Here is a 69742-nt window from a genome sequence, read left to right as displayed (position 1 = left end):
GATTTTGGATCGTGACATAGTGCTCCCCCTTCCAGTGCTCCTTAATAGCCATCCTGTTCCCAACTCCTAGTGTTCGTCCTATGTAGGGGCGTTCAAAACCGAACCGAAACCGAAAACCGAACCGAAGCTTAATGGCTTATTGGTATCGGTTTAACGGTTTAACGGACGGGGAACAAATTAAATTTTTTTTTATTAACGGCTTATCGGTTTGGGGCGGATTATTAAATTTTTTTAACGGATAATCCGTTAATTCGTTAAGAATATATATATATGTATGTATGTATGTATGTATGTATGTATGTATATAAAATTTAATTTTATCCATATATATATTAAATAATCAAAAACCCTTCTTCCACTTCGAGTACTCTATCTATTACTAATTTACTATTAGACATTTAGTTATAATTTACTATTCCAGTTAGTTACTATTAGATAATTTTGATGTCATGTGTTATACTCAGTATTCTCTTCTATTTCTTCTGATAGTTATAAGTTGTTAATAGGCTCATCCCCAGAGATGATTTTACTGGAAAATATGCTGGAATGTAGCTCTATATTTCTTCTATTTAGCTCTCTTCTTAGGTGCCATATTCTATAGACTGGAATGTAGTCTGCTGAGCATAGAAATTTTATTTTGAGTCACAGCAGTCAGCAAACAATCCGACAAACCGCCCGATAAGAGCTAAACCGATACCAATCCACCCAATATCTTATCGGGTGGCTAGCGGATTATACATTTAAAAGCCGATAACCGATAAGCCAAACCGTTAAGAGTAAATAACCGCTCAATCCGCCCGATAAGCAGTCCTAGTCCTCTGTTTTTAGTCTTAATGATGTTTATAACTGGTACCTTTTGTTGTTTTTATTTTGTGGATATTTTGGTAACAATGGAACTGCTCCCTGCTTAATTTCCAAAAATTAATGTAAGTTTTATCCTTTTGTTGTGTATGTCTTGCTCTTTTGCTCTGTTTTTAGTCATGATTGTGTGCACACATGTGGCATGAGTTAACCAAGCTAGACTACTTTTTACTTCTTGCTTGCTACTGATCTTTTTATAATGCCAAAATGAGGGAAAATATTTGAGGGGGAACAAGTTGGGGAACAAATTCATGGAGAATACAGGAAATTGATCTACCATTTTGGCTTTCAGGGGAAACTTCAATTATAAGTTTGTCATCATCAAAAGGGGGGAAATTGATAGGTTATATGTATCCCTGTTATGTTTTGATGATCTAACAAACTTAATGATAAGAACCAGATAAGGAACCTATTACACATCCTCAAGCACTTAAAGAATAACAAGTCTCAGCTCGGGGACGTGGTTCAACTCTTCAGAGTCAAAGGAACAACATAGAGAACAGATGTCCACCATTTCCAGTTGTGACTGTGCAAGTCAACTCCCCACAGTTGTAAAGTTGTTGCCTGCACACGCAACAGTGCAAAAATAATGCAACAGTCAACTTTATGGAGAATGCTCTTTACCTAACTTGCTTACATCATTCAAGTGATGTCACAAATAAGTTATTTACATCAAGCAAAGGTAAAACAAAACACTTGCACATTCAATAATCGATCAAGCATTTTCTCTCAAGTCTGTGCCAATCTTGCAAGTGATTCTCAAGGGCATCAAGAACAAGGAACAACATAACGAAGGACCAGTTTCATGTATTGAGTCATTACATGTCCCTAGTTGTGTTGCACCTTTGTTAAAGCGCTTTACTTGTAATTCCTACTTAGCTTAGTTAGAAGCATTGTGTAGGAAATCTTTGTAAAATCATAAGCCTTGTGTCTTGGCTAGAGTTAGTTGAGTTGTAAGTCTTTGTAATAGCGTTATTACAAAGTAGCTTGTAATAGAGTTGTTACAAGTTAGTGAGGGATTAAGAGATTAATTCCTAGGTTACAATAGGTTGTAGTCTAAAGTTTGCTCATTAGTGAAGTTGAAATCCTACAAGGGTAGGTCGTGGTTTTTAATCCCGCGAGCTGGGAGTTTTTCACGTAAAACTTCTTTGTGTCATTTACCTACTGCAGTGTGCGTGTGTTTTGTGGGAACTAATAGAGAACCTGGTTCTCTATATAATTTGGTGGACCCTTAAATTCTAACAATAAATGAATGTGTAGAGATTAGATTATTAGAGTGAATTTCTCTATATCCATAAGGTAGAGATAAGGTCCGCGCAAGAGCGACATAAGAATATGAGGGGCCTAAACCCAAAGTTTAATATGAGGCCTAAATTTTTAAAAGACAATTATAAGATATTTTTTTATTTGAAGTCTATTCTTCTAACTTTTGAGATACAAAATTGTTAATAATCTTTTTTTATAATTGATTTTTTCTAATAATTCTTCTCAATTAATAATATAGTCAATTCATCATTTAATCTTTTTTGAGAAATTGTTGATCTTAGATAAAATTTTATAGAGCAATAGAAGTATAGAACTATTAGAAGCTTAAAAGTATTGTTGAACACTTGGAACTAAGAAATCGTGGAGAAAGAAGGTAAATAAGAATATCAAAAAGAAAGGCAAAAAATATGTAGGGGTTTCTCAAATATGAAGATATTGGAAATAAGAAAGATTGACTTGGACAAATTAAGGAAGAGAGTAATTTTTTTACTCGGTATCTAGCCAAGGAGTAAAAAGTGAAAATATTGAAACGTTTGAAAAACTATTCATCTACTCATTTTTAAGTAAGTCAAATTATTACTTTATTTATATATCTAAAGAGTTTTCTTTCTTTTTATATTAAAAGCTTTACTTTTATATTAAAAGTACTAAATATTTTCTTTAAATATCTATAAACCTATTATTTTAAAAAATGGGGCTCCCAAATTTGAGGCCTAAAACACAAGCCTTACCTTCCATAATGTTGGAGCCGACCTGGATCTTCGTACACTTTATACTCCCGCCGTTATTAGAGTGAATTTTTGTACATTTGCAATGTACCTAACACGATATAATATAATATAACAATTATACTCTGCTGTTTCTTCACAGAGCAGTTGAGCTTTATTTTTCCTAAAGAAATTTCATCTATAGAGTATAGACCTTACGGTACGAACTTTATGTCTTCCACTAGTTAAAGCGAGCGCTATTATTATTTTAGTTAAAATAAGCTAGTTAGTTTTCGGATCGGTAATTGAAAAATAGGTAGCGTTTGTAAAGTCATTGAAAATAGTTACTATTTTGCTGCAACACAGAAAGTTGCAGCATAATATACTGGAGATTGAAGCATTCGCGTAAGAACTTCCAACATATTATATTGGAACTCCACAACATTATGAAATTTCAGCATGTTATGTTAGAAGTTCACATATAAAAAATTCGAGCTCCAGCATATTATACTGGAATATTTTTCGGATTTTGAACAATGTTTTAGTTCAAATTTATCTTTACATGAAAAATGACTAAATTTCGATTATTTTTGAAACTGTAGCTATTTTTCAATTACCACTCGTAAATTTGGCTATTTTTGAATTTCACCAATTATTTTCGAGTTAATAATTTTAGAATATTATAATTTCATTACTACGTGATAATAGATTCGAACTTTAACATAAGTAATTTCAACATGTATGTATAAATTGAACTGAAACTGACGAGCATGTTGTTATCTATCATTAGTATGGTAGATCTGTCACTATTTCGGAGCAGGTAGAATAAAAATGGTCGACATTATGAACTACTGCACATATAGTTTTGGCTTCTTTTTGCTTGTAAATTTTACATTCCATTTTCACACTTACCAGTCAGTGATTTGGAGTCGGAATAAACAACAATAATAGTAATAATAATAATAATAATAAATTCAGTATAATTTCACATATAGATTTGGAGTCAGTAGAATATTAAAAAAGATGCACGAAATTATCAAATTTTGCAGAGGCAACTACCATAAATCAATAAACGAAAGCCAAGTTGGCATTCTTATAAGATAATTGGAATAAATGCGCTTTTTAATTTGATTATTATTGGAGTAACGCGGCAGTAGGTGGCCCACAAAGGTGGGTCATCTCAATTTCTGCTGTCCCTTCTTCCATTTCTCTCTCTATTCCAAATTTCCATATTCAACGCCCATTACACTAGTACATACATATAGTAAGCTGTTCCTAGTAAGCTAGCAGCTGAAGTTTCCGCGCGCGAGTACACTCGCAGTAGATATTTGGATTTGTTTCTCTTGAAATTGTAGCTGCCATGGGAAATTGCTGTTCCGACGAGAGCGGTGGACATTCGGCAGCTGGCGGTACCGGTGCTTACGTGGCTAATCCAAACAACGGTCATAATGAAGCCGTTGATGCTCTCCTCAAGTCTCGCGGTTACGACGGCCTCTACTCGCATGTTGAGGTTCTTCACTCTCTCTGTTTTTCACATTTTCCTATACTATGCATTATCAGATGACAAGTTTCTACTTTTTTTTCCCCCACTAATGGTGCGGATTTATATATCGTTGACTTGGCTTTGACTGTGAGAAGAATTCGAAACTACCTTATTATTCCCTTTCTGAACTGGCAGCCTGATTAGATCTGTCCTCAACATTTTACTGTGATATTTTTAGAGTTTAGTTGGATGATTGTGGTTGATTAAGATCCTTGATGGGGAGTTCGTGTTTGGTGAGGATATAGTACTGTTTCTTGACATTTATCAGATTGGACTTGCAAGTTGAATTGGAATTGACTTCGGGCAGAAGATTTTAGAAAGTGCCTTATTGTGTGATTGCTGAACCGCCAGCTGGATTAGCGTTTCCCTCAACATTTTGACTTTTCTAGTTGAGTTTGTTCTATATCTATGTTAAGGGATTGTATGCTTGTCCACAACAGAACAAACTGTATTATGTCACTAAACTGAAGTATATTGGTTAGAGAGGATACAAATCACAGCAAAGATTGGAAAGTAATTTGTTCATTTCCAAGTAGATGGTAATTGAGTGCGGGGGTGGGTTGTGGGGTGTGTGTGAACAGAATAGAGAGCATAAGAGTACTTGATTAAAAATCTGCTCATGTAGTTTGCCTTAGTTTTGAATTAGGCAGTATCCTATAGAGGATTTGTATAGCCGGTTCCAACTAGTTTCTGGTTGAGGTGTAGTTGATTGATATTGATCGATCAATGTATATTACCATAGTTTGCCTACCTACTGATGCATGTGATCTTTGATATGGCTACACCTCGTCTTGCCCATTTTCATGTTTTGGTCATCCACTGGTCTTACAAGGTTTCGGAGAATGTAATGCAAATAACGTAAGTGTACATTATCCATGTTTCAATATCTCAGTCAGTGAAGAAAGAGAAAATTGTATGAGGGAGAAGTCAGAAGAGGAAATGTTAGTTGACTTTAGGATGCGTGATAGTATGCTGCAGCTAAATAAGGGTATTCCGTCTATTTATGTGATTAAAGTACAGTATGAACGCCACATATGCTTTAATTAACAGGACTTAAATCAATTAAGTTTGACTGCAGGTAAAGTTGACCTATTTAGTTTTGGTTCTTAAGCTAGGATGTAGATATTACCTTAAAAGTGCTATGAACTACAAATGGAGTCATCTCAAAACATTTAACTTATGCTTCTATAAACTAAAAAGGTCACCTATTTCGAGTATGGATATAGCTATTCATTTAAATCCAAAAGATTAGACTTCTTGCTAGAGGTGTTTTTTAAGGATTCGAGCTGTTGCTAAATCAATTTTGGTAGTTTGATATCTTTTGCATCCTCACAATTCTCTAAAGATGGTCCAGCGGACGATAGGCCAAATACAAATTTGAAGGCTGCTACAACAACAACAACCAGTGGAATCCCACAAGTGGGGTTTAGGGAGGGTAATGTGTACACAGACCTTACCCCTACCCTGGGAGGTAGAGATGCCGTTTCCGAAAGACCCTCGGCTCGAGAGGAAGAATGGAAACAAGTAAATATCAACAAGGCCAGGAAAATGATACCGCCAATGTATGAACCAGGGAAAAAAAATGGAAGAAAGCAATAGCAATAGCAATAGTAAAATCAATAGCAACAAGTAGTAACATGACATGGTACTAGAAAACCGAAGCAGAAGATAGTACTAAAAATAACCCTAGTACTAACACTCTAAGAATCGAAGACAATGTACTAGTCAGATAGCCCTAATAAACTTGGAACAGATCGGGAAAACACACTACGACCTATTACCCTTCTACCTTAATCTTGGACCTCCATATCTTCCTGTCAAAGGCCATGTCCCCGGTAAGCTGAAGTAGCACCATGTCCTGCCTGATCACCTCTCCCCAATACTTCTTAGGTCGCCCTCTACCTCTTCTCCTACCTGCCAACGCCAACCGTTCACACCTCCTCACTGGGGCATCTAGGCTTCTCCTTCTCACATGCCGAACCATCTATGTCTTGCTTCACTCATCTTATCCTCCAAAAGGGCCACACCTACTTTCTCCCGAATATCCTCATTCCTAATCTTATCCAACCTAGTGTGCCCGCACATCCATCGCAACACAAATTTAAAGGCTGCTAAGTTGCATAAAATTATTACTGCCCTACCGTTGGCTTAATAATATTTTACAGTGCTCTGAGATCCCAACATTTTCTCAAGTTGGATTTCATGCAAATGGTTAAATCATCTATGAGCAGAAAACTCGCAAGAAATGGTGGCCTAATTTATCCGGTCATTGGTTTAGCATTATTTGTCACTTTTCTTTATTTGTCATTTGGAGACTTATTGTGGTTCAGTTACAACAAAGAAATAGAGTTAAGTTTTGTGGAGAGAAATGGGACTCAGTTCTTTGTTGATGGTAAAGTTTTTTATATAAATGGTTGGAATTCTTATTGGTTAATGGATCATGCTGTGGATTATATTAAAGATCAAGAATTAGAGGAATTTTACAAGCTGGTGCTAAGATGGGACTCACTGTATGTAGAACTTGGGCTTTTAATGATGGTGGATATAATGCTCTGCAGATTTCCCCTGGTAGATTTGATGAAAGAGTTTTTAGAGTAAGCAAAACTTGTTTTTAGTATTATTTCTAGAATTATAATATGTTTTTTACTTTGGTTGTTTTCCCTTTTTGAGCAATTTTTCTACAATTATTGGTTGAATTGTACCCTATTTGTAAAAGGATTTAAATTATATGTATTGACTGCGTACATCATTTTTGCACCATTAGTTTAATATAATCGGCTATAGCATTAGTTTAGCCTTGGAGCAACGGTCATGTTGTCTCCGTATGACCTGTAGGTCACTGATTCGAGCTGTGGAATCAACCACTGATGCTTGCATTAGGGTAGGCTGCCCGCATCGGCCCTTCGCCGAACCCTGCGTGAACGCGGGATGCTTTGTGCACCGAGATGTCCTGTTTTTTTATAGCAGGTTGTTGTTCTATGTTTCTTCCTTAACACCTTATCTTGAGCCGAGGGTCTATCGGAAACAGTCTCTCTACCTCTCCAGGTAGGGGTAAGGTTTGCGTACACATTACCCTCCCCAGACCCCACTTGTGGGATTATACTGGGTATGTTGTTGTTGTTGAAGAAGGAAGATAAAGTATGTGCTGTGTTTCAGATTGATGACAAAATCTCCAACTTTTGGTTTCTTATGACATACATACACTGATGCTGTTACTTTGAAGTAATCTATATCATTTGAATTTTTCCAAATTGTATGAGCTTCTTATTGATCTTTTTGCAACTCCATCACTGTTGGCAAACTACTTAACCATTCTAGTTCTTGCTATTAGCCCATGAAAAAACTTAAGCATTGATGATTAACCTGTGCTATGAATATTGAAATTTTCCTTTCTCAGTACTTTTTGGTTTAAACTATTCTATTGACGTGCAGTTGTCTCTATCTGCTACCAGTTTGCATGATCGCGATGTGCTTTCCAAGGTTTGTTCCTTATTCGTTAGAGTTCAGTAATGTGAATGACAAACACTGACTTTCATGTGATGTGATTCATGGTAACACTGCTTCACGATATTTACTGTTTTCAATTTTTCTGCAATTTATGTTACTTCATTTCCATTATTGGAGTAATACACTGAATATTTGCACTCAGAATGTTTTTCATTTCATTAGAGAAGTCATTATCAGGATCAGTGTTTGTAATACACTGAATAATTGGAGTAATACACTGAATATTTAGACAAGAGTGGGTTGCTCTAGTGGTGAGCACCCTCCACTTCCAACCAAGAGGTTGTGAGTTCGAGTCATCACAAGAGCAAGGTGGGGAGTTCTTGGAGGGAGGGAGCCGAGGTCTATTGGAAACAACCTCTCTATCCCAGGGTAGGGGTAAGGTCTGCGTACACACTGCCCTCCCCAGACCCCACTAGTGGGATTATACTGGGTTGTTGTTGTTGTTATTATCAGGATCAGTGTTAATACTTAGATGTACACCTAGAAGATCATTCACTTATTTTACATATAGCACTAGCTTCTAGAGACAAACTAGTGTGGTGAAAGGTTGATGGAACTACACTTCAGAACTGTGGTATCAATCATACATATTGATGAATGTATAGTATATGCTGCTCCTTGCTATTATCTGATATCTTCCATCTATTTCTATGGCTAGCTTTTGAAATATGGTTTAGTGGAAAATCCCTCATTATCAGACTCACTACAGACTTTATGATGGAAAGTTATTGTCTTTCGTAATACCACAGATATCACAAGTTTTCTTTTAATGGACTTCCCTTTCTAAACTGGCATTTTAGAAACTTACTGACTTTGGGGTTTATGATTTGCATATTTCTACGAACTAGTGTCCACCTAACTAAGAAGTATATTATTTCATTACACTATACAATTAAGGGACACATTTTGTGTATTTTTCTTCTAAAACTTTTAGGATTCTATTCTTTTGTATGTTGGTTGTTGTCTCCCCTCCCTCTCTCTCTCCCTTTTTTTCCTAATATATGGTCATTGTCTTAGTTCTATGGATGGTCCCCTTGTTAATTTACAATCCGTTCTGTTTGCTAGCATCATTGTCCATTTCTTGACGCAAAGATGTTTTTGACTTTACCAAGTCATCATGCTCTCCTCTGAATCTTGTATTGTTTACAGAGTGATCCTATGGTTGTCATTTATTCAAAAGGAAGAGATGGTTCGTTGCAAGAGCTTGCCCGTACTGAAGTAATTCTGAACTCATTGAATCCCAAGTGGATTACGAAGTATACTATTGCCTATCATTTTGAGACAGTGCAGAATTTGGTGTGAGTCTTTGATACCTTAGATCCTGGTTTTTATCAATTAGATACCGCTTTTCTGTCTTACAAGATTCCCTTTATCTCAGGTTTCGTGTCTATGATGTTGACACTCATTTTCACAATCAAGATGTCAAGGTATATATGTGTTATTTTTTAGGATTTCTGAGTATGATACTTAGAGTTTCCGATTGCTCCCATGGCAATTAATCAAATAGTCTTATGCCCGTCATATAGAATTCAACTTTAGTTCTGAAGCATTTATAACTATTTGATTATCACCTAACTGTGGGGCAGATTATGAGAAGATTTGAGAATGATGAAATTGATGATTAGAGGGACTGCTGGTTTACTAATTTTGATTTTGACTATGTAATGTGATACCTGCTCTATCACGTCGTATCTATACTATTTCGTTTTTTTTTCTTTCTCATGGATTCCCTAGGGTGATTCATCTAATATCTATCACCAATGCGCTAGATTTTGATATCAACATATCAACTATGTGGCCTGCATGTATGTCGCAAAAGTGCTCCTTCAAGAACTTTTATTCTTGAAGTGTTGCCGCAGTTTGTAGTTAGATCATTTAACTGAAAGCATCAGGTGTAATTGGTCGTGATCATTGTAGCATGGGTATGTTACCAAACTTTCAAGAAACTCTAGTGAAGATATGCTGCTGTTGTGGATGGAACTGAACTTTTGGTCTGTTCCTCCAAGCTTCTAGGAGTCTTACGCTTAAATATTTTAAATTTAAAAAGTTCTTATTAGGAGAATTAAGGTGTTAGGCCAAACTCTTGGAAAGAATCAGTGCTTTTGAGAAGTAATAAAAGTTGTTCTGCAGTACCATCCTGGTGCTGTTTGCTTAATAAAATTTACCTTATCAAAAAAGAAAGAAGAAGTAATAGAAGCTGTATTTCTACCATGGGAAAGAAGCTGTCTTTCTGCCGCTCAAAAGCGCCTTTGAAAAGATTAGCCTAACACAAAATGCTTCCATAATACTAACAAAAGCACTTCTCGGATGATTTGGCCAAACGCAAACTGGTACGATATGAAAGTACGTTTTTCCGGAACTCCGCTTGACAAAAAATGCTTTTGAAAATGATGGATTTTGGAAGTTTGGCCAAACGGGCACTTCTCTAGATTTTTAAGGACTTCTAGATAAGATTTGTCAGACAATTTCAAGTTCATACAGTCACTCTGTTAGGTATATCTTTCAACTTATAGACTGCTACTTTTTTAGCATCCCAGGTACTATGGTTTGGAATATTCGTTAATTTTCTTGTACATCTAAATGTGCTCTTCTTTTCTAGGATTCCCATTAGTATTTGGTTTCAAAGTCCTGCATATGGTATTTTATGTTATTCCTTGTATCTGCTGAACCTAAAATTAGCTATGAACTTGTCCTGATTCACTTGGACTTGCAGTAGATCCGGTAGTATTAGTACGTACACTTGCATTTGGTTGGTATTAGGTTTCTTTGACTACCTGTCTTTTTTTTGTATTTCGATCATCTTACTATTTTGTTATTTATGTTGCTTTTACATGGCTTCTCGGTGTTGTCCCGTCTTGTTTTTCTTTCTATTATTGTGGTGCTTATGCTTTCCTGAGCCGAGGGTCTATTGGAAACAGCCTCTCTACCTCCACAAGGTAGGGGTAAGGTCTGCGTACACACTACCCTCCCCAGACCCCACTATGTGGGATTATACTGGGTATGTTGTTGTTGTACTTGGACTTGCAGTAGATCAGTCGTAAGATAAACATTCAAAGTTGACCATTTCCGGTTCTGCTTCCATTTTCTTCATTCTGCTACATTGGAATCTATGCAGGCTGTTGGATAATAACTTTCATATCTTACCTGATGAGTACACGTCATGTGCCTTGCGATTCACTTATTTGGTCCATCATTTTCTGACTATGCTAAAAGATTAAAACATTTTAATTTTTCATAAAATATTAAAGGATACAAACATATATAATCATGGCTCAAGGTTAATACGTCGAAATCTGCATAACTTTTACAGATGATTAAACTGGAGGAGCAGCACTTTCTTGGTGAGGCTAGTTGCACATTATCTGAGGTGCGAACACTTCCCAATGCAATATTTTGCTTTTGAAATTATAATGTGAGCATAGTTTTCTTACTTATGGTGTAAGAGACAAGGGCATGGATCAATATTGGGGTATAATTTGGATGTGAACTGAAGTGCAAAGAGAAGATGTATTTCACATTTAAGGCTCTATACTTTGTGTAACTCAGTTATGCATAATCCAGCACTGGATGCTTGAGAATATATTGTTCAGAGTTCATTTTTATCATATCTGTTACTCAGGGTTAGAATAATGTTGCTACTCTGGTCCTATTTTTATCGGCTTGTGTGTTGGTTGGCAGTTAAAAACATTGTGGATTTGCGTGACGGTCAACGTATTCTGCTTGATTTTTTTCCAAGTTTATAAATGTTATCAGCAAGATAATAACCACATTTGATGCCTGCTTAAACCTGTTTGATCTGTTTCTCCTGTTTATGTTCTTGCACACAGCTATTCTTTTTTCCAATTAATGATTTCAGGATCAGTATAGTGGTATTTATGAAGGTAGTTTTTTTATATTAATCCAATGATGTTGGATTTCCTTGTAGATTGTTACAAAGTCGAACAAGTCCCTCACCTTAGACCTGATACGAGAAGAACAATCTTCTGGTCCAGCGCAGACCCAAACTTCTGGGAAGCTTACTGTTTGTGCTGAAGAAAGTGTTGCCTCAAAGACTACTGTAGAGTTGAAACTGAGATGTTCAGAATTAGTGTCCAAGGATTTGTTTTCAAAAAGTGTAAGAACTCATTAGAGTACTTTTATCTTTTGTCGTTTTGAAATGTGTAATGGATATAAATACAAAATCTTACTGCTTGTGGCAGGATCCGTTTTTGGTGATATCCAAATTTACTGAGAGTGGAATGGTGGTTCCAATTTGCAAAACAGAAGTTATAAAAGATGATCACAATCCAAATTGGAAACCAGTTTCAGTGAATATTCAACAAGTTGGAAGTAAGGTAAAAGAAATGTTCTTCCATGTGCTTCCTTGGCAAATCTCTGAGACCATCCCCTAAAATGTAGAACCTTGGAAGGGAGGAACAGGAAAACCTATGAATCAGATTTTTCTCTGAGCTAGTGTGCCTCTTTTTGGGACCATGTGCTATTCCATGTGAATCAGATGTCAGTATGAGCAAGTGTGAAATTGCTAGAATTTTCTGTATGAATTTTGAAATTTGTGAAAAAGAAATACTTTTGATGTAGTCTTTAGCCATATTTTCTTTGGATTGCTAACTCATGGTAGATAACTCGGCTTTTAAGTGTAGCTAGTTATCATTTACACACCGATGAGTTGAGGGATGCCCATGCAATTTGTAGTACTAAATTTAGGCAGATCATGTGCTTTCACTAAGAATAATTTCCATGTATTTGCTCTTTAATTTAACATGGGATTTCTGATTCTATTTGCTACTGCTTCCCTTTTCTTCTTTTCTTGAGCCAGGGGTCTATTGAATACAGCCTCTCTACCTTTCCGAAGGTAGGGGTAAGGTCTGTGTACACACTACCCTCCCCAGACTCCACTTGTGGATAATACTGGTTTTTTTTATGTTGTTGTATTTTCTGATTCTATTAGCATATTTATGGTGATGGGATTATGTGGAGTACAACCAACCTTTTCTTGTCTAATAGTAATCCTGTCTAGCTTTAAAATTGAGGGCCTGTACAATTGTCATTCTTCCAAGTATGCTTGAAAACTGGATTATGATATCCATAACATTTGAACAAATGCAGGACAGTCCACTGACTATTGAGTGTTATGATTTCAATACAAACGGAAAGCACGATTTAATTGGGTAAATGATCTTTCGTTCATCTTTCCATCATTTCTGACCTTTACAGACTGGAAGCTGACAGTCTTTCTCCTATGCCAATTGTCAGAAAGGTTCAGAAATCACTAGCAGATTTAGAAATGTTGCACTCGACTGGTTCGTCCGCAAATCTTTTCATACCAGCTACTGTGGGACCAAATTCGCAAAACAAGGTAAAAATATCTATTGTCAGGAAAATATACTTTTTTATTATCTGAAAGGCCACCCGAGTGGTGGTGTGTTAGGCCTTGATCCCTATGTCATACATTTGCATCCAAAACGTAAATACATTACGGAAGGGCATACATAACCATATCTCCTCAAATGAACCATGAAGATTGGACATACCGAATCTTGTTCAACAAAATATTCTACTAAAAAACATCTTAGTCAAAAGTAAAATGTCCAAGTAGTGCAGGAAATGATACTTCTGCTTTAAACTTTTTGCATTTGGTCATCGAGATCACTGATTTTGCCAGGTCCTAAAGAGTCAGCTTTTTGTGGATATCTTCTTCGAGAAAACCCAGCATACATTCCTCGATTACTTGGCATGCGGCTATGAACTTAACTTCATGGTGGCCATCGACTTTACTGGTATGTGTTGGTGTACCTATGCATATGATTTTAACTCTTTCTCCTTCACGGTATCAGGTTTGAGCAAGAGTTATGTTTCTGTAGCTATGCATGGCGATATTGTTTTGCCTTCACCAATGTGATGATTATCATGAAGGATCTCTGACCCCGTCTTTATTTTTGGTATCAGAGGGGGGGGGGGTGTCTAGATTGAGCCACCCTATGGGTTTGAAGTTCCTATTCTTTTTTCTTAATGACAGTGGTGTCCTAGCCAGCTTGCACGCACCTCAACTCTTCTCCCGGGTCCTGCTACCTTATACCAGATTTGAAATTTCTACCCTTGGAATGCTCACAATTCTGTAGACTGTGATTGTATGTATGACTGTACAATATCTCCTTGAGTTTAGCTAATTTGTTACATTTTAACTCCGCCTTCATAAGCAAGCTTTAGTGTCATTACAGTTAGAACTGCTTCGATTAGATATAATAGTATGACAAAGTTTGATTGCCACCTACAAATGATATGCATCTATTATGTCAATTCCGTTAATCGGCTTATATTTATTTGTTTCTCTCGGCTATTTTTGTTTGGCATCTCAGCATGCATTTGTTTCTCACATGAGTTGTGTTTGTCAGCTTCTAATGGGAATCCACGCTTACCTGATTCATTGCATTATATCGATCCTTCAGGACGGCCAAATGCTTATCAGAAAGTGAGAAAATGGTCATGTGCATAATGATCTTATATTTATCCTTCATATGATTGGCTTCATTGAATCAGAACTCAAATTTCAGGCAATCTTGGAAGTTGGAGAGGTCTTGCATTTTTACGATAAAGACCAACATTATCCTGCCTGGGGGTTCGGAGCACGGCCAATTGATGGCCCTGTGTCTCATTGCTTCAATCTAAATGGCAGCAGTGACTACTGTGAGGTACGCAGAAGATCATTACATGTGCCAAATTTGTTATATCTTAATGTTGTGAATTCCCTTATTTCTGTTTATTTCATCACATTTTATTAATCAGTATTTTTTTATTCTAGGTGCAAGGAATCCAGGGTATCATGACGGCATACATGAGTGCCCTTTTTAATGTTTCGCTTGCAGGACCAACTATATTCGGACCAGTGATTACGTCAGCTGCAGATATAGCAAATAAGTCTTTGATGAAGGGCGAGCGGAAGTATTTCATTTTGTTAATAATCACGGTACATCTCAGTTTGCAAGCGTAAACTCTCTCTTTTTCAATTCGGATGACCACTGTATTCTCATCTTATTTCCTGATGATCGTGGTTTTTAGATAAAGTTAAATGTTAACCATTATGTGCTATCTTGTTGGCTTTCACTGATTAGAGTTCTAGCCAACTGATCTCTTCTCAAACATCTGAAGTATGAACTTTGCTTGGTAGCAATTAACCTGATTTACCATCAAGCCTTGCTAAGTTAAGCTAGGCAAATGGTACTGGTATCTAGACATATATATGTATTTACACGGAAAAATTTCACTGAAATGCATTACAATGGTGTGGAAAACCTTAAACTTGAATTTCACTTAAGAGTGAAGCTCTTCAATCTGATTTTTGTCGAGGCTGAATTTTATCATGGACATTTGTGACAGAATTTCATATGTTTATTTCGATGCTGAATTATATTATTACAAAAATTCCAGGATGGAGTGATAACAGATCTGCAAGAAACAATGGATGCCCTTGTTCATGCTGCGGATTTGCCATTGTCAATTCTTATTGTTGGGGTTGGAGGAGCTGATTACAAGGAAATGGAGGTGTGTATTTACTCTTTCTCCACCTGTAGCATATCATGGTATTAAATCGACTAATGGTCCCATATTGTATGTTCACAGATTTTAGATGCTGATAAAGAGAGGCTTGAATCAACACGTGGACATGTTGCAGTGCGTGACATAGTCCAATTTGTTCCATTCCGGGATGTACAAAGTAGGTCATTGTCGCTTAACAACGAGCTCTTTCTTATTGAAGAGGATAAATCAAACGTCCTCTTCCAAAAATGATACTCGTGTGAGTAGGCTTTCGCTGTATGTGACCTGATTCCTTTGCATTCATTTGCAGGTGGAGATGCCTCGGTCCTTCAATCACTTTTAGCTGAATTACCTTCCCAGTTTTTGGAATACATGCGGCTCAAAAGGATCCAGCCAACTTTATGATCATACAAGAATTGTACATACAAATATTGATTCGTGCATTGCTCCGTTATAATTGCCATTTTCGAGCTTTTTTCCCACGTTGCCAATAGTTTTACTTTAGGGTGTCTGATTACGTCTTTTTTTTTTCATATTGCCCAGAAGCTTGTATAATTTATTACGTTTCTTTATAATCATGTTTTTGTTGATTTTGTCGGTAAAATTTTCATATGGAAGTTCACTATTGTACTGATCGAGTAAATTCAATCTCGTTAGGATGAGAGGACTCTGCAATTACTTCATTTTGTGAGTATCCACACATTATTTTGCTATTTAATCCCAAATATTTAAGGAGCTAGGGCATTTAAGGAGTTAGCCCTTAAGGTGCAGTCTTTCCTCCGGACCCTGTATGAACGCGGGTTGTTTGGTATACCAGCTGCTCTTTTGTTTAAGGAGCTAGCCACTGGAAAATGCTGGGGTTAGATCGTAAAAGTGCTTGCTTGAATAGAGTGCTTCTATATTTGTGTCATTTTCAACCATTTGGATTATTGAGACGACAAAAATTGTCATTGAAAAATGATAGAATCAGAGCGTTTTGCATCATATATAAGGGATTCCTTGATCGGACCGAAGAAGCAACGTCAGTTTGATATATATGAGTAAAATTATTTCTTCCGTTTGACTATATGTTATTCCAAGCTATACTAGTCTTTTCTTTGACACAATCTACGTTCTATTTTAGCTTGTCTTATTCTCAAATTCAAAGTAAAATTGTTGAACCATGTAATCATGTCACTTCAACCTTCAACTTTTTATTTCTTTTTATTCCCTTTTAAATGTTATCCATGAACTTGTTAATAAGGTTCTCATGTTAAAACTTTAACCACCAAATGTGGTTTTATTTGAACAAGAGATACTAGATAGCAACTTGTTTTTCTATACGGCAATTTCAGGTTCTCCTCCTTCACCTGCCTTAACACACATAAGCATAGGCGCGTGCGTACACACACCAAAATATTCCCAGTGGGGTTAAGTATATCCGGGTATATATAAAAGCTCGGAAAATTTGAAGAAAAAAATGGGAAGTTATATTGTCTTATCATGCTTATCTCAATGTTAAATTTTTCCATAAAGAAAAAATTATTGGGCAACAGATTTACAAAATTTAATAAGATAAGCGACCATACATGCATGGACGTATGTTTAAGTAAGATTTTTTTTTTTGGGTGGTAAATATTTGAGTAAGAGTTTCGTTTTCAAATTTATTTCAAATAAAAGAAGAGAATAAAAAAAAAGGAGTGGATATGAAGTTCAGTTCCTCCAGGGTTGATGGTGACAATAACAAAAAAATCTATAAGATGAGGTATTTATGTCTACTGACCAAGTCCTCCACCTTTTATTATTTCTTTCACTATCTTATTTTCCCGTATGATTTGTTAGAACAAGTATTGACTTGACCTGCTGCTGCAGCATCAATAATAGAGCTATCACTGCTTCACTATTGTAGTCAATTTTTCATTGTTTACCCTCAACTTTCTTTTTGAAATCATTCAGCGGAAACCCCCACCCCCACCCACCACTCCACCCACCCAAAACTCAAGGAGAAAATGTGTTTTTCTGGTAGGCATATTTGAAGTATCATGAGGATGAACATCTAACGAATGAATTTCTAAACAATCATAAAAAATTTATAGGTTATTATATTACTTTGACAATCTAGGAGTCTTTAGATCCTATATAATTTTTTATGTCAATAGAAAATGTAAAAAATTTCTAATACTTTCTATTTTTAGTTTTATTTTTATATATATAATGTTTGCCTGAGATATAAATTCAAATGAAATATATGATCAACAATGATTCATACTACCTCAACTTGTGTGTAATTGAGGCATTGTTATTATTTGGAGAATGAGATATATGTTCTGTTTTAAAAAAGCGTTTTTGGGGCGAGCCCCGGGGCGAGGCGTACCAAAAATGCCCCGGGGCGATGGTGTGGGGCGAAAGTCTCAAGAGGCATACGCCCTGCAATTTGGGGCGTACGCCCGGGCGTTCGGGACGTGTTTTTTAGTAAGGAGTAAGCCCCAGAGATTTTTTCAAATTAAAACAAAATTTGTTGAATTAGTCTTTCATATAATACCCAAATTCTCAAAAGTCAGTTTGGTAATTACTCAAAAGGTTTAAAAAAAAATTCAAAAGTATTAAATTTAAAAGTAAAGACCTTTTTTATTGATTTAAGCCCTAATTCATGGTTTTTTTAATTTTTTATCTTGTCCGCTAGTTCGCTAATATCTCCCAAAAGCAACGAATAATTAATTTTTTTTACAAATACAAAGAAAACTACATTTTTCTTTATAGCAGCAAATTCAAAGTTCAAATTGCAGGTTAATCATCCTTTTTGTTCCTCCATATAGAAAATTTTATTCTTTTAGACTCATATTACTTGTGCTTGTAAGTAACGTATAATAGATTGTTTTGATTAGTTTTTTGTGGGGATGGAACACACATATATATAGTTTTCTTCAATTTTTATTCAATTTTACCTGTTTATAAATATTAACTGTCATTATATTATTTTATAAAATATTAAAAATTAAATACCTATGGGGCTTACACCTGAGCCATATGTAAAACGCCCCGCCTTACGCCCACGCCTTTTAAAACACGGGATATATGTACCAACTACATAACGAGTGAATTAAGAATTTACATTGTGATTTCAACAATAAGTGAACAATATTATTTGTCATGTCATTTAGGAATTTCTCTTTTACTTATTCTTCTCCTTTGCACAATAGTTAAGGAGAAAGGAAGACACTTGTGGCATGAAATATGCAAGCAACTCTTTAAAGAAATTATTTCTTTATCTCTCTTTCCTTTTCTTTTGTTTTTTCCGGGAAAAAGGATGCAATTTTATCTTCTTGTATAAAGAGGAGGATGATAGATGAAGCATATTCAATATAGAATTAGTAGGAAAATGAAGCAAAAGAAAGAAAGATAATAACTAAAGAACAAAGCGGCAAGTTTTTCGACCCGAAAGATTTCACGATTTTGTTCACTAAAAGGCGTCTTACAAGTTAATTTGTTTTCTTCTTAATTCTTATTTTCTTTATTAACTCCTTGTTTTTATCGATGAGAAACATTTATTGCCATTGTTTGTACGTAGTTCGCGAATTTTTTCATTTCTTCCATGAAAAGTTATACAAAAGACCGCAGTCCGGTGTACAAGGTATGATGCGTTCATGCAGGGTCTGCGAAAGGACCGCATCACAATGGATATAAGGTAGACAACTTACCCTAATGCAAATATTAATGGTTGCTTTCACGGCTCGAACCTATGACTTATACGTCATACGAAGACAATTTTACCGTTACCTCAAATTATAATATATAAAATTATATATAGTAAAATAAGCAGTAACGACAAATTAGTATGACCAATACATATTCTAAAATCTACACTCATTCTAGATACGTAGTTCACATAGTCTATAAAGCTACAATTGTAAACCCTAGCATTTCCTCCTCTTTATTCTCTTATTCTTATTCCTATATATCCGCATTCTTTTATCTTCACTTTTCTTTGTTTTCAACTTCTTCATGTGTTTTCCTTTCAGTAGTAATTACTACAAAGTTAGAGCTCCTAATTAGCTACTGTGTGTGAATATAATCATAGCTTTTCTTGAAGAAATTCATAAAAAAAGAAAATTAAGGTAGCAAAAGTGGATCCAATAAATGGAAAGAGGCCCTTTTCATCCATTGAATCGAAGGAGCAAAAAGATGAGATATTTCCTAATATGTACTCAGCAGCTCGATCTCAGCAAGACATGTCTACTATGGTTGCTGTCCTCTCTCAAGTTATTGGCAACACTTCTACTCCTCCATTAACTACCCTAAGTCATCGCTCTCTGCAAAACCAACCTCAGCCCAATCCACAACAAGGTATATATACGGTCAGAATTCTTTATAACAATCATCATTTGTAACGGCACTTCACTATAACAAATGGCCAAGCTTTCCTTGAAACTATTTTTCATGTTATGTTATAATATATATGCTCTCTATAACATCACTTCACTATAGCAGCCAAAAATATTAGAACAGACGATCGAGGTTGTTATAAAGAGATTTGATGGTATATCATATATTAACAAGTTCTTAATGAATATCAGATTATTATGTCATGCAAAACTATGAAACAAACTTCTCTTTTAGCCCCTTTTTGTTAAAGACAGAAAAATAAAGTATATTAATTTGCAACTTGTTGTTGATGATCTTCATTATCAACCAAATTTTATTAGGGTTTTTTTTCCTGAAGATGACTAATTAATTTATAAGATGATAGGTATATACGCTAACACGGTAAAGAGTTTTTACACCATCATTAATTTAATTTGTTGTAACTTGTAACGTAGCTGCAGGTTCTCACTCTATTTTGTAGATTACTATATCAGGCTTGATATACAAATGTCGAGTTAATTACTTATTGTAGAAAGTTTTTATATGATGGAGTAAGATATCACAACTAGAAAAACTAGAATTTGCTACGAACTTTATCGCTAATCTGTCGCTCGTAGCTAATAGAATTTTTTGATAATCTATCGCTAATACATCGCTAAATAGGATTAGCAACATATTTCTCTGTTTAGCTACTGAATTTATTTGTCGCTAAGACTTTTTAGCTTTTTCAAGCGGAAGCTTGTCACTTATGGGTTTTCAAATGTGAAATAACCTAAGCATCTCTTTCAAATTTTTATCTTTTTTGTTATACGTGTTTTATTATATATGTGAAGGGAATATTGAAAGAAGAAGACTCTACAGAGGAGTGAGGCAAAGACCATGGGGAAAATACGCAGCCGAAATCCGTGACCCAAAAAAAGCTGCTCGAGTTTGGCTTGGCACTTTTGAAACTGCTGAGGCTGCTGCTATTGCTTATGATGAAGCTGCTCTTAGATTTAAAGGAAACAAAGCTAAGCTCAATTTTCCCGAAAGGGTTTTAGCTAAAACTGAATTTGGTTACCTTACTACTACTCCTCAAGAGCAATTAATTCCAGCTGCTAATTTTCTCCCAACTTGTAATTTCAAGCCTTTCTCTCAATTACAACATTACCCTATAAATGTTGATCACTACGCCCAGCTGCTTCGCAGTGGCAATAATAATGCTGACTCATCAAGATTTTATCACACATCAGGTATATATTAGTGGCGGGTCCAAAATTTAAAATTCGTGAATTCTGAACTATATATTTGATTTTATGTATTTTTTTCACACCTATGCAGGGTTCGACGGTGAAGCACTGAATACGGCTGAAACAGCAAACTCATGGTTAGATCCGCCATTGTCAAGTACTTTCATTTCGGAATCTTTGTCGATGACATCTTTGGTACAACAAGCATCTCATGTACAACAAGAACCAAGTAATTATCAGCAAGTCGACGAAAATATTCTCAGATTTTCATCTCATTTTGGGAATTCTTCAAGCTCAGGACCTATTGAAAGTTGTAATAATTTGGAGGACGATCCAAAGTAATTCTTTCGACAACATGAAGGTTTTTTGAAGATGTTGTTACAATCGGCGTAAGTTTTTTCTTAGTTCCAAGATTTTGGTTTTGAAAGTGGCTTTTAAAAGTAAAAAATAATCAAGTGGCTGTTCTTTTTCGTTTGTCTTGCAATCACTGCATTGTTCTATTAATAAATTCAGTTGCCAGTTGAAGAGGAACTATAGTTATGTACGTATTAGTAAATAAATTTCACGTGGTTTAATGCGCTTAACTCTTCTTTCCCCCTTCTCACCCCTAAATAAAAAACTATAGATAACATAACAACAAGGAAAACAATAATATGATATATTATCATACTTTAAACGTGACTAGTGTGTACGCACCCCAAATGGGCTTGACCGAGGAGGTTAAAAAGCGCTTCTGGGAGGGCATGGATGAGGTTGTGCGTGGCATACCGCATACCGAGAAGCTGTTCATAGGAGGGATTTCAATGGTCACATTGGGGCGGCATCTGGGGGTTATTATGACATGCATGGAGGCTTTGGTTTTGGAGTTAGGAAGGGAGGAGGGATTTCGCTGCTGGATTTCGCAAAGGTATTTGATTTGGTGATAGCTAACTCTAGTCTCCCGAAGAAGAAGGAGCACTTGGTTACTTTCCAGAGTTCGGTAGCTAAGATTCAGATTGACTTTCTACTCTTCAGAAGATCCGATCGAGATTTGTGCGCGGACTGCAAGGTCATTCCGAGTGAGAGCATCATGATCCAGCATAAGCTCCTGGTTATGGATTTGAATATTATGAGGAAGCACAGAAAGAGGGTTGTGCAGGGTCTACCTAGGATCAAATGGGGAGCTTTGACTAAAGACAGAGCTCTGGAGTTGGGAGATAAGTTGCTGGCTATGGGGCCATGGAGGAGTTGTGGAGACGCGAGTGGTATGTGGACCGTGACGGAGAATTACATTAGGAAGGCTGCTAGGTAGGTATTGGGGGTCTCAAAGGGCCCCCTGGTGGCCGCAAAGGGGTTTGGTGGTGAACCACTGAGGTCCAATGTAAAGTGAAAGCCAAGAAAGTGGTATATTTGAAGCTTTTGGAGAGCAGGGATGAGGAGGAGAAGAGGACGAACAGGGAGAGGTATAAGGTGGCTAAGAAGGAAGCGAAGCTAGCAGTAACTGCAGCTAAGACTACCGCGTTTGAACTCATGTATGAAGAACTTGGAGGCAGGGAAGGGGATAAGAAGCTGTACAGGCTAGCCAAGGTGCGTGAGAGGAAATTCGGTGATCTGGACTAAGTGAAGCGCATCAAGGATGAGGACGACATAGTATTGTTGGACGAGGCACTTATTCGTCAGAGATGGAAAACTTACTTCCATAAACTCTTGAATAAAGAGGGGGATAAGAATATTGTGTTGGGTGACTTAGAAAAATCCGAGAGTCATCAGGACTTTGGGTATTGTAGGCATATAAAAGTTGAGGAGGTAGAGGTGGTTATGCGTAAGATGAGCAGGGGAAGAGCGACCGTGCCAGAAGAAATTCCGATGGAATTTTAGAAGAGCATGGGTAGGGCGGGCTTGGAATGGCTAACTGGGTTATTTAATGTCATTTTTAGGACGAAGAATATCCATGAGAAGTGGAGATAGAGTACGGTGATCCCATTATATAAGAACAAAGGGTGATATCCAAAATTGCAACAACTATTTGGGTATCAAGCTACTGAGTCATACTATGAAAGTATGGGAGAGGGTGGTGGAGCGAAGGGTGAGGAAGAGCGAGTCTATCTCAGAGAGCCAATTCGGATTTATGCTGGGGTATTCAACTACAGAAGTCATTCACCTTGTTACGATATTGATGGAGCAATATAGGGAGAGAAAAAAAGATTTACATATGGTGGTCATCGACTTACATAAGGCTTACGATAAATTGCCGAGGGAGGTGTTCTGGAGATGTTTGGAGGTTAGCGGCGTCCCTATTGCATACATTAGGGCTATTCAAGATATGTATGATGGAGCTAAGACTCGGGTGAGGATACTGAGAGGGGACTCCGAACACTTTCCGGTTGTGATGGGGTTGCATCAAGGGTCATCAGCCCTTAGCCCATTTCTGTTTGCCCTGGAAATCGACGCGCTGACGTGTCACATTCAAGGGGAGGTACGTGGTGCATTTTATTTGCAGATGAAATTGCACTGATTGACGAGACGCGAGGTGGTGTTAACGAGGGGTTAGAGATTTGGAGGAAGACCCTAGAGTCTAAAAGTTTTAAGTTGAGCAGGACGAAAATAGAATACTTGGAGTGCAAGTTCAGTAGCGCGGCTCAGGTTGTGGACGAAGACGTACAACTTGATTCACAAATAATTCCTTGGAGAAAAAGTTTCAAGTACCTTGGGTTTGTTATATAAGAAAATTGGGATATCAACGAGGATGTCACACATCGTATTAGGGCGGGATGGATGAAATTGAGGCTTGCTTCTGGTGTTCTGTGTGATAAGAATGTGCCTCCAAAACTTAAGGTAAGTTCTATAGAACGGTGGTCAGACCGACTATGCTATATGGGGCAGAGTGTTGACCAATAAAGAACTTTCATGTACAGAATATGAATGTGACTGATATGAGGATATTGAGATGGATATGCGGGCATACCAGTTTGGATATAATTAGAAATAAAGTTATACGAGACAAGGTTGGCGTAGCCCCTGTGGAGGATAAGATGTGGGAGGCGAGACTTAGATGGTTCGGGTATGTTAAGAGGAGAGGCACTGATGCTCTGGTGAGGAAGTGTGAGAGGCTGGCGTTGGAGGGCCAACAGAGAGGTAGAGGCAGGCCGAAAAAGTATAAGGGTGGGGTGATTAGGTGAGATATGGCGTTGCTCCAACTGACTGAGGACATGACCATAGATAGAAAGGTGTGGAGGTTGAGAATAAAGGTAGAGGGTTAGGTAGCCGAGTGTTGTCCTTGTTTGTCACAGTAACTTTGATACATCTCTTAGCGTCCTTCGGGTTCTTCTTTTTATCCCTAGATTGTTGTTATTGCTTATTGCTGCCTTGTTTCGGTTTTCTATTTGCATTACTTAGTGTTACTTTTGTATTTTCGCTTTGGTCGTCAGATTGGTTTGCTTGTTGTTATCCCTTCCCTTATTTTTCCCTGAGCCGAGGGTATACTAGAAACAACCTTTCTGCCTTTTAAAGGCAGATGTAAGGTCTGCATATATTCTACCCTCCCCAAACCCCACTTGTGAAACTGCACTAGGTTTGTTGTTGTTGTTGTTGAAGTAGTATTTAATATGCATCAACATTTAACGGGTAAGTTATTTATTTTTACTGTCAGTGTAAGACAGTTCAAAGGTCACAATTTGATTAAAGTGTGTTTAAGTTCAAGTACCGGTGCTATGACCAACAAGGTGGAAGATCCTCCCCTACTTCGAATCACCCTGAATGAAGAGTGGGTGAACAAGATGCAAAACATATCATAAATGTTGAATTCTAAGAAAGAGGACGAGGGGGAAAGTTAAAAACTTTTGTGCAAGTGTGAAACACTTAAAGTTAATACTTTGCTTAATAGTGCAATTGGATGGTACATTTGAACTTCATTATTGCCTAAACCAGATGCATTAAAGCTTGTGATAGCGTATTATTTTTTATTTGTACGAAGTTACAAGCTAATACTTATCATAGAGATATATTGTTAATTATATTATGGAATTTGATTGTGTAAATATTTTGTACCTTTTTTTAATTAGTGCATAAAATTTAATATTTATATATTCTTAAAATATCAGGTCTTCTGTTTTTGTATTAGAGAAGAAGAGAAGATATAGTTCGAACTCACCTTTTGACACTTCCAACGTTTGATGCTGGTAATCTGATGAGCTTCTCCATTTTAGCAATGTAAACGTGCATGATCAGAAGCTAGCTTTACTAGAAAACGCAGTGAATATATGGCGTGTGCTTTTGCTTGCTTATATTTATACTTTTGGACATTAAATTAAAATCTTCAAGTTTTGTATTCTCTATATAAATGCTGTATATTATCGTATGAACAAAGAGAACGGAATGTGAAAGAAATGAATTTACAAGTCATGGAATTCGGCTTTTATTGACGATGTCAACTTGCAAAAATACAAACAGACAGTCATCTATTTTCAACTGGGCAAAACACGTACTACCACTATTAGGGTTGACCCTTCATGAATGGTTGACATTTCCTCTTTCCTTTCCCTTTTTTTTGTTGCTTCCGACCTGGTATCCTGTGCCTGCATTGAGGCCCGACTAAATTGACCGGATTCGCGTCGGAAAGTCCCACATTAAGATAAAGTGCTCCCTAACCAGTGACGGAGCCAGAATTTTCGTTAAGAGATGTCAAAATATATAAAAGTAAACATACTAGGAAATTAAGGAGAGTCAATACATAGTATATATACATATATATATTTTTTACCTATCTACACAATGTAATTTTTTCGCGAAGGGGTATTGACACCCCTTCCTGTAAGGTGGCTCCGCCACTGTCCCTAACAAAGTCAACTCCATTAACAACTGTTCGAACCCGAAACCTCTAGTTAAAGATGAAAAAATACTTACCTCTAGTTAAAGAATTAAAATCCTAAATTCGTCTCTGATCCTTTTCGAGTCTCACCTCTTACCAGATATTTTTCTAGTCATTCATATATATTTAATTAAACAAAAAATAACCCTGGTAAGATATTATGCTAACATAGTATAGAAATGATAAAATTATAATTCTTAAATATTAAAATAGAAGAAGAATAAACCCAACTAGTCACCCACCAAATTTTTTAAACTAAAAATAGCTGACAGAAGTATAATATATGTAAAATTCATATATAATATGTGTATAGTTATGTATAATCAATGTATAATCTATTTATACCGACTTTATAAAGTAAACAATAGATCCGGCCGGCTATTTGTGTAACAATCTCAAAATAGAAACTATCGAAAATATGGACTATGGTGTTTCATTTATTATATGAATGAGGTATGCATTAGTTAATTATTTAGAAATGATGTTCAGTAATTTGTGATCATAAAAAAATAATTTAAATCTATCAGAAATAACTTTTAATTACGGAGTAATAACCATTAGTAATAGTAAAAAGAACAACTTATGCATGTAAAAAGACTGATTCCTAGTTGATAAACAACAAAAAAGAATATAAACACAAGCTTTAGCCCTGTTCTTTGCATTTCTCAATTATAGTGCTGGTTGATTTTCTCTCCAAATTAAAATTATACATTTCAGGGGTCAAGTTTGGGTTGATACATGGGTCTATTTGGGCTGTTACCCAAATCAACCCATCCCCAAAATCACTCTTGCCCAAACCCATTAAAACTTGGACGGATTCCGCAGCTTAATTCATCACATATCAACACAAGTTACTAGTAAATATAACATTCGCAAAACTGGCATTCAATTATTGCAGGCATCCAATATTTAGGCATTTTAAACCCTCAAATTCCAGATCCCATGTATATATCATCCCAAACTAACTTTGGTAAAACAGTGTTTTCTCCGTTTCAATTTATGTGAACCTATTTCTTTTTTGGCCCGTTCCAAAAAGAATGACTTCTTTCTAAATTTAGAAATAATTTAACTTAAATTTCCAATTTTACCCTTAATGAGAACCTTTTATAACCACGCAGATACTTTAAACCTTTTTTTGATTTGTTTCGGACTACAAATTCAAAAAATATTATTTTTTTCTTAAAATCCATGACATAAATTGGAACACAGAAAAAACCCAAATAAAATGGAACTGATTGGTCAATCCCTGGTCCACACGCTAAGATTAGAGTTTAGGTGATTTCAACTTGATAAACAAAAAGCCGCAAATATCTATTACTCATTCGGCGCCCAGTTAATTCCTCCCTTGTCAAACTTTACGGCATTTCCATCAATCAGCGTAATTAAGCCGGAAAAGAAAAACGAAGCAATAAGAAAAAAGTTAAATAGTCGAACAGACCCATACTTTTTGTAGTTTTTGAATTTTTGAATGTTTTTTTTTTTTTAGAGTTAATATCCTAAAATCCCTTAAACTATCATATTTTTGTCAGTTTTCTATTTAAATTATTTCGTGTCCCCAAACCCCCCGAACTATATTGTCATTCGTATTAAAAAACCTTCGTCGCTGACCTAGCATAACATATGTAGATAATTGTTTGAGAGCGCGTGGTAGCTGAAAAAAGCCATCACAATAGCCCACCTAACAGAAAATAATGGCTAATTAGTCTAACCCTCTTTTAAATTTATTTTTTTAATAAATATTCTCCTTATTTTAGTTATATCCATCTTTCTTCCTTATTTTTTCACCTTTCTTCTTTGTTTTTCACCTTCTTCATTTTTTAACCTTTTTTCTTCGATTCTCCATATGGGTTTACTCTGAAAAAATTTCTCCCTCTCTTGTTTTCTCTGAAATTATTTATTCTCTTTCTTGTTTTAGTGTTCTTTCATGTCTTACACATATTATTGAAAGAATACCAATTTAAACCTTCTTATTAAACTCAACACCTTATAAAAAATAAAGTTGAATCTCTTGAATCTTCTTTATGTAATCTAAAATTAGAGAATATAATTTCTAGGCAATTAATTTTTTATTTGCGAAATTTTATTTTGTGTAATATTTTTTATGTAATATAAGATGACTTTAAAGAAATACAACACTATATGCCTTTATTTATATTTTAACTGTGCTACAAAGTGAATATAAATAAGAACTTATCAATTGGAGTCTAGTAAAGCACAATCCCAATTAAACCTAAAATTAATACAGTACATTAGATATTATTTTGGCCAAAAATCCTAGAATTAATCAATTATTCGAGAGTAATACATAATGAATAAACTATATAAAAACTTTGTACAAACCATTAGTTAATATAGTTAGACAGACGTACCTTTAAAAGTCCAACATGAGATTTTAATATATAGGGGAATATAGTTCGGGGGGCTTTGAGGACACTAGATAATTTAAGTAGGTAACTAACATGATAGTTAATGCGGGTTTTAGGCTGAATTAAATAGCCACGTGTAGTGCTACATGACACATTTTTTAGACAATTAGGAGCGTGTACTGGACTCACCTCTAAGAATACAGTAGGGGTTTTAAATATGAAGGGCAATATAGTTCATGTGGATTTTGGGGACACCGAATAACTTAAGTAAGAAACTGATAAAAACTTGATAGTTTAGGGAGATTTTAGCATATTAACTCCTTGAGAAAGAAAAACCTAAGTTCTTCAAACTTTTGTTTTTCAAAAACAACAACAACAACCCAGTATAATCCTAGGTTGTTTCCAATAGAAACTCGGCATCCTTTCCTCCAAGAACTCCCCACCTTTCTCTTGGGGTGACTCGAACTCACAAGAGTTCTTGATTGGAAGTGGAGGGTGCTTACCATCAAACAACCCACCTTGTTTTTCAAAAAACAGTGAAATAAATATAAACAGTTATTCGTTGTAGAGGATGTGACCACATTTCCAGTTCAAGTTGAGAATGGACCATTCCGTTCATACATCAAAGTTAGAGAAATCTAAGGGTATCAGACTTGGAGGACTGATCCTTACAATTTATCAGGTTAGGCTTTCAAAAAAATTATTATCTATTTACACATATGATGTCACTAACCATATGAAAAAAATTAGATTTAACACCTATGTCTTAATTCAACTGTATTAGACAGAGCTCATACCCAGACCAACAGAGGAAAGACTAATATTAACGTTCCCACTTTCCAGCCTGAAGAAATTTACACACAATTTATTTCATTTCGTAAGAAATAAGAGATGTCACTCCAGATTTTCAATTTCATAATTACTCTTCCTTCAAATCTGCAGGTACCACACAAGCGCACGAAACATGGCGAGTGCTTTCTAAGCAAAATGACAGAAAAGGCAGAGTGATGCAAACTACACCAGTAATTAATTAAAATGCTTCTCTCCCTGGGGCCAAAATTGAGGATCAAATACATATGTAACATTGTAGGAAAACATCTGGTGGTCGGGCACAATTCTCTTCTGCTCAAAATTTCTCAGCAGCAATGCGGCGAGAACTTCAAAGGAAGAACAACTAGTTTGGGCCCTGTGCTTTATTCTGGTAAAGTGATTCTAAACATTCTTTGGCTCTATGAACCTTTGATTGAAGATAAAAACTTCCATTCTTAGCATTCCTCTCAAACAAGTTATCATATCTCTGCAGACAAGATGAAGAAACAAATTAAGCACTTTCAAGTGTCGATGCACAAAAACATTACCATGGGGTAAATGATAAATCAAAATCACCAAAGACAAACCTGCAACACGTCTTCCCATGATGACTGCTCTGCAACCCCAAGAATTTGCCTAGCCTCTGACTCGGTCATATTTTTGCTTGCTCTTTTAATATTCTGTACTGCTTCTTGAGCAACACCATTTTTTGACGCATCTACCATTAACCAAGCACGGTTCGATTACCAATCCACAAGATTGCAAGGGATATTAATGCTTCAAGCACATTATCTAATGGAATAATTAACCTATCACATACTCTATTTATTCTTTTGCAATCTATGGGCATTGTAACTTGAAGGAATCAAAATAGGTTTTGTTTGCAACATTACATGGCGGAAGATTCACATTTACGCTTCTCCCTCAATTAAAATTGTGCTTGTGCCTCAAAGATAAGAACCATAGAAAAGCAACTTGAGCCAAATTTGCAACCCCCCCCCCCCCCAAAAAAAAAAAGAAACAAAAACAAATAGTATGTAAAAAAAAGATTATTTTCTATCCAAAAGAAAAGATCTGTGTATGTCAATGAAACTTACTTGCGAGAGCTTGACGATATGCCTGGGCAAAGGCCCTTACCATTATTCCAGAACCCATAACAAGCAAGTTTGCAAGGATTCTTGCAGCCTGCAATGAGAAGACATGAGAGGTGTTAAAGTAACAAGCGACCTTTTGTATAAAATATACTTTTACTATAGTTAACCTACAAAGGACATTCATGGGAAAAATCCACGGCTGTGTATGGACTGAAAGATGTCTCTAAGCTTTCCATTTTGTTTCCCAAGGAACACCAAATATTGAAAATCTATGTTGTTTTCTGGAAGATTTTAAAGGCTAAAAAGGAGCTTATTTGGAAAACAAAAAACAGCTGATGCTATTTCAGAGTTCCATTCACAGGAGATGGACGATAGATTAGTTATGTGTTATAGTTATAAAAGAAATTAAAAAATAGACATGTTATTTGCATTAGCATGAACCATTCAAGGGCATACAATTTTTTTTTTTTAAAATCAAGATAAGTTAAGTATTATTGAAACAGCATAGGCGTATTGAGGTATGCAATACAAAAAGCTCAAGCGCAAAACCTTGCGTAAAGAGTTGAGAAATTCTAATCAGAGTATCAACTTTATATACATTCAAATGCATCCGTCTTCTATTGAAATAAAAGATATTCGCCATTTTTATGTAGAAGATAAACATAATTGCTTCGTCTCAAAAGCTTCCCCTTAAATCTACACATTTCAGCATGTTCTTTTCTATAACCTAGGGACATTCTCTCTTCTCTTTTGGGCGGCGGGGGGTGGGGAATGAATATACATCACTTATTTCAATGTATATCTTCAGTTTCTGTGGGCTCGTACTATACTAAAACATACTATGTTGCTCCCAGAATGAATCCATACAACAATAACTACACCTAAATTCCACACCAGTTGCACTCCGCTATATGAATCTGCCATAACAACTTTGCTCTATTTGGGCTTATATCATTCCGATACGCAGTAATTTGTCTTTTAAAATAAATAAAGAATTCTCTAAAACTAGAGATCCGTACAATGACAAAACAATCTTTTATCAAACTAAAAGGAATCCTAACAATCATCTAGCCTAATGCAAAACTAGCAACAACATAATTCCAACTAGTTGGTAATTACTTCCATTGTGTTCTTAGCTAAATCTACATGAATTCCAAAAGATTATAGTCTTTTGAGACAATACCACTTTATGTGATTTTAGGTCTACCTGGACCGTTTTAAGAACTTCCCGTCACCGGGGGTCACAAGTCTATGACCGCTGAATTTGAAACTCTTTGTAGGATATGGCCAAATCATCTCAGCTGACCTTTTCTTATTTATCATTTATGTGTGTTACTAGCATCCTATGTCAGATGTGATTATTTCTAATTTTATCTAATATTATATAGTCACACATCCATATTAACTTTCATATTCTCTGACACTCATCTTGTCACTCAACTATACCATTACTGGTCACAATACTTCATACTTGTCTTTTGCTTTGGTAGGTATTTTCGATGGCACAGCTATCCTCTGTGCCCATTAATAGCTGAGTATTCTGAGTAATTTCCGAAAGCTAATAAGGGAATTTGGTAATACTGACAGAAGCATAGAATACAACAACAACAACAACAACCCAGTGGAATCCCACAAGTGGGGTCTGGGGAGGGTAGTGTGTACGCAGACCTTACCCCTACTCTGGAAGAGTAGAGAGGTTGTTTCTGATAGACCCTCGGCTAACACAGAAGCATAGAATGTTAAGACAAATACAAAAATCTTCAATTGAAAAAAAAAACCACAGCCACCTTTCACCATACATCGGTCTATCTGCCTTTTTCCCCTCTTCCATCTCCAACAGTCGTTACTTTTCCTGTCCCTCACCTTGCATCCCGCCCATCTCAATTATTTTCGTACAATCAGTATCGGCATCTAAAGGACCTGAAGTAACATGTTTTGTCATCCCAACATTCTAATTTACTATGTTATACCAAGTTACTTGTATATGTCAAGCAATTAAGCATGTTGATCTGTTACTAATCATACGCCAAGCACTTAAAAGTTTCCATCTTCGTTCTCATTGTTTTCCATCTCAAGGCACTAAGATAAAGGTTTTGTGAAGACATCTGGTAGCATAAAAAGGAGAGAGTTCTCTATCTCTCCCCTCCCCCACCCCCATGAATATATAACTTTTGTTGTATGCATGTTTTTGTTTATCTTTCTTGTCAAGCGTTTTCCCACTTCGATAATGAAGCCTCCAACTAAATAATTTGGAGCTCTGTTTCATTGCACAACCCCTCTATAGTCTCCATCCATATGACAAATATAGTGTGTTTCTTCAACACTATCTCGTCTCGGATATGGATCCTAATTTATTTTTATTTTTTTGGGGGTGGGGGGTGGGGGGTGGGGCTAGTGTTCCTGGTTCTTCTTTAGTCCTATAAAAGCAACAGACGCCCATAAATCAGCCTATGTAATATGTATACACCAATTAAATTCAGATTCATCTCCAAAAGAAGACTTTCTAGACTTTCCGTTACCATTCCGAAGAAGGAAGTGGCAGACAAAAATGCCAGATTCTAGCCACTGTATATAGAGAAAGAAAGAAAAACTGAATCAAATAAGTCAAGTAATCAGCTTCAAAATAAGATAAAGTTCACCCAGGGGAGATTCTAACAAACCATCCATTTAAGTTAAGCACGTGGTCAGAAAATCAGATAAAGCGAATTAGACACGATCCGGTGGAAATATTGGAGCTAAGTGAATTGTACTTACCATTATGGAAATCAGGAATATAAGTTACGATCTGGTGTAGCAACACTAACAAACTTTGAATCAAGTAACCTACAATAAGATCAACCATCTTGAATAAAATTTCTATGTAAAAACAAAATATTAACAAGAAAAACTGCGTAAAACAGATGTACATCTACAGTTAAAAGAGGTTAAAAACATGAACTTTGCTATACTTGCTACTACTTCTCTATGCGTACATGTACTCATAAAGAAAATAATAAAAAGAAACTTCCGTTAGTCTCCAATGAGAAAGAAAACTAGAATATCATACTTGATACATTTCTCATACGGAAAAATTGCATTTTCTTTAGCTACCTACTTCCTAGAGGGCATGTGTTTTTGTCCTACTTTTTTTCTTCTAATTATGATATTAGAGATTTGATGTCAATTGATGAGTTCTATTTCTATCAACAACAACCAAAAACAAATCAGGCTTTAGCCGTTAAAAGCCTAACATCTGCAAGACACATGAATTTTTTTCACCCAAAAGTTAACAACTTCAAAGAAAAAATCACATTTTTATACGAAAACAGACAGTGATTTCTTCCCAATTGTCCAAGCCTTGATGGACATACTAACCCGGTACATGTGTTGGTGAGAGATAGAAGGTTACCACGTGGAAATAGTCGAAAGGAAAAAAGAAAAAGATACCATTTTTATACGTAAATGTTAAAATTAGGGTATTACGCGAACCAAATAGACACGGCCCCTTAATCTATATACTAAAAACTGCAATTTTGTCTCTTAAATTATATGAACAACTAATAACACCAAATACAAAAATAAACAAAGTATCCTACTTTCTTCAGAATAATACTAGAACTGCATAGCGGCAGGCAGTTAAATTTTCCATCATTCACCAAAAATCATTGAGTAGATTCATGATAGCAATTTCTTTTCCTCCTCAATATATGGGATTTTTACAACCTAAAGCTAAATAAAAGATTTACTACAGTAAAACATGTAAAAGAAGGGGGAAAACATTACAGGAAGTTACAATGATGAGAAGAAAAAAACAAAACCTGCGTTAAGGCGACGGTGAATTTAGGGCAGCCGGGGATGCACTGGTTGGAATGCACAGGAGAGAGACGAGTTGTATTGGGACAAGGTAAAAGAAAACTCGCGCTGAGCTGAGAGAGAAAAAAAAGGGACTATTTCTGCAAAAAAAAAATGCTGGCTTGTGAATTAAGCCAGCCTTTAGATTTCGGAGGCGGTATCAACTTCTAATATGGTGCCCATTTCTTGATGGGTCAAGAATAAGGGCCAAAATAACCCAGTACCCGAAAATAAATATGGCCCATTACTCTTACGTGCTGCTTTTCTACTAGTATCAGTATTAATTTTTTTTTAGAAAGGAATATTTTTAGCCGCTCTAAAAAATATAGTATATTTTTTGTATATATATTTATTATATATAAAAATATATATTTTATATACTATTCGTCTAGCGAATGTAATTAGTTTCAATGGACTGACCAGTTTTGTAATTTGGCCCTAATTTTTTTTCATTTTCGAAATTTTGAAATGTGAGTACAAAAGCACATTAGTTTAGTGTGAGCCCACGTTTTAGATTTTGTCCTCGTTATTTAATATGCTACATTTGTCTATAAAAATAAAACTCATCCATCATCTTTTAAAAATGATATTTAGCTTACAAGATTTAAAGAGTTGCCTAAAAAAAAGTCATGCAATACAAATAATTTCTAAAAAGGCAATTGTTTCATAAACTACTTTTCTCGTTATTTTACTAGTTCAGCGGGAGGCAAATTCTCTAATCCCCTAAATGTTGTTCCTCTCATTGTTTAATTCTTAGGGGTCATTTGGTATAATGGTGGGATATCACATAGGATTAGTTATCCCACCTTCTATGGGGATAATTAATCTCGCCATTTTAGTATAAAAGTTATCCCGGAATTAGTTAATATCCCAAACTAAATATGGGATAAAGTTAATCCCAAATTTTATCCTGGGATTATTATTCTTATCCCATGTACCAAAACGACCCCTTAATGTCTAAGATAGTTGGCGCCTTCAAAATTCTCATTGGTTTTAAGTTTTATACGTTAACAATATAATATAATTTTTAATACTATTACATTACGAAATTTCAACTATACGTAAATATTTATAGTAATGTGAATTCTTGTCTTAGGCTTTTTTTTTTTTTTGGGGTGGGGGGTGGGGGGGAGTACTAATTAACTTGCTATAACTAGTAAGTGTGTAAAATACACTGGCATATGTTGTCTAGTTTTGCAAATGTTGAAGGCTACTGATAGCTTCACACTCAAACCCAAATAGAATGGGCCTCTTTTAGAACTTCCGTACGGACCACTATTCTTCGGCCCAATACTGATTACCGAAAATGGACCAACACCAGTAGTGCCATTCTTGAAACTCTTCAATTCATCAATGGAGATTTCCTTCTGCACATGAAAATGCAGTCATAAGCCAAAAAAATTAGAAGGGAATTTGAAGGATGTTGAGAATTGCCCGCAGTCGGAGGATACTACTACATTATTATTGTTATTATTATTCCTCATTTCCAATGTGGCGTCAGAATCTCAGCTCTACCTTTAGCACAGGGGCACATCTCTCTTTTTCTCCACCAGAATCTCATTATTCACAAGGTTTTTACCACCCTTCTCTCTTACATGTTGATAGTTTCCATAGATATTTACTGACTTTCTAATATTCTAATCACAAAAATTGGTTCTTTTGTGTGTTTCTTTGAGAATAAAATCCACTGAAGTACAAACTATTTATACGTATACACACGTATCAATTCCAAACTAGTTGGGTTAACTATATGAATAATCTGCATACAAACTATTTTTATGTATACTCACATATGATAGATGGTTCGGGCACGTGCGGCGGTAAGGAGGTGTGAGCGGCTGGCTTTGACGGGTATGAGGAGAGGCAGGGGGCGGCCTAAGAAGTATTGACCAGGCAGGACATGTCACAGCTTCAGATTTACGAGGACATGGCCCTTGATAGTAAAGTGTGAAGGTCGAGCATTAGGGTTAAAGGTTAGGAGATAGTTGGGTATTTTTCTACTTCGTTCTGGGTTTGAGACTAGTCTGATAGTGTTTTGTCTTGGACTGCTAGTGGTTCATGTTGTGTCCATACCACTTCCTCGTGTTCGTAGTACCGTGCCATTGTTACTGTTTGTTGTTATTACTTTTTCTTCTATTTTCTGGTTCTTTCATTGCTGGTATTATCTTATTGGCTTCTGTTTCTTTTACTGATCTACTGTCTCTTTTCGTCTTCTTGATCCGAGTGTCATATCGGAAATAACCTCTTTACTTCTCCGGAGTAGTAATAAGGTCTGCGTACTATTGTTGGGTTGTTGTTGTTGTTTTACTCACATATGCGGTAAATTTTGTTGGTTTTTTAAATTTACAGATCTCTTCCATCCCTTTTTACTACTAATCTCACGAGTTTGATTCGAAAATATGAATAGGAAAGCTTGTCTTTTTTCCTTCCTTTTGGTAACTGACTATTTTTGTACTAAAATCTAAATTTTCTGCTTAAAGGTGACTTTCTCCTTCTTGCAGATTATCACAGGCTGTTATGTATTCTTGAAGGATGTAAGAAGTCACCAAATTTGAGAACTATAGCTGGTATACATGCTAATATTATTAAGCTTGGTTATGGAATGTATCCATCTCTTATTTCTTTGATGGTAGTGACATATGTGTCTTGTGATAAATTCATTCTTGCTCGTCAGCTGCTCGATGAAATTCCTACCAGTTATTTTGATGCCGTCTCTGCTAATTTAATGATTGCTAGTTTTATGAAGATGGGGGCAGTTGATGTTGCCAAGACGATATTTAATGAAGTTCCCCTCCGGGATTTGGTTACTTGGAACTCACTGATTGGAGGTTATGTCAAAACTGACATGTTTAAGGAAGCACTAAGTGTCTTCAGAAAGATGCTGAGGTCTAATGTTGAACCAGATGGATATAGTTTTGCGTCTGTTATTACTGCATGTGCAAGACTTGGAGCCATTGATCATGCTAAGTGGGTACACCACTTAATGATTGAGAAAAAGATTGAGCTAAATTACATTCTTTCTTCTGCTTTGATAGATATGTACTCGAAATGTGGTAGAATCGAGATAGCTAGAGGAATTTTTGATAGTGTTGATCACATGAATGTTTCTGTCTGGAATGCGCTGATTAATGGATTAGCAATCCATGGTCTTGCTTTAGATGCAATTGGGATACTCTCACAGATGGGGCCAGAAAATGTTTCACCTGATAGTATTACTTTTATTGGGCTTCTAACAGCATGTAGTCATTGTGGGTTGGTTGAAGAGGGTCGGAAGTATTTTGATCTAATGAAAAGTATGTATCTGATACAACCGCAACTTGAGCATTATGGAGCGATGGTTGATCTGCTAGGCAGAGCTGGACTGCTTGATGAAGCTTATACAATGATCAAGGAAATGCCAATAGAACCTGATATAATCATATGGAGGACATTTCTCAGTGCTTGTAGAATTCACAAAAACTCTGAGATGGGTGAACTTGCTAGCACAAAAATATCTCATCTTGGCAGCGGAGATTATGTTTTACTGTCAAACATTTATTGTTCTACTAATAAATGGGATAATGCCGAGAAAGTTAGATATGTGATGAAACGGAAAGGTGTTCGAAAAAGTAGTGGGAAAAGTTGGGTTGAAGTGGGTAATGTTGTTCACCAGTTCAAGGCAGGTGATCGATCACACCCTGAAGCCGAACTAATATATAAAACTTTGAAGGAATTGATTCATCGAACCAAATTGGAAGGATTTAGTTCCACGACTGAGTTGGTTTTGATGGACATTTCTGACGAGGAAAAGGAGGAAAATTTGAGTTACCATAGTGAAAAATTGGCATTAGCCTATGGGATCTTAAAATCTAGTCCTGGAACTCGCATTCAAGTTTCAAAAAATCTTCGGACTTGTCTAGATTGCCATTCTTGGATGAAAGTGGTAGCAAAGGTGTTGAATAGGGAGATCATTGTGAGGGACAGAATCCGCTTTCATCACTTTGTAGATGGTTATTGTAGTTGTGGGGATTACTGGTAGTGATTCTTTGACGTAACAATTGAGTTTGGTAATTGATGTGACGTAGACAACTTATAGTGGATGTCTCAAAGCGTGTGCCTCTTATCTTGCCTGTTTCTAGCATCCTATCTGCTGTGTGCACTCTTTGTACTAGCACCACTTAGATGATGACATCCTGAAGTATTCGTTATGTAAAGGCTTAAAGCTCATCAGGTTACAATCAGTGCCAAAATGGCTTATTTCCATATGCTGCAGCTCCAAGCTTTGTTATAAGACATCCCTGTCTATGGAAGAACTCACTGAATATTACATCCAGGTGAGTTCTTAAGTTTATTTTCTGGTCTTTGAGGAATGAACACTCTCTTTCATGAATATCATGTCTCTACAGAATTGTTTGAATCTTTCTCTTTGGATGGAAACTGGATATATCTTGTTATTGTGTAATTGCTTAAATCTTTCTCTTTGGATGGAAACTGGATTAGATTGGCAACTTAGACAAATTGAATATGGAAAAAGTTAAATTACCTTGAGAAAATTGCAGTCTCGAGTTTGTTATCAAATAAAAAGTAGCCTTAAGTAACCAGTAGTTCACATAATTTATATATATAGTGGACGAAAAGCTTCATTGCAGGCAGTGCAGTACTCTTGACCTTATGAATTTCTTGGACGGGGGAGGATAGTGGCTTTTGTTGTTCCAGAGAAAACTTCCAGTAGATACATGAAAAAATCTACTTATGAAAAAAGGGCACATTCATGTAATCGTTTCTTCAAGAGAAGAAAGTTGCAAGACATGTGACTGTTGAATCTAATTTCCACCTGTAATTTTTTAGGTGTCAAGGGTAGTCAAACATTTTGGATTGTGACGTAAACTTCTGTAATAGCTTCTCTAATAGTCCAATCTTCTTAAGCTTCACTTTAGATTGCATTTAATCTTATACACACACACACAAAAAAAAAAAAAAAAAACGAGTCTACACGATATATATATATATATATATATATATATATATATATATATATATATATTTTTTTTTTTTTTTTTAATTTTTTTTTGTGTGTGAGAGAGAGAGAGAGAGAGAACTAGGGTAAATTAATGGTAATATCAGTTATGCTTCATCTTATTGTATGTGAGAAGTCAAATATTTGTTATCTTTTGTCAAAGATATTGTATGAACCCCACCCTCATCCCATTAAAAGGGGAAAAAGAGAAAAGCATAAACAATATTTTCCTTTACTTTAATTGATTATCAGAGAATTTATTGCATTTGTTTACAGAATGCAAGTTTTCCGATGATGCAGCGAAGGCGTTGTAAGTTTCTCAGATAAAAGATGGTTCTGCATTGCTGGACATGTTTGTGGTAGTTCTCTTCTTTTACATTGGAAATCAAATTCCGGAAGTATATGATCAAACTCCCTACCAATTCAAGTATTTAATAGGCAATATAATTACAATTGCCCTGCCTCTTTCTATTGAATACCATAGGACTACTGTTGAATTGTGTGAATGCCGCATTTGAAAGTTTAAACTAATAGAAAGGAAATACTTTAATTTATTTATTTCAGGTTTACTGCATGTCATCTCATGTGCTGCTGTGATTCTTTTTCTTGAGCTATGCGCATGGAAATATTTTCTTTGTTGGGTGGTGATGGAACTTGAAGCCAAGACCTCTGTGTAGTACGATTAATGTTTTATTATATGAACTGCCTTATCTAAAGATTTAAACTGTTAGAATGGGGACATTTTTGTATATTAATTTAGGTGTATAACAACTAAAAAGATGTTTCTCTGGTGAATTTTCACTATAACGCGTTGTTAGTATGAAGTGGTACTGTTTGGCTTACTTAAAGAATACTCATTAATCAGGTCAAGAAGTTGCCCAAATCTCTATGTGCTAATTTAACCTTAGACTTTTGCCCTTCACCTGTAAAAGAGAAGGCTCTGAGGGTGAGCATGGAATTAGAGATGTTGCAGGCTAAAGGAAACACACACAAAATGCTAGGAGGTAGCTGCTTTTAAGGTTCTCTTGCTTCTGCAGCCACTGGGCTCATGCTCAATGCAGTTTCTCTTCAAGTATGCTCAACTTTAACTGTAGTAGTATGACTATATTTGCAAGTAACTCATCTATGGAAATGTCATGAGCTATACAGTGGGTGTATCTTACCTCAACAGAATAGCCAAAAAAAAATAAAAAGGTAATGCATTTAACCGCTGCAAAATATAAAAACGATTTGATTGAACTCAGTTATAACTCTTTTCCACTTGTTGCAGAATTGAGATCGAGAGCTCAGTGCCCTATCCGCCTTTTAGTGAATGAGCGCATCCACCGAAGATGGCAGCTATCCAGTTTGTCTTGTCAAAATGTTTGATGGAGTGGAAGTTGAAAACATCAAAAGAAAGCCAATGAACTAGAAGATCAGGTGGACAACAATACATACTTTTTATGTAGAAGCTGAATATTTAGAAACGCATATAAATGTAGAATGTATATTTGCAATATTGTTCCTCATAGCTATTTTTTCCCCCTCACAGCTATTAGAAGAGAGCATTGTCAACTCGATCAGGTTGAAACTTCTCGAGTGAGCTAAAGGCATAGTGCAATTACTTGCTTAGGCGTCCTGTATAGGAACTAATGGCATTTTGCCTCCATAAGCCTCCGGAAGCTGGCTTTCATCGATATCTTGAAGTAAGGTTGCTCTAAGTCGTTTGCTTTCCACAAACATGATCTGTGAATATGGAAATTAGTTTGGTGAAGATGATGTGATACAAGTTATAGTCAACAGTCATGCGCATGACTGAGCTCTAGCATTGGTTTATCTACCTTTTATGCAAAATAGAAAGATTAGAACCTCACCTTTTTCTTGGTGTTATTGTCTATGAAAGGATACAACATCTTCCATAATGTGCAAAATAAGTAGGGGGCATTAACAAGAAGTACTTTTCCGAGTCTTTCTGGGTAACAATCCTGCAAAATGGATGTCTTTTAGATTAAGGACTAGAATAGGGTAAGCTTCTATTCCTAGGAAAGAATGAAGTTAACTAAACCTGTACGATAGATAGAGCCGCAAGATAGGCACGAACATCACTGTTTGAGTAGCCAAAACCTTGGAGATCTCCGATTATCACGAACTTCTCTCTTCCTGGTGAGGTCCTGATTCATCAATAAAACCCCATTATTTATGATGTGTTTTTTCATTCTCAATAACTATTCCACTCTTTTTGAATAGTAATATTCTAGTACTCAATAATTTGTTTTTTGGAAAACAGGTCTTCCATGGTGGAGTTCAGTGGTGGAGCCACATACACCAAAGGGGTGTCAACCGACACCCTTCGCCAGAAAATTACACTGTATAGCTCGGTAATTTGTTTTTAAAATATATACTATATAATGACACCCCTTGACTTCTTGGTTAGTTTATTTCTTTATATTTTGACTCCCCTTAATGAAAATCCTGGCTCCGCCATTGGTGAAGTTTGTTGCTGATGTTTTCAACTGATTTTGGAAAGGAAAAAGGAAAGAAACAAAGCTACTAGTATTGTTTAAATTACTGTACCTTGCGCACAGTTTGTCTAGAGCGAAGACTATAAAACCTGAGGAATCAAAGAAAAACTTTGAGTGTGAGAAATTGACTGGTTCAAAAGCCATCTTCACTGACCACGAGGCAGTAGGCCAAGTGAAATTAGATAAAAAGGTACAAGGAAAGTCGTACGTTTGAACTCTTCAACACCTCCTATTTTATTTTGAATATGCCTGCCACCAAAAACTACAGCAATAGGACGTCCTTGTTTGTCTACGCCTTGCATGAACATCTTGTTCTGTGCTATCTCGTTTGGTATCTCACACACTGAAATGGATCCTTTTGGTACAAAGCTTTGCCTCCATTTAAGGTATTTCAAGAACATTGCTGATGCTTTTTCTACGTCAAGATCTCGAGCTCGAAGAAACCTTCTTAATGCATATTCATCCACTTCCTGGAAACAAGCAACAAAATCCTTTTAGTTTTGATAAAAAGTCTTGATCTTTTTCTCCAATAGGAAAAAAGAAAGCTAACAAGGATAGTAGAAAGAGAGAGAAATGCTGCAATGCTGCGGGAAATAGTATAGTAATACCTTGGAAGAAGGATCTTTCTTTTCAACAACAGCTCTCATCAGTTCAATTTTGTAATTCTCTTGTTCAGTAATTGTGTCGTTGCATTGCACTTGAATCTCTTCTTTTACTATTGATTCCTGCTTCAGTCTGTGTTCAGAAAGAATTACATCATTGTTTGGCTCCATTGCTGTTGCTTCTGCCTTCCCCTCCATCAGTTTCTTCCTTGCACTTGTAATTAGTGGGAGAAAAGGAATGGAAAGCAGAAGATTTAACCCCCACTTTCAAGGTAACTAATTTCCTCTTATAGCCAAGTTCAAGAAAGAAAATAAGAGGAAGATGGGGATGTTAGAAAAATCAAGTCTTTGAAAGAAATGTATTAAAAGCAATTGACCGTGATAGGTGTATTTGACCGACTGATGAGTTGAAATTGAGAGGAAGACTATATATAAATTAACTTGACATGACTAGTGAGAAAACAAAAGCTTACACTAAATAAAATGGGTGAGAACCACGAGAGACTGAGTCATTTTGTCGTCATTTTGTCTAAGCTGTGGTAGACTTAGTTATCGAATATTGGTGTTGCTCGAAGGTCATGATGAAATAATCGAAGTGCATGCAAACTGAACCGACCGGACAACATCTTTATAAGAAAAGATGACATATCAAAGACCACTTTTAACCAAAAAAGAAATTGTGGTGTAGATCGCTCTAGCATTCAAGCTGGTATACACATCAAACACGATCACGCCGTATAAAATCATAAATGCAGCGTTCATAAATGTTGTGTAGGATTTGATGGTTTCACCATTTGGTTACAGATTTCTGGGAGTTGAGCTACTTATCTTCCTCATTAATTGATAGGAGGCTAATGGTGACTTCATGGACCCCTAAGCATTTATTGTATATATAATCAGCATCATTTATTATAGTGGTTCCCTTCCAGTTTTCCATTAAAGTTTTTCTTTGGAGTATAATAGTATATACGGAAAAGGTCCAAATATGCCCTTGTACTATACGAAATTGAGCACATTTGCCCTTTGTTAATACTTTATCTCAAATATGCCCTTACCGTCACATGTTTGGTCTATATATGCCCTTAGAATTACACAGATGGCTCATATATGCCCTTTTTGAAACGGAATTCACCCAAACTAATTAACTCTTTCGTTAATTATATTAAAGTGTATTACAAACACTATTTCCTTTTTATTAGTATTTTTTTTCTTTACCTATCTCTTTTCTTTCTTCTTTTTTCTTTTTTTCTCTTTTTTCCCCCTTTTCTTTCTCCCTTATCCAATTTCCTCCATTACAAATGTCTTCTCCATTTTCGTCACCAATTTCACTTGACAAAACTCATGAATTCTAATTACTAAGAAAATTTTCGCATAAGAATATTTTAATAGATCATATGTTTGTCAATTTTTTAATTTTTATTGAACATATATTTAGTTCTAAAATATTTAACAAAGTAAGATTGAAATAATATTTATGTAACAAAAAATCCGAACAATCCAACAAAACCGAACAATCCAAACCGATATAATTGGTTTGGTTCGGTTTTGATAAAAACCGAACCAACCCGTTCCATGTACACCCCTAATTTACATAGTTAATAAAAAAAATAGAAAATGTCCAGCTGAAAAAAGATAAAAAAAAGACTAACAACTCAAATTTATAACACTACAACTTGAACTCTAGACTTTTAATTATTAAATTATCTTTCTGGAAACAATTTAAATATTTTGATCTTTTAAGTATTGTTAAAGGTTGAGATGTTTTTATTATTTTAAACTTTAAACCATAATTTTTGGAATAATTTAATTTCGTTTATTTAGAGGGCTAGTGAAATTGGAACTTGATTACCTTATGGGAGAATTTTCTTAGTAATTGGAATTCATGAGTTTTGTCAAGTGAAATTGGTGACGAAAATGGAGAAGACATCAGTAATGGAGGAAACGGATAAGGGAGAAAGAAAAAGAAAAAAAAAAGAGAAGAAAAGAAAAAAAAGAAAGAAGAGAAAGGTAAAAAAAAAAAAGTACTAATAAAAAGGAAATAGTGTTTGTAATATATTTTAATACAATTAACGAAAGAGCTAATTAGTTTTGGTGAATTCCGTTTCGAAAAGGACATATATGGGCCAACTGTGTAACTCTAAGGGCATATATGGACCAACTATGTGACGGTAAGGGCATATTTGAGCTAAAGTATTAACGAAGGCCAAATGTGCTCAATTTCGTATAGTACAAGAGCATATTTGGACCTTTACCCTAGTATATATATTTGTATATAATCTATCAGTAAGATAAAATAAGTATATTGAAGTATAGTTACTGACGGATTTGGGGGCGGAAGGAAAAATTACTTTGTATATATATAAGGCAAAATTTATTTTTTATCTCTATATATTATATTTTGAATTCCCTTAACACAACCCAAAAGCACAGTTTAGTGGTTGAGGATTAGGTGTCACAATTATGTTTCTTGTAGTTTCAAACAATAGATTTCTCTCTCTTAATTCACTTTACTTGTAGCAATTCTATGTCGGCAAATTAAGAAAATATTGGGCAAACTAACCAATTTACTAGTACTCTTTTAAGTAGTTATATCCGCATTCTCTTATCTATATTTATATTTATTTATTTATACTATATTAAAAGCACGAAGGCCCTTAGTGAAATGTCGTTCGTCTTTTTTACCCTTTTAAAATAGAGTTCCCATTGGACAAAATAGTCATTCAATTAATTTTCCTAATATTTAGGAGTAGCATTTAATAAATTTTCTACTAATTAGGAATAGTCATTTAATTATTTTCCTTATAACTATTTTTTTTTAAATCTTCCTTAATTGAATTAAGTAAGAAGTTTTAATATTTAAAATTATAAGGAGTTTAAAGTTCGTTACAAAGAGAAGAAAAAACAAAATAGTCTCAACCCATCAACTAAGCCATAAAATAATCTATATACTAACTATTAAAAGTATAAGGAAAGTTTTGTTTTCCTACGAGGAAACTCCACAACAATTTTCGTATCATTTGTCCTTTGTATTTTAATCAAAATTTCAAACAGTAAATATTTATTTAAAAGCTTGGTTATTAAATTGTATATTTTTTCTATTTTTAAAATTTAGTGTCTATCATTAATTTTCGGAATAGTAATCATTGCTGAAAAAAGATAGTAAGCATCTGTTTGTAACAGGAAATTGATAATCATTTATTGGAAAGCAGGCAGAGAAAAGCTAGAATATCAATAAAAAAATAAAAAAAATATTTGACTATTGGTTTCAAGAGTTATCAAAGAGGACATAAAGACAAACTAAGAAACGAAAAATAGATATGGCATTTATTTATATTGCCACACCAGATTATGAATAAGTTGTAGGCAACGAAAGCTTTACTGAGGTAAGTCACCAACACTGATAATAATAAATATGAATATATTTAGACAAAAAAAACTAATATATTAATCATGACCACAAAGAAGAAAAAATAAAGAATTTATTACATCAAAAATAGTATTTATAAAAATAAAAATAAATTGGTTAAGGTAGAATCAAATAGTTTGTTATATACATATCGATTTTGAAGAAAAACACACAATCATATTATTTGAGAAATGTTGTACTTTAAGGTAAAATTTCATGCTTCTTTCTCAATGCATTTACCCCAAAAACAAAAGTGGGATGAACCAAAGTAAAAAAATTAATAGCTCAAATAGCCAATTTTAAGTCACACGGCGTTTTTACTCTTCAATCATATAATATTATGTGTGAAAAATATAAACTCATTTTAATAGATATTATTAGGTATAATTTCTCCAATTTTTCAGCATAACCATACTCATTAATTAAACTTTCACATCTTAAAAATTCTCATGATAAGACACTTAACGTAATACATCAAGTTCGAGTACCTAATTTTAGAGTAGATGAAGAGATTATTGTTACAATCTTCTATAAATTAATTTCTTTACCTCAAGTATATTCTGCTAATTAATCTAAAAATATATATAATCGCACAACTGTGGTAAGTTGGAGGCAAATCCAAAAATCACAAGAAATTGAATTCTCTTGCTCTCGGCTTTCTGCCACTACTCTCCATCCTCATACTAAAGTAAAACCTTACAAGAAGAAAAATAAATATTAATCAAGTTTTTAATTGAACCCTACATCAATTAGGACTCTTTCATAACCATCATGAGTTTGATAAGCTTGAATTGTCCTCAAACTCAATAATTTCTCTTACAGGCTTGCAATATTAGAGCTTGCCTTTTCAAATTATTTTCTTAGAGAAGCGTAAAAGTTATATAAGAGTTGAAATATTATTGTAAATAACATAGAATATACATCAACACCTTGTGCTTCTCTCTGGCGGTTTATTCAGCACATATGGAAAAGTTATAAATACAGCATTTGGTGATTTATATATGGCGTAATTTTTTCTTTTAACGAGTTAACTAAATAGAATTGGCATACATTATTTCAGGAACTTATACTATATTATAATTTATATTTAGTAGCTAAAACATATTATTTAATAATATTTGTGTAATTTTTAAAATTTTGTACTCACTGATAGTAGGGTACACGCGCAACGCGCGTACCCTAAGACTAGTACTATATTAAAAGCACTAAGCCACTTAACGAAATATCGTTCGCCTTTTTTACCCTTTAAAAATAGATTTTACATTAAATATAATTGTAATTTAAGTTATCTTCCTAATACATAGGACATTAAAATCAACTAAAATTTTAGTTATTAAGTCTTTCCTTATTTGAAATATGTAGAAATTTTTAATATTTAGGACTTTCAAATTCATTAAAATTTACCTTATATAAAATTTTTCTTATTTAAATTATGTAACAAAACTATAATTCCTTACATCTTTTTGTTTTAATGTGTAATGTCCTACGTGCCTAATCTAATTTCAAATTAGACTTACCACATGTATTTGTTTGTGGTAAAATATATTATTGTTTTGTGAGAAATCATAATTGTCGAAATACAAAACTTTAGCTTGTTTTCATTAAAAAGGTCGATTCACACAAATAGTATCACATCAGTTAATGTAATGTTATGTTTAGGATTCTTTTATCTAGCTAAATTGTCCTAGAAGGACAATTCCTTCTTCAATCTTGAACTTTAAAACTAAAATCATGTAAAAATAAGGAGGCCTTGAACATTATATATATATATATATATATATATATATATATATATATATATATATATATATATATATATATATAAAAGAAGAGAACATTTCATATTCTTCATCATAAACTTTTTGACAGTATCACTAAATACTGTCACTTATGAGGAGGTAAACTTGTTTGTGGTTCAAGGTAAATTTTCTAACCTTCAAGTTATTCTTGAAGTTATGCAATAATAGACGGTGGTGTATTTTTCACACATAATTGCAAATTAAAAAGCTATTGGTTGTGATTTTTTGCTAACAATGTCTCCCGTACGATTATCAATTTAAAATTTAATTATTTATAATTTTTGTGTTGGTCGTTAGAGTTATGTATTTCGTAACAGAAAATTGATTAGGCATTATAATTGATCATACCAAATAAAAATCTTATTAATTCAAGATAATGTTTACACTATGTTTTATATTTAGATTACTAGTTGTTATGTCAGCTCAAGTTCCTCATATTTCGTAGGAAAAAAATAAATCCGACTTTTAATTGAATGTATTATATATATTACATGATTTTAAATTGTGTTATTTAAGAATTAAATATTAGAAATTATCGTTATTGCATCAGGTCAGAATTTTATTAGTTTCATTAATTCTGGTAAATAATTCTCCTTGTCTCACAAAAAATAATCATTGTAGAATTTTTTTGGTACTATTTCACATTCTTCATCGTAAATATTTTAAGGAAGTTTAGTTTTAAAAGATGGTACGTGATTTTTCTATCTCACTTTATCTTTTCCTTCTATTAATTTTAGTTCTTAAGAAATTACGAAGTTCATCAAATTAGGAATTTTAGTTTTAAGGTGTGCATTGAGTTTTTCTTATTGAGTTAGATAAATAAGACCACCAATTATTATTATTATTAGTAGTAGTAGGAATTTATACTTTCAAACACATTAGTATTAAATATAATATTTATGTTAATTTTTAAAGTTTAATACTCATTAATATGGGTACACGCGCAACGCGCGTACCCCGAGAATAGTTTAATAAAAAATTAGTACGGGATTTAATGTTTTTTCATTTATGTATATGTATCAGATCTCTCTTACCCCTTTTTTTCCTACAAAAAACGAGTCATTGTTGCAAGACGATAGCTTTAACTTCCCAAATAATGCTCAGCTATGAATAAACCGAAACGGCCTCGCGAAGCCTGTCACTAGAATTCCAACAACAAAGTCAGGGTTTAAAGTATCTTAGAATTATGTTTTGATAATCTAACAAACTTATTGTTAAGAATCAAATAAATGACCTGATGTACACTTGGTATATATCTCTATCAACAAACTCAAGCTAATGTGTGATGTATAACTTCAGACAAAAAAGAGTCAACTCAGGGACCTGATCCCTTTGAGTTTCTCTGACAGCAGTACGAAGTCAACTCTATAATTGGAAAGTGACTGCCTGCACTGTAAATGCTACAGTGCAGAAACAGTGCAGCAGTCACTTCCCATTGGGAAGGCTTTTTACCAACCAAGTGTTTATATCATATAAGTGATGTCATTCAAAGGATATTAACAAGAAGCATTACAACAAAACATCACTTGAACACTTGTGATATTCACCAAAGCATTCAAGATCTGATTATCCAGCATTAAAGTCACAAGTGCATCAAGAACAAAGTGCAACACTACTACGGACCAATTCCATAATAAGTTTTTTGTATGTCCTTAGTTGAGTTGTATCTTTGTATTTGCTATTTATTTTAATTCTTACTTTGCTTATCTAGAAGCTTAAATTAGGAACCTCAAAAACCACAAGCCCGTAGAGCTTGTGTCGTGACTAGAGTTAGTCATGAGTTGAAGTCTTTGTAATAGGTGTATTGCAAAGTGGCTTGTAATGGGTGTTTTGCAAGTTAGTGAGGGATTAAGAGTTTAATTCCTAGGTTGCAATAGGTTGTAATCTAAAGATTGCTCAGTAGTGAAGTTGAAATCCTACCAGTATAGGTCGTGATTTTTTATCCCCTTGAGTAGGGATTTTTCCACGTAAAAATCTCTCATGTCATTTACTTACTGGTTCATTAGCTATTTCCGTGGGAACTGGTATAGGACCAGGTCTCTATACAGTTTGGTGGACTCATACATTCTATCAATTGTCATCAGAGAAGGTTCTTTCTAAAAGGTTAACACCTAGAGAGGATTCTCACCATGGCTGCTCCACCAAACTTCGAGGAAGGACAATCAACTTACAGGCCCCCAAGATTCAATGGCAAATACTATGGGTGGTGGAAGACTCGAATGCATGACTTTATAATGGCAGAAGACTCCGAGTTATGGGATGTTATTTTTGATGGTCCATATGTCCAAACAAAGAAGGTAGGAGAACCTGTTGTAATGGTGCCGAAAACCAGGAAGGAGTACAATGACGCTGATAGGAAAGCTGCAGAGAAGAACTTTCGCGCCAAAAAGATTTTGGTGTGTGGTATAGGATCTGGTGAATATAACAGGATTTCAGCATGTCAGTCTGCCAAGGAGATATGGGAAGCTTTACGAACGACACATGAAGGAACTACTCAAGTAAAGCAGTCCAAGATCGATATGCTCACCAGTGAGTATGAGCTCTTTAGAATGAAGGATGATGAATTCATTCAAGAGATGCATACTCGATTCACTTCCATTATAAATGAGCTACACTCTCTTGGAGAAATCATTCCTAGGAACAAGCTGGTGAGGAAAGTTCTTAGCGTTTTACCCAGCTCCTGGGAAAGTAAGGTAAATGTTATCACTGAAGCCAAGGATTTGCAGACATTGACTATGGACGAGCTAGTTGGGAATCTGAAAACCTATGAGATGAAGAGAATGAAGGACAGTGAAAGAAGAGAACCAAAGAAGGAGAAGAACCTGGTACTCAAAGCTGAAAACAATGATTCGAGTGAGTAGGATAGTGACATGGCATACCTTACCAGAAGGTTTCAGAAAATGGTTCGAAGAAATGGAGGTATACCAAAGAGAGGCAGTTCCAGCAAACCAAAGAATTATGACCTCTGTCATAAGTGTGGAAAGCCAGGGCATTTCGTCAAGGACTTTCCTCTTCTGAAGCAAGAGCATTTCAAGCACAACTCTGATAAAGCAGCCAAGAGGAACCCTGTTCCTGACAAATGTTGTGAAGCAAGCTCTTGCAGCATGGGGAGACTCCTCCAGTAAATCAGAAGAAGAAAATGATGCAGGTGATAGTTCCATGATGGCAGTTGAAAATGAAGCAAATGAATATGACTCAATATTTGCTTTGATGGCTCAGTCAGATGATGATGAAGATGATGACAATGATGAGGTAAACTTTAGGGATGTTCAGAGGAATCTGAAATCCTACTCTCCCAAGAAACTCATGTCATTAGCTAATGTCTTGATTGATTCATATCATAGTCTTGTGAGTGATAAGGATGCCTTGACCATAGAGTTAGGAGATGCTGAGAAGACTAGAGATGACTTGGTGGTTTGTGTAGTTGACATGAAGGAAATTATAGAAAATCTGAAAAATGAGAAGGGGGTTCTAATAGAAAAAATTGCTAGTGTAGAACATGAAAGAGATGATTTAATGGTAGTTGTAGTTGACTTGAAAGAAACCACAGAGAACTTTAGTAAAGAAAAGAATGCCTTAGTGAAGAAAGTTGCCATTACTGAGCAAGAAAGAGATGATCTCTTAGTGGTAATCGTAGACCTAGAGGAAACAATTGAGGGACTTAAAGCAGAATGTAGGCCTGGAAATTATGAGAAAGGGAAGGAAGTAGCTAGTGAGGCACATATTAAACTTGAAAATGAGCTGAATAATGTGAAAACTAGTCTGTGTGCTGAGCTTGAGAAAAATAAGCAGCTTCAAGTAGAATTGGAGAAAGTAAAAAATGATCTTGAGAAATCTCTTAAGTGGACCTGGTCCTCATATGCTATTACTGCCATGTACTTTAATAATGGTGGAAACACGCAGTGAATAGGGTTCCAAAGGGAGAAAGTTCCCTATAACCCTCATAGCAAGTACGTCATTATACCTGATAACTGGCTTTGTACCCACTGTAGGAACAATGGGCATTTCAAAGATAATTGCCAAGCCAGAGTCCAGTCTGTTTAGAAAAACAAAGTTTTTGCTGAAAAAGTAACTACTGGAAGAGGACCAGGTGCCACTCACAAAAAACGCATGTTGCCTGCATGAACTAGAAGAGCTCTCAATCATCCCTTTTCTCATTACAAGGGACCCAAACTTGTTTGGGTTCCTAAATCTAACCCTTGATTTATCTGTGCAGGGAACAGTGAAAGGAAGGAGTCAACAATGGATTATGGACAGTGGATGCTCTAAGCATATGACTGGGAATACCATGGACTTCCTTTCACTAAAAGCCCTGCAAGGAGGGAATGTATCCTTTGGAAATGGGAAAAAGGGGTACATTCTTGGTGTTGGAAAAGTTGGAAAGTCTCTCTCACACTCAATTGAGAACGTGTACTATGTAAATGGTCTGAAGTATAGTCTCTTGAGTGTTTCTCAAATCTTTGATAAAGGAAACAAGGTGGAGTTCTTGTCAAAGGTGTGCACAGTTACTAAACTGGTAACTGGTGAAGTGGTACTAGTGGCCAAAAGATACAAGAACATCTACGTTGCTGATTTCAAGTCCCTATAAAGTGGTGATATGAGTTGCTTGAAAGCAGTTGATGATGATGCAGAGTTATGGCACAGAAGGCTGGGACATGCAAACTTCTCTCTTCTGAACAAGCTGATACAGAAGGACCTGGTTCTTGGATTGCCAAATTCAAAATTCATGTAGCACAGAGTGTGTGATGCATGTGCTAGAGAAAAGCATGTGAAATCCTCATTCAAGCCAAAGAAGGATGTCAACACATCAAAGCCACTTGAAGTCCTTCATATGTATCTATGTGGTCCTATGAGAGTGCCAAGCAGAGGAAGAAAAAGATATATTTTTGTGATAGTAGATGACTACTCAAGATTCACTTGGACACTGTTTCTCAGAACCAAGGATGAGACCTTCGAAGTGTTTGTAGCCTTTGTCAAGAAAATCCAAGTGAATATGGAATCAAAAGTGGCTTGCATCAGATCCGATCATGAAACAGAATTTGACAATGCCAAGTTTGATGAATTCTGCAGTGAAAATGACATCACCCACAACTTCTCAGCTCCAAGAACTCCACAGCAAAATGGAGTTGTAGAAAGGAAGAACAGAACCCTTGAAGATAAGGCTAGAACAATGTTTATTGATAGTGGAATAGCCAAAAACTTCTGGGCTGAAGCCATAAATACAGCCTGATACTTGGTGAACAGGTGCATGATCAGATCCTTCCTGAACAAAACTCCTTATAAACTGCTAAATGGAAGGAAGCCCAAGCTGACTCACCTAAGAACGTTTGGGTGCAAATGCTATGTTCTCAACAATGGAAAGGATCAGCTTGGAAAATTTGACGCCAAAAGTGATGAAGGAATTTTTCTTGGGTATTTCTCTTAAAGCAAAGCTTACAAGGTTTACAATAAAAGGACTCAATGTGTGAAAGAAAGTGTTCATGTAATCTTCAACAAAACACTTCCATCTGGTGAGAAGAGCAACAAGGATGATCAAGACAGTGAGCCACTGCTGGTTCTAGGAGAGATCATCGAATGGCAAATGGAAAGGCAGATATGATGAGTCAAATGAAGGAGGCAAATGAAGACAATGCAACCTCTTCCTCTCCAACTCAAGAGGAACCTGGTACACACATCACAACCACTGAAGTTGAAAAAAGAGTAGCTGATGCAGTTCAAAGTACCCCACAGGCAGCAGAAAGAGGAATTCAAGGAAACCATTCAGGATTACCTAGTTCCTCCACTAATGAGATTCAGGTTCCAAATTGGAAACATAAAAGCTCTCATCCTTTCGATAATATAATAACCCCCTTGATTCTGGAGTCCAAACTAGATCAAAAGCCAGAAATTCACTTGCCTTTTCAGCCTTCCTCTCCCAAATAGAACCCAAAAATATTAAGGAAGCCTTGAATGATGCAGACTGGATCACAGCTATGCAGGAGGATCTGCATCAATTTGAAAGGAACAAAGTATGACACCTGGTACCTAGACCCTCAGATAGAACCATCATAGGAACCAGGTAGGTATTCAGGAACAAGCTTGATGAGCATAGAAACATTACAAGGAACAAGGCAAGGCTGGTTGTCCAAGGTTACAATCAGGAGGAAGGGATTGATTATGATGAGACTTTCGCTCCAGTTGCTCGCATGAAAGCCGTCATAATTCTCATTGCCTTTGCATCACATATGGAATTCACCTTGTTCCAAATGGATGTCAAAAGTGCACTTCTGAATGGTTTTCTAAAGGAAGAAGTCTATGTTAAGCAACCTCCAGGTTTTGAATGTCATAAACATCCTGAATATGTGTTCAAATTGGACAAGACATTGTATGGTTTGAAGCAGGCTCCTCGAGCTTGGTATGAAAGGTTGTCAAAGTTTCTCTTAGAAAATGGCTTTACAATAGGAAAAATTGACAACACTCTATTTCTGAAGAAACGAGGAAGGAACCTGCTCATTGTTTAGGTATATATTGATGATAATATCTTTGGGGCAACAACTTACTCACTTTATGAGGAATTTGCAAAACTGATGGGAAGTGAGTTTGAGATGAGCATGATGGGGGAGCTGAACATTTTCTCGGGTCTTCAAGTGAAGAAGTCCACGAAGGGAACTTGTATTAGTCAGCAGAAATATATCAAGGAGATTTTGAAGAGGTTTGTTATGGAAGCACCAAAGGTGATTGACACCCTCATTGCCACTCCCGCTAAGCTAGACATGGATGAATCTGGCTCTCCTGTAAATCAAACAATGTATCAAGGCATTATTGGATCACTCCTCTACCTCACTGCCAGTAGGCCAGATATTGTATTCAGTGTGGGTTTATATGCAAAGTTTCAATAAAATCCCAAGGAATCTCATCTAAAAACTGCTAGAAGGATTCTGAGATATCTTAAGGGAACACAAGACCTGGTTTTGTATTACCCTTCAGGTGACAACTTTAATCTTGTTGGTTATGCTGACGCTGACTATGCAGGTTACAATGTGGACAGGAAGAGCACATCTGGAATGGATCATTTCCTAGGATCCTGTCTGATTTCATGAGGTACAAGGAAGCAAAATTCAGTAGCTCTCTCAACAGCTGAAGCAGAATATGTTGTTGCAGCATCCTGTTATGCTCAGCTCTTGTGGATCAAACAACAGTTGAAGGATTTTGGGGTATACACTGACTGTGTACCTCTGTTATGTGACAACACCAGTGCACTCAATATGGCAAAGAACCCGGTCCAACACAAGAGAACCAAGCACATTGATGTGAGCCATCATTTTCTCAGAGACAACGTGGAGACGGGGCTTATTTGCATGAAGTTCTGTAGTACAGAAGACCAAATTGCAGACATCTTCACCAAAGCTCTAAGCAGGGAACATTTTGAAAGAAATAGGATGGCACTGGGGTTAATCAAGCCAAATTGAGAACCTGATTCCCTTCCCTATGGCTATGAAAATTACATTCATGTAAATCTAGCTAAAGTGTTTTCTAGCCAAGCTTAACTCACTTTTATACCGTTGCAGGTAGACATGCATGATGATTATAGAAGCTGAAGGAACAATGCATGAACAACAAAAGAGAGTTGAAAATCTTTTTAAAAAGACCCGTCAGGAACCTAGTTCTTGTACCACGGGTTAGTAGTCTTATGTTTTTCTCATGCGTATCTCAAAAGAAACAAAATTAACTGACACGTCATCTACCTTTTCAGACCTTGTATATCACAGCTTTTCTTTCAAATCTTTTCATTTTCTTCTGCAACGGTGCATCATCCCATAAACCTACCGTCGTTTTAGAACCCGTTTCTATCTTCCCTCATAATTATCCTTTCCATCCTTAAAACCCCTTCATTCCTAACCTTGAGCGATCATCCCTCTCTCTCTCCATCCTTCCAGAATATTCAATCCAACTATCTACCATGGCTGAAGAGCAAGCTACCCTACCCACCTTGGAAGGTAACATCTTCGACTCATCTACCATCTTCAAAACACCACCAAAAATTCCCTCTTCCATCATTATTGACACCGATATATCCAAACCCGATTCCCTTTCACCTCTTATCTCTCTCGCCACTCCATCTGACCCTATTACTTTGTTAAGTGTTGAGGAATCCGAAGCCTCAAAAGTCGACACTATTTTTTCTTCGTTGCCTGATACTCTAAAAAACCAGAACAAGGATGAAAAAGAGGGTGAAACTCAACAAGAAAAAGGGGTTTTGAGGAAAATATTGATCAGTACATAAGTTCTCCAGTCTTGGACACTGTTGCTCCCATGGAGTCTCAGGAAAAGGAGGCCGCTGAAAACATATTGGCCATTGATGCTGAGGGACTGGTGAATGAAGAACCTTCTACCATGCCTGAGTCTCAGGGGGAAGGGACTCCGCTCTTAGGAGAAAAAGGAACAATGGTGCTCTTTGAACCACCTGCACCTGAAGAAGCTACTGGGAACCCTACTGATAAACCTGATCCCCTCCCTGAGGAAACAGGTCAGGAATCATCTTCCTAGGTCAGCTTTGACCCTGCTCCTTCTCCTCACTTTGACGTTGAGCCGTTGGAGTCTATCCCTCCTGTTGTGAGACCTAGTGATGAGGATGATCAGGATGATATGGTTATCATTGCTCGCTTCAAGATTAGAAAGCCCATGGTCACTCCTGAGCCCCCTTCTAAGCGACCTACCACAAGGTTGCAAAAGAAGGATGCTTTTGACTCTGCCCTGAAGAAAAGCAGAAAGAGTAGCAAGAAGAAGAAGAAGAGGCTGATGAAGGAAGGGGAAATTATGTGTGACAAAAATATTCCAATAATATAGGTGGATGAGGATGCTCAGGAGGAACCAAGTTCCCTAGTTGAGAGATCTCAGAAAAAGAAACAATCTGTTGAGAGTGCTTCAAAGGAAGTTGTTGAAAAACCAAGTAAAAAGTGTGTGAAAGGTAGTGTCAAGTCTAAGCAAGTTGTGGAGGAAGAATCTGTGTCTGATGATGATATTCTGGTAAAATCAAGTGGTAAGGGCAAGTCCATTGGCAGGTCTGGCAAAAGGAAGTTGGAAACTGTTGGGGAACCCGGTTCTGCAAAAAGGTGAAAAGTGTAAGTGTACTAGGGCAAGAAAGGTTGAGACATCAAAAGGTACTGTGGGGTCGCACTTTTGACCCAGAGATTTCTAAAATAGCGGGTATGAGACAAATTCTTGAGATGGTGGAATTTCAGCAGTGGGGCTATCTGTTCAAAGATTATGTAGCCAAAGTATATAAGGATGAGGTATCAACTATTATTTGAGTTGGTTAACAAGGTTCTACTCCCTCGTGTTGAAAGAAGGTCCATTACTTCCATGTATGATCTATACTTAACGGAAGCACTAGATGAGTTCCGTTCTATCACCTTGCATGCCATTATGATTGAACATATATAAAAAGCGGCAGCTTTCAAAGATGGGAACCATGGACTTCCGTATGGCTTTCTTCTCACGCGTGTCTTCAAGTTCTTTGATGTACCTTTAGGAAATCCCAAGATGGGGACCAGGAAACAAACCTTCTCGAAAACTACACTGGAGGATTGTGATTGTATTTAAAAGGTTATAGAATGGGAAGCATTTCGACGATCTCACAGCTAATCAACGCCCATAATAGTGCAACAGAGGAGATCAGAAAGCTGAAGTCACGGAACGCCATTCTTGAGACTTAGCTTAGTCAGGCTATAGCAGCACCAGGACCCTCCATTTCATTAAGTGAAGAAGTTGCTCGCCTGTCTAAGGAAAATGCTGAGCTCAGGCAACAGGTGGAGAACCTGAGAGAGAAACTGCTCGCAGAGCAAATGTCCGCAAATGCTCGGATTGACCTTGTTCTCAACACTCTTGTAGCCTCCTCCAAGCCTTCCTCCTCTAGTGCCCTCTAATAAAATCTTCCAGTGACCAGCGTCAAGTTTCTATCTTTTGTTTTGATGACTTGTGGTAGTTGTTTTTGTCTTTTTGTGATGTGGATGGATTTCACCTGTACTGCTCCCGCTTTCAACAGTACAAACTTGCCTTTGCTGTAATGGCAAAGGCTTATGTTTTATAAAAATCAATGAAGACTCTATTTTATTGTTAAATGCTTGTCTTTTTCTGCTTTTTTTTTCTATCATGTTGTTTGCACACATGTGGCACGAGTTAGCTAGGCTAGACTTCTTTATGTTGATTGCTTGCTTGTGTATTTTTAATGATGCCAAAAGGGGGAAGATAAATTGAAGCAGGGGGATATAATTAAGGGGGAAGCATAAGCAGGGGGATCTGAATAAGAGGGAAGCATAGAGTCCGGGGGAACTTGTGAAGTTCCTGGTACTTTATCTGGTTTATTGTGCTCAGCAAATAGTTGTCAATTTTTAGAGTTTGTCATCATCAAAAAGGGAGAAATTGATGGGTTTAAAGTATCTTAAAATTATGTTTTGATGATCTAACAAACTTATTGTTAAGAACCAGATAAAGGACCTGATGTACACTTGGTATATATCTCTATCAACGGACTCAAGCTAATGTGTGTTGTATGACTTCAGACAGAAAAAAATCAACTCAGGGATCTGATCCCTTTGAGTTTCCCTGACAGCAGTACGAAGTCAACTCTACAATTGGAAAGTGAATGCCTGCACTGTAAATGCTACAGTACAGAAACAGTGCAACAGTCACTTCCCATTGGGAATGGCTTTTTACCAACCAAGTGTTTACATCATCTAAGTGATGTCATTCAAAGGATATTAACAAGAAGCATTACAACAAAACATCACTTGAACACTTGTGATATTCACCAAAGCATTCAAGATCTGATTATCCAGCATTGAAGTCACAAGTGCATCAAGAACAAAGTGCAACACTACTACAGACCAGTTCCATAACAAGTCTTTTGTATGTCCTTAGTTGAGTTGTATCTTTGTATTTGTTATTTATTGTAATTCCTACTTTGCTTATCTAGAAGCTTAAATTAGGAACCTCAAAAACCACAAAACCGCAGAGCTTGTGTCGTGACTAGAGTTAGTCATGAGTTGAAGTCTTTGTAATAGGTATATTGCAAAGTTTGTAATGGGTGTATTGCAAGTTAGTGAGGGATTAAGAGTTTAATTCCTAGGTTGCAATAGGTTGTAATCTAAAGATTGTTCATTAGTGAAGTTGAAATCCTACCAGTGTAGGTCGTGATTTTTTATCCCCTTGAGTAGGGATTTTTTCACGTAAAAATCTCTCATGTCATTTACTTACTAGTTCATTAGCTATTTCTGTGGGAACTGGTATAGGACCAGGTCTCTATACAGTTTGGTGGACTCATACATTCTATCAGCTAGTGTTCAGATATAGATTTGATTGAAACTTAAAAAAGAATTTTTGAAGAAAAGATGAAAAATAATTTTTGGAAGTTCAAATTATTTTTGGACATGCATTTTAATTGAAAAGAAGTTGAAGTTTTATAAGTAGAAAAACTTGAAAAACTAGTCTAATTTTGAAACTTGAAAATTCATCTTCAAGAACTGCCCAAAAACTTGTCACTCTTTATAACCAAATAATATTTTTAAATATTTTTTGGAAAAAAGTAAATAAAAAAAATTATGGTCAAACTAAAGCTTAAATTATTGCTTTAAGATAGCTTGTTACTAACAGCTTGTTTGGATGGTTGTTACCTATTGTATTGTATCGTATTGTTACTTTAAATATGATGTTTGTTTTGATTGTTACTTAAATTTTATTGTATCGTGTCGTTAAATTCGTCGTTACGTAATTACGAAATGTGCCACTTTATGTAACAACCGATCTGGTGTGGTTGCGTCGTTACCTTATTTTTTTCTCTCAATCTCACCCTTCATTATTATTAAATAATTTTATTTTATCATTTACCCTACCTTTTTATATACCGTATCATAATTTTTTATTTATAATATTGCAAGTTTATTCTTCATATTGCTGGTGTGGGATATCATAAAATGACGGCACACGACACAATCTATCCAAACATTGTGTTCATCAAACGATATAGTACAAGACAATATAATACGATATGATACATTATGAAACGATATGTAATAACCATCCAAACAAGTTGTAACTCTTTGATTGATAAAATAGGGGGAGAAATTTAAAAATAGTCAGATTTACAAGCGGTAATTGAAAAATAGCCACAGTTTCAAAAGTAATCGAAATTTAGCCACTTTTCATGTAAAGATAAATCTGAACGAAAATACTGTTCAAAATCCAGAAAATATTCCAGCATAATATACTGGAGTTCCAGTATAATATACCGGTCCAGCATAATATGCTGGAAGTTCATACACAAGTGCTCCAATCTCCGGTATATTATGCTGGAACTTTCCGCGTGTTGGAGTTCCAGCATAATATGCTGGAAGTTCATACACATGTGCATCAATCTCCAATATATTATGCTGGACCGGTCCGTGTTGCAGTAAAATAGTGACTATTTTTGAATGACTTTGCATATGTTGGCTATTTTTAAATTACCAGTTCGAAAACTGGCTAGCCGGTGCTATTTTTACTAAAATAGGACTAGACCCCGACGTCCCGACCTGCCGTTCTGAAGAGGCACAAGTGTACTACATAAAAAAAGTAAGATGGAAATCATGTGAGACAAATTCAAATCTCAACGAATACAAAATTCTAGACAAGTTTTTCCCATCTACGTAACATCTGACTGACAAAGTTGCCCAACTTTGATTAAGAACTAGCAAGTACTTATTGAAATAGGCAAAATACCTACAAATTGACCCGACCACCATTAATGTGAAAAAGACAACATAGAGTAGTAACTAGTCAGATTTTTAAATTGGAGAGTTTCTAGAGGCATCCCTGGACTCGGTGGTCACTGCAGCTAGAAAACTAACCAATTAATGCTTGGAATAAGGTGACCAAAATATTTTCATACTTAATAATTGTGGAGGATTTTTTCTTCCTCTGTTTTTTTTAATTCTAAAGAAAATTTCTTTTCATACGGAGAGGTGGATCTGGAGTAATTTTTCAATGCTGTTCGAGCAGCTGATAGACCACGCAAATAATGGACATATGATATGATAATCAATTCAAACAAATACATGAGCGCATCAGACTTCTTGATTTCTATTTGTAGACTCAGCTATTACCACGTACAGTAAAATTCTGAGTGCTAAAAAAGACAATACAGATTCCAACCTTCTCATCACAGTACAAAGATTTTACTCGCTAAAACTCAGTTCACGATCCAGGTAGTGATCAAGGAAAGCAGGAATTGGTCTCACATCAAGCTTGGTGTCATCCTTTAATCAAAGAAAGCATTTGATGAAAAAGCAAAATCAACTGATAATTTACTCCTAGCTGAGATTGTACTTTCTTGAGTTCAAACAGTTTGTTCTGTCAGAAGAAGATTATTGAAACACCCATCGTCAAACAGCCCACAGCCACCCATGGACTCAAACGTTCACCTGTCCACATTGAAGCATTGTACGACAACTTGTCAAATTTCATGCATGCTGGTTGAATGAATGGATTAAAAGATTAAATTTGCTATGGTAGGATGAAAAAGGACATTCACCATATTTTATTGCTTGATCTCTGTGCTATTTATCCTTTTCTCTTTAATACGCTAGTTAATGTGCTTTAGGTTATATGTAATATCATACTTTAGGTAGAAGGGGAAATTTCGAGGAGATGAGCAAAAACAATTCCACCATTTTCGTGACTTTAAATTAATTGAAGTGTTAAAAGAATCAGAGAACTCTCTAAACAAAAAGAGAACCCCCAAATAGAAGAATAAACAAGTTAGAGCAAACGGAAGAAGAACCACCATGAAGATATAGGAATACAAGTGACATGCAATCACACAAGCAGATGAAGCTTCTAGTTACATTAAAAATGGGGTAAGAGGGGGAAAAAAGGATCATATGTTACAAAATATTATGGATTGGTCAAGCAAGAGAGAGCTACAAGAATAACTTCCTTTCAAGATGATGCACTTATGATATAACAATAATGCTTAACCAGGATTGTGTTATTCGTATTTATTAAAAGTATGATGCCCCTATTTAAATTGTGTGTCCTCATATCGGCAGTGCTTCAGTAATTCATCAACATCCTATTGTATGGTTCGATTTCATAGGATGCATGCCAGTAATCGTTTAAGAGAGATGCGGGCATTATTTTTAACAACCAGCAAAACAGTTTGGAATTCTGTTAAAAAAAAGAAGAGGAAACTAGTCCAGAAAATTCTTCAAAGAAGTACATCAGCGAGGTAGGAGATAACTTACCTATTCTAGCAGCCTTCCAAAAGAAACCTCGAAACCTGCCACGTTTACCATCTAGTAAGTATGTAAAAGAAATATAGTATAAAGCAATAAGCTACAACATTAAGGGGGAGATACATGGAGAACATATTACAGAACTTTTGTTAGCTTCGAAACCTGAATTTTTTTTAGATAGGCAGTCGAAGCCTGAGATGTCCTCAGCTAAAATTACATGTTTAAGTCCATTAAAAGCCAAGTAAAACGAGTAGATCCAATTAAAAGTGCCCATGTAATCTTTTTCTCCCCCAACTAGCATCATGTTCAACCTCAATGAGATCATTTTGGATCAGAGTTTCCCATATTTTGTCCTAACAAAGATATTTTCGAGTGAAAGAACATCCACACATGCAGGTTTAACCACCAACTTCCCCAGAGCAATAGAACTACATCGGGAACCCTTAAATCCTCATAGTCGCGTAGTACATAAGGTGGGTCACATGGCTCGTCATTGTGGATATACATAGCTCAGGAGGAGGATAATTGCACGAAACAGATTGTAAATGCCTAATTTTGGCTCTTTTCTTTTCTTCTTTTATGTTTGTTATGTGTGTATGTGTAGGTGTGACACAGATCATCATTCTTGAGCCCCTCAGGTACATGACCATTCTAAAACCTTCAATTTGTGGGGTTAAACCTTATGAAAGACAGAATATGAAGAGGGATATGTTGCAGGAGAGTTCTGAAAAGAAGGAATGTGCCTCTCTCCTGAACCCTCCTTCTTATGAGCTATTTCCTCTAACCCGTCTGTGAAGCCCCTACCAACCCCCCCCCCCCCCCCAAAAAAAAATGATGGATGGGGGCAATGAAGAAGGAGCAAGAAAGAAGGGAGAAGGTTCCGACCACAGGGAGGGTGTGTAGAGGGCTAATATGTGTCTTTAGCAGCAAATGGAACCCATCCAACGACAAAATTTACCATGTTGCAGGCTTACATGGTACCCAGTAAAAGAGAAGGCTTACCTGCTGCCTTATAAGTGAGACCATACATGAAATGCCGACCATGACAGAATAATAGAAATACAGAGTGCATTCAGAAAATGCACCAGCAAAAGACATTCTCAAACCAGGCATCCACATAATAAAGGAATAAAAGAAGCATTTTTTTACCCTTTACCACAAGAGGAAATAAAGAAGAAACTGATATAGGAACTATTAAGGCTCAGCATAGGTAACACTGACATGACACTAAGGCCAAATTCCTATCCCCCAGCTATAGAGAGCTACTTATACTTTCTTATAAGTTATTATATTTATATACTCATGGAGAAGACTTACCCAGTTCTCTGTTCAAGAAGTGCAGGAAAATGCATCTTCACATAAGTGCATGTACAAATCCCTAGCAGCACTACCGTCAGAAAGGAGTGGAAATTGAAGAGTGCCGACTGAAAATCCCAGCAGAAAAAATAAATGAGTATCGTACTTGTAAATTCAAGCAGTATTGATAATAATCGTAAACAAACTTACCATATTTAAATTTTTCCTCTCTTAATCAGTGTTGCCTTCCGCCAAGTCTACAAAGTAAAGAAGCATCTGTTAACTCCACTCGCAGAATGTCAAAAGATTTGATGCAATAAAAGGTTTGTGGTGCCTCCTCTTCGTCTTTTGATCAAGTGATGAAACGAAATAACAATTAATGGATGACCAAGAGCACCTTTGTCATTATAAACCAGATCAAATGAGAAATGCATACTCCAACATCAAATTGATACTAGATTCACTAAATAAGTAAACCCTACAAAATAAACAAAATCATAGAAACACAGCCACTAACATTTCACGAGCTATGCTTTTGCTATTAACAAAAATCGGAATCTCTACATTAAACTTTCTGCACTTGGGGGGGGGGGGGGGGGATCATTTTTGCTCTTTTTTTCTGACAGTCTCTACTCAAGGAACTTAATAGGGAAATCTAGTCAGAAATATTTAGACCCTGAAAGAAAAGCAAATAATAGTCAAAAAGACACTTCAATGTAAAACTTACAACTGTCAGTCAGGAAATTAAATCTCTATTCGCGCTCAAATATGATGTAGCCTGTAGTTATATTACAACTTACAACCGTATTTATATTGCCCCTTTCAGTCAGACAGTTACGGCATTTGTTTAACTCCTTCACTTATCAGGAAAAGAAACATTTCGAACTCCGTGATGTGTGATGCTGAAGAATCAAGGTTCTAGAGTCTCCTCTCCCCTTCTTCTCTGCCTTTTTAACGATATCCTGTTGCAGTTGCCACTGAATCTTCAACTCTAACGATTCTAACCAGCTACTTCTATACAGCAAAATTCAACCAGCCTTTCTCCTATAACCTGCCTGCTTAAATACCTCAACAACAACAACAACCCAGTATAATCCCACTAGTGGGGTCTGAGGAGGGTAGTGTGTACGCAGACCTTACCCCTACCCTGGGATAGAGAGGCTGTTTCCGATAGACCCTCGGTTGCCTCCCTCCAAGAACTCCCCACCTTGCTCTTGGGGTGACTCGAACTCACAACCTCTTGGTTGGAAGTGGAGGGTGCTTACCACTATAGCAACCCAATCTTGCTTAAATACCTCAACTTTGGCTTATATATAACCCATATTAACCACAAAATTTTACTGGTGAACACATAAGAAATCATTTACTATTCCAATCTCTAGATGTCCCAGTACCTGCCTTCTGCAACATCTATCATTGCAATGCTCTATGATTTGTGGAAAAATCTAATCTATGTTATATCATGAAACTATGCATAGCATATAAGCTCCTCTGACCACACAGCAATCAAATTTCCAAGTTGCGAGTGAAGCCACATTGCTAAAATTTCATTGAACTTGAATCATATATTATCGTCTTGATCGACAGTATCCTAGCTAGAAAAGCTTCCAAGTTCAACACTTGTGCTTTGATAGGTAACATTAACTTCCAGTACTACATTGTTTTGTTTCATAACTTAAAAGACAAAAGAGGACATAGAACTTGATATCATACAGAAATTAATATTAAGCAGCAAAAACAACAAGAAAGTGGATCATGAACAAACAAACTCTATCAAATCCCAACATGAAGAACAGTTACCAAAAGTTCCGAATACTTAGATCAACCAAACTAACTGAAGATGTACCAATTTTGACTATATTCAGGTCAGAAATTACATTTTAGGATTCTAAATATTGAAAATTTGAACTCATGAATTAATCTTTTGTATTGCAATGGATATCAGGCAGAGCATTAGACTATTATTCATCAGTTCATCAAGCAAAAACAGAAGGAATTAGAATAGGAGACTGCATCACACATAGCAATTTTTCTTTTAAGCAATAACATTTTGGTATCTTTTAAAAGCAGACAGCAAGCTGACTAAAATGCTACTCTAAGTACACATTTCTAACTCGGGTTGGTAATTGGGTAGTTTTTTGCTGCGTTGTAAAGGTGAAAAGGAATTGAAGAAAAGTTTAAAACCTTAAAACAAACGCAGGAAAGGGGGGCGTGCGTTACCTAAAATCAAGAGCCCAAGAGCGTAATTGAGGGAGATTTTAGAACATTTCCTGATCTCCAGATCCAAAGCGCTTGTCTCCGACCTCGGAGAAAATAGCAAGTTGGGCGTAAATTCAAGCTAAATCACCTCTCTATAATCAGAAAGATGATAGGTAAGAGTCTTGGAAATCGGGAGGCTGGTGGGATAGAACTTGGAAGAAGATTAATGAGATATGAAAACCTTGATCTGCAATGTGAAAACCTTGTCTTTTACCTTCTTTGGACAAAAGAAACAAAAACAAAAAGGGAAAATAAAAACGAATCAAATAAAGAAGTAGTAGTAAAAATTTATTGCAAATGAAGCATTTACGTTCGAATTGTTTTTTTTAGCTAAATCAAATTATTTTATTAAATTATATTCGATGGTTATGTAAAATCATATCTATCATTATTAAGTGAGATTATGGGTGTGTTTGGTACGAAAAATATTTTTTAATTATTTTATATTTGGTTGACTTAAATATTTTGAAAAATATTTTGAACTCATTTTTCTCTAATTGGCGAAAAATATTTTCCCTTCCAAAATTCTTTTTCAATTTTCTCTACCCTATTCCCCATCCAACCAACCCACCCCAAACTACTCTACCCACCCACCCACCCAACCTCACTCACCACCCGCCCTAAATAGAACTATAGTTAAGAATACTTTCTTTTCATGTTGCAGATAGGGTACTTTTTTTTTATTTCAACAAGATGAGTATATATTTTTCATGATGTAGTAAAAGTATTTTGTTTCATTTCAACAAAATGAGTACTTTTTTTCATGATTTAGAAAAAATATTTTCTTTCATTTTAACAAAACGAGTTTTTTTTTTCATGATATATAAAAAGTATTTTTTTTTTCATTTTAACAAAATGCGTACTTTCTTTTCATGATATAGAAAAAATATTTTCTTTCATTTTAACAAACTAAGTATTTTTTTTTCATGCTTCTATTTGATGAGCCGTGTATCATGCGGCTGCTCCTACTTTACAGATGTTATGAACTCCTCTTTGTTGTGGTGTAGCAGTGTTGTATTCTTTCATGCCTTGTTCGTTGGATTGCAAAAATCGGCGCATAGTGAAAGTTTTGTAGGTGCTACTTTGAAGTTTTGCAACTCGCATGCAAATTTATCACGCGGAGATTTTTGGAGTCTGTAATAGTTAGCCTATATATATAGTTAAGTTTACATTTGTAATAGGTAGCATTAGTATGCTCTTTTCAGCTTATATTTGTTCAATTTGTAAGACTTGGACCCCTTTTGGGATTTTATTTATATATAGTGACTACTAGGCACATAGCCTAGTAGTATATTTGCTAAAAAAAATATTTTCTTTTCCTAAAATAGAAAAAAGTATTTTTTTCAACAAAATGAGTAGTTTCTTTTCATGATTTAGAAAAAGTATTTTCTTTCATTTCAACAAATTGGGTATTTTCTTTCATGATGTAGAAAAAATATTTTCTTTCATTCAACAAAATGGGTAATTTCTTTTCATGTTGCAAAAGGATACTTTCTTTTTCAAACAAAATAAAGTTTTTTTTTATCGAGCTCAAATTTCAACATTGTTCTTGTGTGAAAAAGTAAAGTAACACATTAGTTCCTTTGAGTTTATGTGAATTTTAAAAGAATAATTTAAATTCTTGAAGAAAATAGAGTCCGGGAGGGGAGGGGAGAGGGGGGAGGGGAGGAGGAGTACAGAAAATATAAGGATTTTGGGGAATGTGGGTTAAGGACAGTAGCATAAAAAATTATTTTTCTAAAAATATTTTATACTCTCTAACCAAACACTAGAAAAAAAAATTCGAAAAAAAGTTTTTCACTCACCAACCATACAAGGGAAAATGAGTGATTTTATCACTTAATTTCGAAAAATATTTTCCATGAAAAATATTTTCCTTCCTACCAAACACACCCTATATATAATATATTACTGTTAATTGGGCAAAAGCTTAAGAAACATTTAAAGATTTATGAAACTTGTTAAACACTGCATGATGTTTTATGGCTATAAAAAATATATCATCAAGGGTGAAATAAATTCTTTTAAAGTTTAATTATTTTTAAACATACTAGCTTTAGGATACGCGCGTTGCACATGTAAGCTTGTCTATTAACAAAAAAAAATATATTTAACAAGAATAAACTGTGTGTAATAGCAATTGGTGTCATGATAGATCCAATATGCATTTAAATGGAAAAACGAGTGTAATTACATTAACGTAATAGGTGAGTTCAAAATTGTTAGATATTGAACATGCAAACATGAATAATTCAATTAGTTAAGTTAGTTATATAGCATTTGCAATGATAAATGTTGTATTGTATGATGTAATGTTGTTGTACCCTCCTTGTAGAGGATGTTCTTGGTGTATGTTCCGTTGCTTCAACTAAACTATCATGACCAAAATTTTTATTGTTGGTATCAATATTCCTCCTAAAAGTATAATAGCCTTACGATGGTTATACGGGTATCCAAAGGACAAACGAGATGGATGTTTGTTGTCCTAACCATTCTTTTGGTCCCAAGCCCGCTAAGGAAAGGGCTCACTTAGAATCGGGCTCACTTAGAACAAAGTTTTTGTGTTGTTGATTCCTAGGTATAGTGCTTTTTCCCTATTGTCATGACTCGAAATCTCACTCGTTGTGATGGCATCTATCTCGATACTAGGCAAGCCGACAACACCAATAACCCACTATTTATTTTTAATACTGAAAACATAATAATTAAGTTTAAGGGTAAATCACACAACATTGGAAATAAATACACTCCCAAAACTCGGTGTCACTGAGTACATGAGCATCTATACATTACAAGTCTGGAAAATATGGTCTATAATAATATGAGACCAAATATAATAAACAAAAGGATAGGGAAGGAGAGACAAGGTCAGCGAAACATAGCAGCTACCTCTGAATCTCCAGAAAATCGATTGTGTGAAAGAATCAACACCCACTGTATCCGAGATGACCTGGATCTGCACACGAAGTGCAGGGTGTAGTATGAGTACAACCAACTCATTAAGTAACAATAATAAATAAAGAACTGAAATTAGTGACGAGCTTCTCAGCTAAGTCCAAATACAGTACTTTCCCATATAAAAGGGTAGGCATGCTTTCAAGTTCAACATTTAAGATTTCATTGAAATTTCATATCAAGTTTGACCGAAACAGAAAATAATTTTTTTCCAAAATTTCCAAAATAGTGATATGTGACAGGTGAAATGCAGCAAATAATGAAATTAATGCATCCTCTCAGAGTAACAGTCACTCAATCCTCCCATTCACTCCAACCTCACAGTCACTCTTTTCTCATAGTCACTCTTTCCTCACAGTCGCTCATTCCTCACAGTCACTCATCACTCGGCACTCCGCACTCAGTAGGTACCTGTGCTCAGGAGGGGCTCATTCAGCCCAAGCGCTATATCAAGTCAATCATGGCATAAATCAATTAAAACATGCTGGGGCGTGCAGCCCGACACTCGCACTCAGTAGGTACCTGCTCTCACTGGGGGTATGTACAGACTCCGAAGGGGCTCCTTCAGCCCAAGCGCTATATCAAGCCAATCATGGCATAAATCAATTGAAACATGCTACGGCGTACAACCCAATCCATAAATATCCTCACAATCAGGCCCTCGGCCTTATTTAGTCATCAACCTTTCCAGTCTCTCGGGCTCTCAGAAATCATGATAAGTAGCCCAACAACAATGATATGATGCATCAATAATGAACAAGAGAAACTGAGGTAAAAATATGCAAATAAAACTGTGACTGAGTGCAAAACAATAATTTAGCAAATAATTTCACAAGTACAAAACCTTTGTGGGTCCCAACAGTGTAAACATATGATTTAAACATGATTCATAAATCAATTTCTCTAATACGGGGAAAAATATACGTATATCAACAGATTTTTCAATTACATAGTTTCATGGAATTGACCAAGTCATAATTCCTACGGTGCACGCCTATACACCCGTCACCTAGCATGCGCGTCACCTCAAAACCAATTAAATAATACATATTCCGGGGTTTCATACCCTCAGGACCAAATTTAGAACTTTTACTTACCTAAAACCGTGTAATTCTTTATTCTGCAATATCTTTGCCTCGTGAATTGGCCTCCAAACGCCTCGAATCTAGCCACAAATAATTCTTTTCAATCAATAAAATTTATTGGAATTAATTCCATAAGAAAATATTAATTTTCCATCAAAGAAAATATATACTCAATATTTCGTATTTTAAATTTTCTCCTGGAGAAGTAACACAATTGAAATTTCTTCCTGAAGTAGGAAAATTTTATGAAGAGGTGTTTTCTTGTGCTTAAATAATTATTTTATATAGTTTATTTGATTATGATTTTCTCTCATGATACCAGAAGTGTCTGAGCAATATTTGATTGTACAAAATGTATCAATATTGATTGTACAAAATGTATCAACAACTCCTGAAGAGCTAACTGTTTGTCTAGAAGACACATGACACTAGTAGTGTCTAAAAAATATTAAATTGTGGATAATATATAAAGGCTCTTGAATAGCTTATATACAAATAATATGTCATTCATATTATATGATTATGGTCAAAATATATGTTGTAGTAAACTTGAAGTTTACTAATACAAATGGCTATCATATTGAGATTACAAATGACTGAAAGATTGAAAATCTTCATGTTTCTACAACATGCCCATGTCTGCGAACGTGAAGAACAATT

The 69742-nt window shown here is 35.7% G+C and overlaps 9 protein-coding genes across 16 annotated transcripts; 6 read left to right on the top strand and 3 right to left on the bottom strand.

Annotated features, from left to right (window-relative positions):
* Window positions 1-4013: 4013 nt before the first annotated feature.
* LOC104116363 (protein BONZAI 1-like) lies at window positions 4014-16100 on the top strand. Of its 2 annotated transcripts, XM_009627201.4 has the most exons (16): window positions 4015-4344; window positions 7810-7857; window positions 9034-9182; window positions 9263-9311; window positions 11195-11251; window positions 11810-11998; window positions 12084-12218; window positions 12991-13052; window positions 13138-13240; window positions 13547-13661; window positions 14277-14353; window positions 14436-14573; window positions 14684-14848; window positions 15310-15423; window positions 15502-15595; window positions 15728-16100. In XM_009627201.4, exons 1-16 carry the CDS (start codon window positions 4195-4197, stop codon window positions 15820-15822), a joined length of 1740 nt encoding a protein of 579 aa, XP_009625496.1. In that variant the 5' UTR covers window positions 4015-4194; the 3' UTR covers window positions 15823-16100. The 2 variants fall into 2 exon arrangements, with proteins under 2 accessions (XP_018633257.1, XP_009625496.1); XM_018777741.3 differs by lacking the exon at window positions 7810-7857 and having other exon boundaries at window positions 4014-4344.
* A 3240-nt stretch (window positions 16101-19340) lies between these two features.
* Window positions 19341-21487, top strand: LOC104093441 (ethylene-responsive transcription factor ERF113-like). Its single transcript, XM_009599186.4, has 3 exons — window positions 19341-19740; window positions 20592-20990; window positions 21079-21487. The coding sequence occupies exons 1-3, from the start codon at window positions 19596-19598 to the stop codon at window positions 21327-21329; spliced, it is 795 nt and encodes a 264-aa protein (XP_009597481.1). The 5' UTR covers window positions 19341-19595; the 3' UTR covers window positions 21330-21487.
* Window positions 21488-21828: 341 nt separating this feature from the next.
* LOC138894816 (uncharacterized) lies at window positions 21829-22586 on the top strand. The gene is made up of 2 exons (XM_070179546.1): window positions 21829-22274; window positions 22397-22586. Exons 1-2 carry the CDS (start codon window positions 21829-21831, stop codon window positions 22584-22586), a joined length of 636 nt encoding a protein of 211 aa, XP_070035647.1.
* Window positions 22587-23019: 433 nt separating this feature from the next.
* On the top strand, window positions 23020-23481 carry LOC138894815 (secreted RxLR effector protein 78-like). The gene has a single exon (XM_070179545.1). The coding sequence runs from the start codon at window positions 23020-23022 to the stop codon at window positions 23479-23481; it is 462 nt and encodes a 153-aa protein (XP_070035646.1).
* Window positions 23482-29052: 5571 nt separating this feature from the next.
* Window positions 29053-34077, bottom strand: LOC104093442 (mitochondrial import inner membrane translocase subunit PAM16 like 2-like). Its single transcript, XM_009599188.4, has 5 exons — window positions 33901-34077; window positions 32858-32926; window positions 30107-30194; window positions 29597-29727; window positions 29053-29496 (listed from the first exon to the last, which is right to left on the bottom strand). The coding sequence occupies exons 2-5, from the start codon at window positions 32858-32860 to the stop codon at window positions 29374-29376; spliced, it is 345 nt and encodes a 114-aa protein (XP_009597483.1). The 5' UTR covers window positions 32861-32926; window positions 33901-34077; the 3' UTR covers window positions 29053-29373.
* Window positions 34078-35275: 1198 nt separating this feature from the next.
* LOC104093443 (pentatricopeptide repeat-containing protein At5g50990) lies at window positions 35276-41401 on the top strand. Of its 6 annotated transcripts, none has more exons than XM_070177856.1 (5): window positions 35276-35505; window positions 36436-38247; window positions 39207-40124; window positions 40201-40349; window positions 41197-41401. In XM_070177856.1, the coding sequence occupies exons 1-2, from the start codon at window positions 35355-35357 to the stop codon at window positions 37950-37952; spliced, it is 1668 nt and encodes a 555-aa protein (XP_070033957.1). In that variant the 5' UTR covers window positions 35276-35354; the 3' UTR covers window positions 37953-38247; window positions 39207-40124; window positions 40201-40349; window positions 41197-41401. The 6 variants fall into 6 exon arrangements, with proteins under 6 accessions (XP_070033957.1, XP_070033958.1, XP_070033961.1 ...); XM_070177857.1 differs by lacking the exon at window positions 41197-41401 and having other exon boundaries at window positions 39207-39289; window positions 39796-40124; window positions 40201-40864; XM_070177860.1 differs by lacking the exon at window positions 41197-41401 and adding an exon at window positions 35734-35907 and having other exon boundaries at window positions 40201-40864.
* Window positions 40310-42231, bottom strand: LOC104096048 (uncharacterized). The gene is made up of 6 exons (XM_009602335.4): window positions 42040-42231; window positions 41640-41901; window positions 41484-41520; window positions 40975-41080; window positions 40784-40894; window positions 40310-40655 (listed from the first exon to the last, which is right to left on the bottom strand). The coding sequence occupies exons 1-6, from the start codon at window positions 42229-42231 to the stop codon at window positions 40539-40541; spliced, it is 825 nt and encodes a 274-aa protein (XP_009600630.1). The 3' UTR covers window positions 40310-40538.
* A 7136-nt stretch (window positions 42232-49367) lies between these two features.
* LOC138894814 (uncharacterized) lies at window positions 49368-50099 on the top strand. Its single transcript, XM_070179544.1, has one exon. The coding sequence runs from the start codon at window positions 49368-49370 to the stop codon at window positions 50097-50099; it is 732 nt and encodes a 243-aa protein (XP_070035645.1).
* A 10159-nt stretch (window positions 50100-60258) lies between these two features.
* LOC104119289 (uncharacterized) lies at window positions 60259-65282 on the bottom strand. 2 transcript variants are annotated; one of them, XM_070177854.1, is made up of 5 exons: window positions 65004-65282; window positions 62994-63180; window positions 62805-62911; window positions 61497-61531; window positions 60259-60674 (listed from the first exon to the last, which is right to left on the bottom strand). In XM_070177854.1, the coding sequence occupies exons 2-5, from the start codon at window positions 62994-62996 to the stop codon at window positions 60607-60609; spliced, it is 213 nt and encodes a 70-aa protein (XP_070033955.1). In that variant the 5' UTR covers window positions 62997-63180; window positions 65004-65282; the 3' UTR covers window positions 60259-60606. The 2 variants fall into 2 exon arrangements, with proteins under 2 accessions (XP_070033955.1, XP_070033954.1); XM_070177853.1 differs by having other exon boundaries at window positions 62994-63040; window positions 65004-65280.
* Window positions 65283-69742: the final 4460 nt, after the last annotated feature.

This window comes from Nicotiana tomentosiformis, chromosome 6 (genome assembly GCF_000390325.3).
Source record: "Nicotiana tomentosiformis chromosome 6, ASM39032v3, whole genome shotgun sequence".
Classification (NCBI taxonomy): Eukaryota; Viridiplantae; Streptophyta; class Magnoliopsida; order Solanales; family Solanaceae; genus Nicotiana; species Nicotiana tomentosiformis.
This window is presented reverse-complemented; position numbering and strand designations above follow the sequence as displayed.

What these genes read in the sequence shown, in the direction of transcription:
- LOC104116363 (XM_009627201.4), top strand. Translation starts at nt 4,195, where the DNA reads ATGGGAAATTGCTGTTCCGACGAGAGCGGTGGACATTCGGCAGCTGGC. An exon ending in TTCAACAAGTTGGAAGTAAG is followed by an intron (nt 12,219 to 12,990) that starts GTAAAAGAAATG and finishes GAACAAATGCAG; the next exon opens with GACAGTCCACTGACTATTGA. An exon ending in TCCATTCCGGGATGTACAAA is followed by an intron (nt 15,596 to 15,727) that starts GTAGGTCATTGT and finishes ATTCATTTGCAG; the next exon opens with GTGGAGATGCCTCGGTCCTT.
- LOC104093441 (XM_009599186.4), top strand. Translation starts at nt 19,596, where the DNA reads ATGTACTCAGCAGCTCGATCTCAGCAAGACATGTCTACTATGGTTGCT. An exon ending in TCAGCCCAATCCACAACAAG is followed by an intron (nt 19,741 to 20,591) that starts GTATATATACGG and finishes ATATATGTGAAG; the next exon opens with GGAATATTGAAAGAAGAAGA. An exon ending in AAGATTTTATCACACATCAG is followed by an intron (nt 20,991 to 21,078) that starts GTATATATTAGT and finishes ACACCTATGCAG; the next exon opens with GGTTCGACGGTGAAGCACTG.
- LOC138894816 (XM_070179546.1), top strand. Translation starts at nt 21,829, where the DNA reads ATGCATGGAGGCTTTGGTTTTGGAGTTAGGAAGGGAGGAGGGATTTCG. An exon ending in TACATTAGGAAGGCTGCTAG is followed by an intron (nt 22,275 to 22,396) that starts GTAGGTATTGGG and finishes TTTGGAGAGCAG; the next exon opens with GGATGAGGAGGAGAAGAGGA.
- LOC138894815 (XM_070179545.1), top strand. Translation starts at nt 23,020, where the DNA reads ATGAAAGTATGGGAGAGGGTGGTGGAGCGAAGGGTGAGGAAGAGCGAG.
- LOC104093442 (XM_009599188.4), bottom strand. An exon ending in ATATCGTCAAGCTCTCGCAA is followed by an intron (nt 29,728 to 30,106) that starts GTAAGTTTCATT and finishes GGTTAATGGTAG; the next exon opens with ATGCGTCAAAAAATGGTGTT. An exon ending in CATGGGAAGACGTGTTGCAG is followed by an intron (nt 29,497 to 29,596) that starts GTTTGTCTTTGG and finishes TCTTGTCTGCAG; the next exon opens with AGATATGATAACTTGTTTGA.
- LOC104093443 (XM_070177856.1), top strand. Translation starts at nt 35,355, where the DNA reads ATGTTGAGAATTGCCCGCAGTCGGAGGATACTACTACATTATTATTGT. An exon ending in AGAATCTCATTATTCACAAG is followed by an intron (nt 35,506 to 36,435) that starts GTTTTTACCACC and finishes TCCTTCTTGCAG; the next exon opens with ATTATCACAGGCTGTTATGT.
- LOC104096048 (XM_009602335.4), bottom strand. Translation starts at nt 42,231, where the DNA reads ATGGAGGGGAAGGCAGAAGCAACAGCAATGGAGCCAAACAATGATGTA. An exon ending in CGGCTCTATCTATCGTACAG is followed by an intron (nt 40,895 to 40,974) that starts GTTTAGTTAACT and finishes TCCATTTTGCAG; the next exon opens with GATTGTTACCCAGAAAGACT. An exon ending in ACAATAACACCAAGAAAAAG is followed by an intron (nt 40,656 to 40,783) that starts GTGAGGTTCTAA and finishes CCATATTCACAG; the next exon opens with ATCATGTTTGTGGAAAGCAA.
- LOC138894814 (XM_070179544.1), top strand. Translation starts at nt 49,368, where the DNA reads ATGGCTGCTCCACCAAACTTCGAGGAAGGACAATCAACTTACAGGCCC.
- LOC104119289 (XM_070177854.1), bottom strand. An exon ending in CTTCTTGAACAGAGAACTGG is followed by an intron (nt 61,532 to 62,804) that starts GTAAGTCTTCTC and finishes TAAACGTGGCAG; the next exon opens with GTTTCGAGGTTTCTTTTGGA. An exon ending in TTGGAAGGCTGCTAGAATAG is followed by an intron (nt 60,675 to 61,496) that starts GTAAGTTATCTC and finishes CAATGTGGACAG; the next exon opens with GTGAACGTTTGAGTCCATGG.